The sequence below is a fragment of the Callithrix jacchus genome, chromosome 4 (genome assembly GCF_049354715.1).
Source record: "Callithrix jacchus isolate 240 chromosome 4, calJac240_pri, whole genome shotgun sequence".
Taxonomy (NCBI): domain Eukaryota; kingdom Metazoa; phylum Chordata; class Mammalia; order Primates; family Cebidae; genus Callithrix; species Callithrix jacchus.
This window is the reverse complement of record NC_133505.1, coordinates 87,868,020-87,940,108: the sequence shown is the minus strand read 5'-3', so window position 1 is coordinate 87,940,108 and position 72,089 is coordinate 87,868,020. Positions and strand designations below refer to the sequence as shown.

Here is a 72,089-nt window from a genome sequence, read left to right as displayed (position 1 = left end):
TATAAAAAGTAAGTGCTTGACGGAAGAGACCTCATCCTGGTGTCCCACCTGCTTTAATATTGATTCAATAGCAACCTTCATCTTTAATATTTAAAAAGTCAACATTTGATTTTCATAGTAGAGTGGCCTGGAGCCTGGTGTGCCTTCTCTCTGGGGCATGCTCTGCTTGCAACTGACATGCTTTCCTCTCATAGGTCAATCCACATGTTTTGTTTTTGTCAGGCAACAAAGAAGAAAGAAATAACATATTTCACTTTCACTATGTAAAGAATTCTTATCAAGAGTGTTTTTACCTTGTTGAGCAAAATAAAAGGAACACCACTTTTCAAAAACTCACAGAACTGGATTTCTGTCTCAACACTCTGGCTGGTTGATGTTTCTTTTTTCCTCTCTGCCCCTTCCACTTCCCACCAAACACTTCTTCCAGGTATATATATCCATGCTTCACTCAAATCTTAATTTATCAGTCAGGCTTTCCTTCACCACCCTAGGGCCAGGTGAGGAGATAATTTAGGAGGCTACAGAAGAAGTACTGATGGGATGGATCAGGATAACCTGACTAGGATGATAGCAGTAGAGATGGGGAAATGGAAAGAATCAAGTTACATAAATGTTTGCTTGAATGAATGAATAAGTTTCCATTTGTTTAGTATTTACTATGTGTCAGACATGATACCAGGTGCTTTATACATATAACCTCATTTACCCTTAAAATAACCTTAAGGAACAGCTATGGTAACTCCATTGTACAAAGGAGGACACTGACCCTTGTGGAGGTTCCATCACATGACATGAGTAACACGTAATTGTTGGGTCAGGAATTTGGATTCAGGTCTGTTTGACCAAAGCAAGAGAAAAAGAAAGCATGCAAAAGATAAATCTATATATCTATATCTGTAGATATAGGTCTGTCTATATCTGTGATGGTTACTTCTGGGACAACTTGAGGTTGTTTTGGATAAAATTAATTAAATTGATGAAATTTGGGTAAAGCAGATTGTCTTCCATAATGTGGGTGGGCTTCATCCAATCAATTGAAGGCTTTAATAGAACAAAAAGATCAGCTTCCCTAAACAAGAGGGAATTCTGAAGAAGACTGCTTTAAACTTTATCTGCTATATAGTTTCTCCTGGGTCTCCAGTCTTAGGTTTGGATTTGCCAGCCTCTATGACTGCATAAACCAATTCCTTATCACAAATCAAACAATCTCTCTCTACACACAGACACACACACACACACAGACACACACACACACACACACACACACACTCTCACACACACCCTATTGTTTCTGCTTTTGTGGAACCCTTGCTAATAAAATAAATTTATCTAGAAGAGAAAGAAATGAACAATTGAGAGAACTATGACAAAGGGATGAATGTGAAATTGAGATTATAGATCACCAACCATGGGAACAACTCATTCTAATAAAGTAGGAGGAATATGACCAATTATAAATGTTTATCTTTTGTTTGGCTATGTTCTTTTCTGTATAGAGGTAATTTTTTTTATATTATACTTTAAGTTCTGGGGTACATGTGCAGAACATGCAGGCTTGTAACATAGTTATGCACGTGCCATGGTGGTTTGCTGCATCCATCACCCCGTCGTCTGCATTAGGTATTTCTCCTAATGCTATCCCTCCACCAATTTTTAGTTTTTAGCATAGTCCTCATATATGGTAAACTAGTTAGATACCTTACATCACACACACATAAATATATATTACATATGTTATATATGTCTGTGTGATATGTATATGTATGTATATATACATACATGTTTGTGTATGTGTGTATATATATACTTGTATGTATATATATATACTTGTATGTATGTGTGTGTGTGTATGTATATATACTTGTGTGTATATATATGGCAAATTCCACACACACATAATAATCTTGGCCAAGAATACCCATTTGAATCTGTAAGGGAGATATGCACTTGGAGATTTGCTACACTCTATTACTTCTAGGATGACTTGGATGAGCTTGGCAGTTCAACCTAGGAGGACTGGTGATAGGTATTGCTCTACTGCAGACAGAGCCATGGCAGAGAGAACATTTTCTTATCTTTGTTGCAGTGACAGAAAGAGCGAGAGGCCTCCCACTAAGAACTTGGGAGATGATCCTGTGAAGGCCCAGTCAGCTAGGCAAAACAGAACAGAGTAAGCAACAAAAATGCATGTCAGCTCTTCTAGCTCAAGTGGCCCCAGCTCTAGGATGAGAAGAAAGGGACTCAATAAAAGGATATTAAAAGACTGAAAATGTCATGGTGACATTATCTTTTGGAAATACCAGACCATCAGTTAAAGGGCTGCTTCCTAATAGTACCGTTTGTAAGATTTGTAGCTGGAATTTGTGAGTTGTCTTTGCAGTTCTCAGAAGATGCTTTACTGAGAATTTTGTGGGGAAAAACCTCTCTCTCACCCCAATTCAGCAGGAATTACATCTAATTGTGCATTCTATGTACATCCTAGCACAATTTGTAGTGCTTGTAGATGAGAATAAATCACAGGCATGTGACAACTAATTGCATTTAGTTACCAAAAGAAGTTTTAGAGTAAAAACACGTATGCCTAAAGCATTGTTTCCTATGAAGAGTATCATTAATTTTTATAGGACTACTGAGCATACTTGAAATAGCAAAGATTTTTATTTCTTTTTTAGAGATTTATAAGAATTTCATCCATAGTGTAAATCCTCTAGCCGCATCCAGAGTATGAAAATACAGGCATATTTTTGCTAAACAGTATAGGTGCCTTCTAGCAAATGCAGCTTTAAAGCTAATCCCATTTCTCTTTGATGTCCTTTAAAAATTAGAGATGATTTCCCAAAGGGGCAAAATCTTCTAACAATCTAAGCTGTAAAGTTTCAGTAAAACAGTGGATAGCCCAGTGGCATAATGGAATTTGGGGTGCAGTCACTATTTTTGTTGATAGACTATTAACTCTAATGGGACTCTTTTTTCTTGAGTTTTTAAACTTTTTATCCAATATACTTTTATCCTTCTATTTAGTTCATTTTTTCCCATACACAGATATTTTCCCTAATTACCATTATCAACCTTATTGTTACCATGTTCATGTTATTACATATTTGACAAAGAGTTGTTGCTAGACAAACACTTCTCAACCTCATGTCATGACTTCTGCTACATTGTAGCCAGTTAAATTGGGTGCAAGAAAAGTATGATGACAATAAAATGAAACAGATTCTAGGTTTTCTCTATAACTCATTATTTCAGCATTCTCTCCACAGTGAAAAAAGAGGTGGAGTTGCAGCAAAAAGAGAGAATTTTATATACACCTATCTAGAAGATGAATGCCTTCTCTTAATTTACTGTAGCAAAATAAATGTTGGGACCATCATATTAAATGCTAATTTTACTCTTACGTCTCTCAGATTTTAGAATGCAAATAATATAAAATGAATTCATTTCCTGCTTGCTCAATGTAGAGAAAATTAAGGTTGTCTCAACAATATCCACTCTACCTTTCCCCAATTTTGTGGTCAAGTGAGTTTAGATGGGATTGATCTCTCCACCCACCCCTGCAAAAATGAGCTCTGACAACCTTAATCAACCAGAGAATGACATGCCCTGGCTAGTGTAATTGAAAAAGGATCATTCAATTAAACCAAATGTCAGGACTCTTGTCCAATTGCTTGTGGCAAAAGATTCTTATTTTTCCAGTTTCCCTGCCCCTTTCTCTGCAACCCACAGTTAACATGAATGAGAAAGTATGATGAGACATTAGTGTTGAAAGCTGTAATAAAACCATGCAGGAAGCCAGTCACCGAATGATGCCAACATCGAGCAGGAGAGATCTGTAAAAACTTGCAAAAAATAGGGCACAGAGTCCTGCTGGACTGTGCCTGAAGTCCACCCACCCTCTGGACTTTTCTGTTTCTATGTAAATAAATTGCTCTAATTATTTAAGCCCTTACTATTGGATCTTGTTATTTGCAACAAATAGTATCCTCACTGAAACAATCCATTCAGAATATGTATGAATAATAGTTAGGAATGGAGAATGTCAGGGCTGAACATCACTGATAAATTTTAACTCTACTAGGAAAAGACAAAATGTTCCTGTACATTCATTTTTGAAGAATCAAATACAAAGGATATAGAAATTATTCATGGACCTTCAAAAATAAAAATTACAAGAGGTTTTTAACTAGGTCTAGCTTCCTGAAAAAACTAAAAAGAACATCTCTAAGATAATGAGAGTCTACCCAGTAGGAGGCTTTATTGCTCAGCATTAGCACATCGATCCCACTGAAAAATGAATGCTTAGGTCCACCTCAGTAGCCTAATCACTGTACAAATTGGTGTACTTATGAAGTGATTGATTTTCTGCCACCTTTGGGATAATATTCTGCAGTAGCTATTCACAAACTCATGCCCTTACACACAATGTTTAGCTTTCTTATAAAAAGAGCCACTTGTTAGGTTAAGTAAGAATTGCTGTTTTCTTGAAAACTATCATTATATAAAACGTTTGATATTGGATAGGTAGGCCCTTGATTAAAAATTCAGTAAACGGGCCAGGTACAGTGGCTCACCACTGTAATCCCAGCACTTTGGGAGGTGGGTGGATCACCTGAGGGCAGGAGTTTGAGACCAGCCTGGCCAACATAGTGAAACCCCATCTCTACTAAAAATACAAAAATGAGTAAGTAGTGGTGGCTTGTGCCTGTAAATCCCAGCTACTCAGGAGGCTGAGGTGGGAGAATCACTTGAACTCGGGAGGTGGAGGTTGCAGTGAGGTGAGATGGTGCCACTGCACCCCAGCCTTAGTGACAGAGTAAGGCTTCATCTCCAAAAAAAATCTACAAATCACCCAAGTAACAGTCGAGCTTACTCTACTGGCAAAGCAGAAATGATTCTAATAAACTTAAGAAAATCTAAGTTTTTTGACTGAGGAATTTCACGAGTGATTAAGTGGACACTTCACTTTGAAGCAGTAACAAAAGCAAAACTGATACCAATTTCCGAATGAATTGTTGCATTTCCTTTAGCTACAAAGCCTCTGTGGTCAGTCAGGGGAGAGGAGGAAAGAGGGGTCGATTGCTTTAACTGAATTTGCCTTTCATACAGGGTCATTTTGTTATTCAATATTTATGTTCCTCCAAGTTTGTATATATTGGTTGTTTGATAATTATTCTGCTATCTTTCTAAATAGTACACTATAAGAAATTTCATCTTGCAGAAGAAACTTAAAGCATAATATAAACTTTACATTAAAAAATCTAACTGACCAGGCATGGTGGCTCACGCCTGTAATCCCAGCACTTTGGGAGGCCAACGTGGTGGGATCACGAGCTCAAGAGATCGAGACCATCCCAGCCAACATGGTGAAACCCCGTCTCTACTAAAAATACAAAAATTAGCTGGGCATGGTGGTGCACCCCTGTAGTCCCAGCTACTCAGGAGGCTGAGGCAGGAGAATTGCTTGAACCCGGGAGGCAGAGGTTGCAGTGAGCCGAGATCACTCCACTGCACTCCAGCCTGGCGCCTGGTGACGGAGTGAGACTCTGTCTCAAAAAATAAATAAATAGATAAAAATCTAATATAGCCAGTTTTATAAAAGTAGAATAGTATTATTTGTTAATTTGACAAGTATTTATTGAGCACTAACTCTGTGCCAAGCATAATTCTAGGCATGGGAGATACAAATAAACAATACAGAGTAGGTCCCAATTCACATGGAATTTACAATCTAATAGAAAAGAGACAATTAAACAAGCAATTCCACGAGGTGGGGGTTAAGGAAGAAAGCATTCCAAAAGGAAAAATGGAAACTCACTTGTTGGGTTAGAAGCGATCTATTTATAGCCTCAAGCATTGCCACCAAATTGAAAACATCCAGAGACTGTGGTGGGTTTTCTTTTTGGTTGTTTTTTGTTTGTTTGTTTTTTGACTGAGGAATCGGATTTCAGAGTAACTAAGTGGACACTCTTGACTTTGAAGCAGTAACAATTTTAAGAAAACCTAGAATAAAAAGGCCCAGGAAAAAACAGAGACACTTGACAGAACAGAAAATAAATTTCAAAAGAGAAAACACACCCACTAGCATCCTTTGAGATATGAGTGGTTACTGCATCCAGATAACAAAATCATCTAACATAACAAGAAAGTTAATGAATGATGTCTAAAATGGATAAATAAAAGAATGGCCAAATAGCATTTATTTGACAGTTGTGCACTAACTGTTATAGTTTATTGATAGCAAAAGATCATACATTAAGAAGGCCCTTTAGGATTTACTCTATTTTTTCTTTCTATCGGAACTGCAAATCCCCCAAAAGTTACCCCAGAAATGTCTTGACACTAACTTTGTTGGATACCATCAAAGTGACCTTAAAATATGTCATTTAAAAAGACAATTTCAATTTCTCTCTTTAAAAATGGGTAAATTATAAGGAGATGAATGCCCTAGAACAGTGGTGTCAACTAGAAATTTCTGTGATGATAGAAACATTTCCATACATATGGTAACCAATAGCTACATGTGGAAATTGAACACTTGAAATACAGATAGTCTGACTGAAGAACTGAATTTTAAATTTTATTCTAATTTAATTAATTTAAAAGGCTTAGGAAGTCATTGTTCATATACATGCTTGTACAGTCATTATTGTAAAAAGATAATTGGTCCTAAAAGAGGTTTAGATTTGCCAACAGGCTTTATTTCAGAAAATTATTGTCATTTATCTTTGTATCAATGGGAGTTAATTGATAGCCACAGGTAATTCATGAGTCAATTCCTAAATATAAGTGAAAAATGGTGACAGTAGGAAGTAAAATGGATTAGATGTGATAATTACCCAGTTCAAGGTAAGAAGTTGATAAATAAAAAGATTGATTTATTTTGGGGAGTTCAGGAGGCAAAAAATCACCTACTCTGCCACTCACTCAGAGCTTGGAAGCTAGGAGCTTGGAGCTAACTACTTGGGCCTAGAATTCCCATTTTATAGATTGCATTCCTATTGTTCTCTTCAATAATAATCTTATGTATGGACAAAATTGTGCTCTAGATAGTAAAATATTGTGTCTGTTGTTGGGGGTGACAAGAACAAGAATAGGATTCCATCTGGACCCTGAGCTGGTATAGTGGGTACCATGAAGGAAAAAGACTCCAGATTTCTAATATTTGGTTGGCTTACCTAAAGGGTTTGGGAAAGTTAAATAGGTGCTCCTGGTGAAGAACTGGGGAAAGCTACAGGTAATTACATACCACAGATCTGCATCCATATTCATTTAGCCTTTTGTGTTTAGAAGATACCTCCAGACTAGATGTGATGGCTTATACCTGCAATCCCAGCTACTCAGGAGGCTGAGGCAGGAAGATCCCTCAAGTCCAGGAGTTCGAGAGACACAGTAGAATGGTGGATGCCATGGGCTAGAGGGAGGGGAAAATGGGAGTTTCAGTTTTACAAGATGAAAAGAACTTTTTACAAGATGAAAAGAACTATGAAGATGGATGGCAGTGACTGTTACACAACATTATCAATGTATTTAATACCAATGAACTGTACATTTAAAAATGATTAAGATGGTAAACTTTGTTTTATGTATTTTACCACAATGAAAAATTGGAGAATAGCACAACACAGTTTGGTACACTTAAGATTTCTGGCATTTGGCTTAAAATCTGGGAGATAGGTTCTATTGTAGGGGTTGAGGAACATGTTTTCCTGGCCATATACCCTCTTGCATTAAGACATATTTATTCTACTGGCCGGGTACAGTGGCTCATGCCTGTAATCCCAGCATTTTGCGAGGCCCTGGCAGTCAGATTACTTGAGATCAGGAGTTCGAGAACAGCCTGGCCAAAATATTGAATCCCATCCCTACTAAAAATACAAAAAATTAGCTGGGCATGGTGGCACACACCTTTGTAATCCCAGCTACTTGGGAGGCTGAGGCAGGAGAATCACTTGAACCCAGGGGTGTGGCACTTGCAGTGAACCGAGATCCTGTCAGTGCACTCCAGCCTGGCTGACAGAGCAAGACTCTGTCTGAAAAACAAAAAATATATATACATATTCTAATATATATCATATCACCTATCTCATCATTGTTACTATTATTTTCATATTATGAATCATAAAACATTTCATATAGTATGAGAATAGGGCTTTTAGGTCTCTTGATGACTGTTGTATTCTCAGTGCCTAGAACAATGTCTGGCATATGGTAGGCATCCCATAAATATCTGTTGAATAAATGAGCAAACTAAAGACAGAGTCTCCTTTTAAAGCAGTGCTAGTTCCTGATATCTTCTTGTTACTTTGATGTTTCTGTTTTGGCATGGAGTAAGCAAACAAGGAGACAAACACGAACTTGGCTAGACAACTGAAAACTCATTACTTTATGACTCAATTCAGCCTATCCTCTTTCATAGGCATCTGAGTCTGGTTGTAGTTTGATAAAAAATGTGTGTGCTTGTTGTGTGTGGAGGGATTTTTTTTATCTACTGCCATAAAACCTCAAATGACATCTCTTCATTTTAGGATGAGGAGCCAAACCAAGTTAAAGATTGGAAGAAATTAATAACTTTAACATCTGAAGGCAAAAGAGTTCATATCTGAGTGACATAAAAAAGTTAGTTCTGAGGTCACTTTTTCTCCTTTACCTTCCCTGTTCATTGCTGGAGGTGCTCTGCTTGGTTAGCAAGTGGAATTTATCAAGGTAGATCTGACATTGTACATGATTTCCACTGTGTATAATTCAGCAATAGGGGGAGGTGATGGATAATTTTTGTATTTAGCTTAGGAGAATGTCCCATTTGTCATTTGCAATACTTAGTGGCTTTCCTCTGGAAGTGTATTTTGCAGATGGGGCAATGAGATTCATGACAGGCTTTAGGAGTGCTGCCAGCAAGAATTACCCAAACTATATCCTCAAGGGACTGAACATAAGCTCATGTCTGCAAGAAATAAAATCCTGGAGTGACTGGGCCCACTGAAGAGTTCTGTGAACCACAGAGGAGATCTGAGTGAAATAACAGTTGGTGTGAAAATACTTCCATTCTGCTGAGGTTAAGTCTGAACTGATAGGTTCTCTTGCTTAGAATGTGAACAAGAGCTGTTTCAGTTTTGCAGCAGACCTTAAAAAAGTAAATGGACAAGAGATAAAAGGAAATCTCAGAAGGTCAGTTCCTGAGTACAGTAACTATGCACCTCTGAGAACTATAACTTAACCCAATTATTGGTGCATTGGCTATACAAAGACAAAACCTTGAAGACTTGACTAATTTGGATGCCTTCGTAAGATAACAGTTTCTGAGATTACTGTAGAAAGAACCAGTAGAGATTTTACTTGCTATAAAAATAGGCTCGAGTGGGGGCTTTCAAAAAGATTAGAAGCAAGTTAAAATCTGTCGCCCTTTTCTGTTACTTATGCCTGGTATTTGGTAGATAAGTTCATTTCAGCCGACAACAGCCCCAACCTTATTAAAACAGGCCTAATCCTTGTGGCACTTTTTTTCCCCTATGACATGGCCCAATAATTTGCATTTTAAAATTGTATTAGTTTTTGTTAAAAATTATAACTGTGAAATAAAATACACGTAGTAAAGTGTTGCATTTTACATATTCCAGAAAGTTCCCTTCATGCTCCTCCCAGTCATAACCACTATTCTGATTTTCTTCGTGAAATATACTTTTGCTTGCTCTTAAATTTGCATTTTTAATAAACACTCCATGGAGTCCTTTTGTACATTGAAATCTGAGAAACACTGACCTGAAGCTCTGAACATAAAGCAAAATAGAAATCTTTGATTGGGCCCTTTAAATAAAACAAAGGACAAAATTCATGTGTTTGGATTGATCTATAGTGTGGTGATCACAAATCAATATTTTCCATTTTATCATGAAAGCCCTGCAAGAAAATAAAATACAGCTTTGTGCCTGGACTAATATTGATGCCAAATATCAGAGAGGTTTACCTGAAGCCAGATGCCTACAAATTTCTTTTATCATAAATAGACCATGATGCTTCCTGGACTCAGAGTAAACCTTCTTTTGCATAGGCAGGAAATGCAGATTCCAGTCATATATCTTCTCTGTCAGCTGTGGTATATTTTCCTTACTCATTCTAGATCTGTCATTTTCAGTCTCATGGGTAAACTTTATGATTTACTGTGATTTTAATATTGAATGCAATTTTACCAGGTTGTAGAATGTAGTACACCTTTCAATAAATCCAAATAAAGCTGTACATATTAAAATTGGAACTCTCCATATCCGTTTTTATGATTCATAAAATTTTGTTTAATAAAGAAAATAATATTTTGCTCTACTTTAGCCATCTTTCCCTATCCTTTCAGCGATATCTTATAATACCATTTGATTCTTCCAGAACATTGTCAAAAGGCCTTTTTGAATTTCTGGACTAGCTTTTGATGATCTGTTTGCCTGATAATCTATTTACTTCTTCTCAACTCACAGTGACTATTCAATGCATTTAAGTCTTCCTTGGAACTTGTGGGTGATCTGTCTGAATCAACATTTTTCAAATTAGGTGGACTTTTGAACATGGCTATATTAAGTTCTTTCATTTCCCATTGTGAGTTGCAATGGACCCAGCCACTCCCAGAAATGTCTATGTGGTAATGACCTTTGATATTGTTTGTCAATCTCTATAAGTGATTATCTAAATACTTTTATTACTTATAGTCCCCATTACCATATTTTTACAAGGAGGCACAGCTTCCATGGACAGAGAGTACAGAGTTAAAAAGAATCATCAAATCATCTCAAAGAAAAGTTTACTCCAACTCTCATTCCAACAGAGTCCTTGTGATACATGCAAATGCTTTAAGTCGGGCCATGGAATCTATGCTATTCTAATGATGGACTGAAAATTTTGCACCAATAATTTATATTTCCTTCCTGTCAATTAAATCCTACAAAGTGAAACTATGACTTATGAATGTGAAAGTCCTAATGCTAAAACTCATACATGTATATATATGTGGTACCTGTATATTTATATAGATCTTTCTATTCATCTCCAAAAAGACTAATTTACATGATGGTACACAAAGTGAACTCATTTTGCTATTAGTTACAGTAGCACAAGGCTAAGATGAGAAAAATTAGTATCAACTTCCCCAGAAACTAAAACTGACTTTATGTTTTCAAATATAAGAATAATATACATACATTATAAAATACAGAAAATATGAAAAAGAAGAAAGAAGAGAAAAAGTGCGTTTGTCCACTCATGAACAGCAGCTGATGTCATTATGATGCCTTTCCTTCTATGGTTTTCCTCTGCAGTTTTGGCTGGTTGCGATCCTTTTGTAATACACTGATTTCATTTGCTATTTTACCATGATAATCTCTATTTTACTGATATGCTTCAAAACATGATTTTAATAATTACATATTTTACTGTGTTAATATAACATAGTTGAATTTACCATTTGTCTTCCTTTGAGCATTTAGCCTGTTTCAAACTTTTTACTGCTGTAAGTAAAACTATGACGAACATCTTTATTCATAAGGTTTCTATTTTTTCTGATTATTTCCTTATGGTGGATACCATGAAGAATTCATGCAGGTGAAAGAGAATCACCAACTTAAGAGTGCATATTGCCTTTTTTTCCCCTGAAGAGTTACATCAAATAACACATTTGTGAGCAGCACATCCTTTTTTTTCTATTATTGATTGAACCCTTAACACCCAGCCTTAGCAAGCTCCTGTCTAAAATCCTTCTACAGGAAATTGGTTACACTCTCCTGACTATCCAGGCTCATCTGACAAAGAAACTAGATGGAGAATAAAATGGAGGCAAAATAAAGGACAGAAGAAAAGAGAAAGAAAAAGCAGAGAGATGCAGTGAGGGAGAAAGGCATGCAGGAAGAATGGACTTTTATAAAGGAAATTGAATCTGCAAGTTTTCCCCATAGAGTTTACGCAAGAGCTCTTCTCAACCTCTTCTTCCAGTTCAGGACCAAGAACTTATTTGTCAAAAAAAAACCAAACAGGTTCAAAATACTCTCTCCTTCCTCAGGCCTGGCACGGTGGCCCATGCCTATAATCCCAGCACTTTGGGAGGCCAAGGTGGGTGGATCACAAGGTCAAGACATTGAGACCATCCTGGTCAACATGGTGAAACACCATCTCTACTAAAAATACAAAAATTAGCTGGGCATGGTGGTGCGTGCCTGTAGTCCCAGCTACTCGGGAGGCTGAGGCAGGAGAATTGCTTGAACCCAGGAGGCGGAGGTTGCAGTGAGCCAAGATCACGCCACTGCACTCCAGCCTGGGTAACAAGAGTGAAACTCCATCTCAAAAAAAAAAAAAAAGAAATACTCTCCTTTCTCAATAGTACTCTTCCCTTCTTAACCCTAAGCTTATAAAAACAGAAACACTTACAGCTGGCCCTCTTTCTCCTTTTGCCAGGGTACATGAGTTTTCTTTTTATTTCTCTTTTTTTTTTTTTTGAGATGGAGTCTGGCTCTGTTGCCCAGGCTAGAGTGCAGTGGCACAATCTCAGCTCACTGCAACCTCCACCTCCCAGGTTCAAGCAATTTTCTTGTCTCAGCTTCCCAAGTAGCTGGGATTACAGGCGCCTGCCACCACACCCAGCTAATTTTTGTATTTTCAGTGAGATGGGGTTTCACTGTGTTGGCCAGGCTGGTCTTGAACTCCTGACCTTGTGATCCACCCGCCTCTGCCTCCCAAAGTGCTGGGATTACAAGCATGAGCCACCGCTCCTGGCCAGGTACATGAGTTTTCATTGCATCATGTCATTTGATTCTCCAGTTATTATGAGGTAGATATGATTACCCCAAATCTACACATGAATAAACAAACTCAAAGAAGTTAAGTGGGTTCTCCTGTGTCAATCTGTAAAAATAGTAGGATCAGGTCTCACATCCAGGTTTTGTAACTCTAATCTTACTCTGCTCCAAAATGTCTATGGCTTCCTGGTTTCTATTCACTTATCTGATTTCTCATACTGGTATTGTCCTGGCATTCTTGGATTTTTGCCTGGGCTTTGTTTTTCTAGTCTGGGCTTCTTGACTAGTTCCAACTCATTCCCACTGCTACTGCCTACATTTCAACCTGCCATTTTGCCAACTTTGTATTATTGACAAGTGTATTCATTTAAGAAAATTCCTTTCAGTATATTTTAGACAATGAAAAGACTTTATTAGAATTTCAAATGTTTCTCCCTAAATGTAACCACTGGCTTCCTGTTCACTTATAGGTCTGACCTATTCCTCTAGTGTAATCTCTACCACCATGTTGAGTACAGAAGAGTAGTTCTTCCTTGATGCTCTGTAAATTATTCATACTGATCCAGTTGCTACACCATTGTAGAGAAAACTGCTAATTGCTTCCCAGATGTCCTGTTCTTCATGAACACACAGTTAGATTACATCTCCCTATATATAACTGAGTTCTGGCTGTTGAGATGTGAGTGAAAGTTGTAAGTGCCACTTCCAGGCCTGGAAAAGTCTTGTATGTGCAATCTATCCTTCATATTCAATTTCTTTTCACTGGCTTGAAGCAGAGCTTTGAAACCACATGTTGAAAATGACAGACCCACAGATAAAAAGGATCTGAATTCCTGCTTAAAAGACAGCCAGCTGTCAATGAGAAATACCCATTTTAGACTTTATACAAGCAAGAAATTGCCCTATTTTTTGTTTCATTATACATTTAGGGGTTTATGTGTTTCACCAGCTAGCCTACCTTAGCTAGTATAGCCATGAATATCTCTTTATAAGAACGTTGCTAATTAAGGGGTATCTCTTTGGTGTTGTGATTTGACTATAAAGCAGAATTAAATAAACTTATCCATGGGAATTTTCAGTTTGTTTATGTAAATGTGCATATTTGTGTGTGTGCATGCATTTTTTTTTTTTTTTTTTTTTGAGATAGTGTCTCACTCTGTTGGCAGGCTGGAGTGCAGTGGCGTGATCTTCGCTCACTGCAACCTCTGCCTCCCGGGTTGAAGGGATTCTCCTGCCTCAGCATCCCAAGTAGCTGGACCACAGGCATGTACCACCAGTCCCAGCTAATTTTTGTATTTTTAGTAAGAGACAAGGTTTTACGATGTTGGCAAGGATGGTCTCGATCTCTTGACTTTGTGATCTGCCCGCCTCAGCCTTCAGAAATCCTGGGATTACAGGTGTGAGCCACTGAGCCCAGCTTGTGTGTGCTTTTTAAAACCAATACCATATAGTTCCTGTAAGCTTTTAATCTATAAAGCAAAGCTCTATATTTCTGCTTTGCCTTCTTAAAAAAGGCATGTAGTTGCACTGCACTTAACAGAGTCTTATCCCAGGGTTGGAGGGGTACAGAGTCTTGGGAGAGTAGAGTCTCATCACCCAATCCACAGAAGCAATCCCAGGGCAATTCAAACCATCTGCAAGGAAGCCCATATATTCACCGACCAGGTAGGATGGCTAAGGAAGAATGCCCCACAACCCCTCCCACTGTCACCTCCAGCAGCAGAGTGTCATGAGCCTGACAAAGCATTCTTCAGGCTGCTGGAGATGTGATGACAGAGGCCTTTGAGGACTTCTTAGGAGGGTGTGAGAAACACAGTTTCAGAACAAACCCCTCTGTAGACACTTCCAGTGTCTACATCCAGAAAACTGGAAGACTGTGGGTCCATTAACAGAAATAAAGAAGTTGGAAGGCAGAGGCATTTGTTCTGAGAGGAAGACAATGTGTACCACTTTGGTGCTGTAGATCTTGGGGCCAGTAGCCACTCCTGTTTAAGGCAGTCAGTAAGTGTCATCCTCTCTCCTCTCTTTAGGCTATCCATCCTCTGTTGTCTGTCCTTGTCCAAAATTCCCTTATCTCTGCTTTTGACATGTGTTTAGCACATCATTGAGTGATCCTGCATGCATTTCTAAGTATGGATATCTTTTGGCAATGCTTTGCCAGTAACTGAAACTTAAAAAAAAAAAAAAAAAAAAAAACGCAAAGGGAAAGCAGCCAAGTATAATATATCCATATCTTATTTAATCTCATCCTCTTAAAAAATTGTTATAGCTTCAATCACATATCTGCCTGGTTCTTAGGGTGAAGCATAGTCTATACCATTTCTTCTATCATGGTAGCCATGATACATTTTTGGGTTTATTTGTTTTATGAGTTAGCCTGTCTTATGTAAAACAATCATGAACGTTTCTGCATAGCAACATTGCTGATTAAAGAACACCTAACAGGTCTAATTTGATAATCGAGATATTCACTCAAGTAATCGCACTATCATTTCAGTTGAGTTGTGGGAAGAAACAAACTCTCATGACTCTAGGTAAATTAAAAGTTCACTTAAAAAAGTAATTTTTGTTTCCTAAGTTACAGCTCTAAATATTCTTGAAACATCTCAACTCTGAGCTTCTTTTCTCCAGCAGCCTTTGCCTTTGATCCATTCCCAGGTTCATACGCTGAGGCATCATCACCTGAAACAGATTCAGCATCCCACTATGATCACAGTCCTTATCCTTCCAAAAATCTCACTCCCTTGCTCCTGACATATTTTATCTTTGAACTCATGAAAGTTACCAATGTGCTGTGATCACAGGTCATCCTCCATTCCCCTACACCAGCCTGGGACTCCTCTCTCTCTAAGTTTCTTCTGACAGTCTAGACTTGATGGCACATTATTTCAGCACATTTCTTCTCAGAATCAATTTTCTTGCCTCTGCTCCAGCCCTGCTAATTGAGGACCTTTCTCATATCTATGCTCCTATGCCCAGACTCTTGCAAACTAATGCAGAAAATCATGCTAAAAATATACCACGTTTCACCTCAGCTGAGCTGCCTGGGCCACCGAGCCACCCTTTGGTTAGCTGTCTTTCCCATTCCCTTCAGTGCCTGTTCCCAACCTCCATCACTCTCCCCAGACACCATATCCCATCCTGAAACTCTTCTCCCTTAGCAGATGTTATTTCCTATATTTCACAGGAAAAAAAAATGGCGTCTTTCAGGAGAGGACTTTCTCATACTCCTTTTCCCACACAAACAGACGTGTCTATAACTGCCATTTTTTCCTTGCGTCCTGCAGAAAGAAACTACTACCTAAGACTGGGCTGTCCATCTATTCTCCTCCAAATTATTCAAGGTCTTTGTTGTCATTATCTCTTCTCTTTCCTACATCATCAGTTTTCTCTCAACTGGATCCTCCCTTCAGCTTCCTTCATTTTCAAGTTTCTCCCATATTAAAAAAAAGCAGCAGCAGCTATGCTTGATATATTCTTACTCATTCCCTTCTCACCCATCCTGTAAAAGTTGTTTGTGCTTTCTGTCTCCACATCCTGTTCTTAATCCCTCAATCTTTTGCAATTTGCATCTACTTTAACTATACTACTGAAATTATTATTGCTAAGATAGTTTCAATAATCTCCAAGTTTCTTGAGTTAAACACCAGTTCCTTATTCTTTTCCTTGACGTCCCTGCAGTAGCTTAGGATCCTGACCATTCTCACCCTCTTCAGATGATCTCCTCTGGAGTCTAGAATAACCATCTCCTTTGTTTTTCCTCTTAGCTCTTTGACCCGTGTTTCCGAGCCTGCTTCTGGGACTCTTCTTCCTATCCATGTTAAAACAATGTTTAAAAACCAGACGATACCAACAAGAAGAATTCTACGTTTGGTCCCCTTCTCCTCTCCCTCTTTGTACTCTTAACTGTCACTTGGTCACAGATCTGACTTCCACTGCCAATACTCCAGCTCAGGTGGGGCAAATATACTGCTGAACTGGGAACCAGTCACCCTTAGAATAAAATCCTTAGTCCTCAGTATGATTCCAAGCTCCTTAATGACCAGGCCTCCGAGGACCTCTCCTGCATCCTCTGATCTTTCCCCTCTTTACGTCGTAAGTTCCAGTGAAAAAAAGATGAACAGAAGTAGCTACTGTTTACTGAACATTTACCATGTACAGTACAGGTGAGTGGCTAAGAGCTCACTTGGAAGCCAGGAAACCTAAGTTCAAATCCTGGGTCTGGCAGTTTGTAGCTATGGGACCATGAGCACATTAAAAAGATCTTTTTGTGCTCTGCTTCCTCATTTGCAGAACAGAAATGATAACAGTAGCTACCTAACAGAGCACTATGAGTATCTATAAAATGATTAGAATTGTAGCTGGCATGTAGTATGTGTACCGAACAAACATTAATGGCTACATGGTTATTATGTCAGGTAATTTGCAAACAATGGTTTATCCCCAGGATTGAATGACATTATAAGTAACACGTTCCTAAGGCAGATGCCAGAAACTTGCTTTGTCTTATCTCTCTTGCAGATAGCCATGTGATAAAGACATAGTGCAAGATTTTGGTTCTAAAGAGAGCAAAGTGAAGATGCAGGCATTGTGTAGAATCCATTTTTTTTTTTTCTAATGAGGATGGACAGTGGAAGGCACAGTGCAGGAGGTTCTTGTGGTTAATGCCCAGTGTTAGCCATACACAACATGGTGTCTGTTCCCAGAGGTGACAATGGTGCTTTTGCTGAAGCAGCCCTGGGATACATTCCAGGCATTTTATCTGGCTGGGTATCCTCATAGCCCAACTCCCCAGCCCTCTCAGAGACTCTGTGGACTATCCAGAATATCCTTTACTGACCGACTTTACTGCTTAAACTAAACATGGTGGGACCTAGTATTGACAACTAATAGCCCTGGTTGTTCTTTTATTATTGAGTAATAAGTTAATCAATATATGTTTATTTTTAAATGGTTTCTGTTGTTTCTTAAACCAACCAAGTGCTACAACAGAAAGTTTCCTATTGGGTCAGATGTTCTCTGCATTGCTGGGGACTGGAACTCTGCCACCTCTATTGCTCAGATTCCCTTTTCAGGTGTCTGCAGATTAGTCTTGTCAATGCATGACACTGACAGGAGGTGTAAGGTGGCATAAAAGGATAAGCCACTTTTCTTTTCCTTTGCTGTTTCTCACCTTGCCCTAGGCAGTAACAATAGCAGTAGGTGTGTGTGCGCTCTAGGCTTCTTGCTCTAGAAGCATGGTTTCAGAGGCAATGGAAGCAGTGCAAACTTTGGCAGATTTGCATCTGGTTCTAAAAACAGCTGTGGTGGGTGCAGGTAACTATGAGTTTCTTGACTCCTGACTTTCTGCACGGTGGTAGCTATTGTGGTCCCAATGGCCTGGCAGCATTGGTGAATACTCCAGTAAACCTAGTTACAGTAAGTGTGAGTTCTGAGTAACAGCATTCTCCCCTTTACTCCCAGGCATATGTGGTAGTGACTTCATATTGTCATCAATTGCTGGGTAACTGCACCACCTTCTTTTTTGCATTTCCAGCCTTTCCAATGTTTTGTAACCAATTTTCTGTATTAAGTAACCTCTGTTTAAAATACCTAGAGGGGCTTCTGTTTCCATGACTGACACAAGAACCAAAGAACACCTATTTTTTTTTTTTCTAAATTCTTCGGAACATTGTTATTTGTGATTATACTTCCTCACTGTTTTTAATATCTGAATAATAATTCATTGAACAAAAAGAAAGAAGGATGGTGCTATAGGAGCAACTCAGAATTGCAACTCCCACAGAAAGCACAGAGGGTGAGTAGACGCCGCATTTCCAGATGGATCTTTATTGCCCACAGACCAGGAGATTCCAGCGCGGCTGTTTCGGCTGGCACGGCTGTTTCGGATGGTGTGGCCGTTTCAGCTGGCATGGCCGTTTCAACTGGCGCCGCAGCAGTGCGGTACTCTGTACAAAATACACTGGTCTGGTTGCCCTGTTAAACCGGCAATTTGAGATTTGGAAAGGCAGATTAGCACATTCATCTGATTAAACGGGACTTAAACAGTAAGCCAGGCCAGGAGATTCCCAGGCAGCGACGTTGTTTCAGCTGGTGCAGTGGGTTGCTGCACGGGAAATCACACAGATCCTGGTGCCCTTTCAGCAGGCAACTGAAACACCTGGGAGAGAGTCAACCATTCAACTTAAAAAAAAAACGGGCTCTGAGGCAGGGACCCAGGTGATCAGGCTACACGGGTCCCACCCCCACAAAAACAAACAAAACAGCAATTGGAAACGCTCGGGGTTGAGAGTTTCATGTCAAGCACAGCTGAAACAAGGATGGTGCAACTCGGTGGGGGAGGGGCGTCCGCCATTACCGAGGCACTCCACCCCTATGGAGGTACTCTGCCATTGCTGATGCAGCCTGCCGTTGCTGAGGCAACCCGCCATAACAGAGAGAGTTTGCCATTACAGAGGTGGGCCACCATCGCCACGGCAGTTCTAACAACACCCATATAAACGGGACTACAGGGAATTACACATGGCAGCAGGGTGGCACCCACGGCAGCAGGGCAGAGCCCATGACAGCAGGGCAGAGCCCAGAGTAGCTCAGCATAGCCTCAGCAGGCAGGCAGTGACTAGACTGCCCCCTTGCGGGGCAGAACAGTGCAACGGATACTCATAAATAAAGCCCTAACTCCCCGGGACAGAGCACCTGAGGAAAAAAAGGGGCTTTATGAGTTCCGCTGCAGCAGACTTAAACGTACCTGCCTAGCAGCCCTGAATGAACAACGAAGCTCACAGCTCAGCACTTGCGCCCCTATAAAGTACAGACTGTCTCCTCAAGCAGCTCCCTGACCCCCGTATATCCAAAGACTCACCTCACAAAGGAATGATCAGACTGACATTTGGTGGGCATCATTCTGGGACAAAGATAGCAGAAGAAGAAGCTGGTAGCAACCCTCACTGTTCCGCAGCTGCTACAGGTGGTCCCCAGGCAAGCAGGGCCTGGAGTGGACCTCAGCAGTCCTACAGCAGAGGGGCTAGACTGTTAGAAGGAAAACTAAGAAACAGAAATACTTCATCATCAACAATCTGGACGTCCACTCAGAGACCCAATCGGAAAGCCAGCAACTATTCAGACGACAGGCGGATAAATCCACAAAGATGGGATGAAACCAACACAAAAAGGAGGAAAACACCCGAAACCAGAACACCTCGCCTCCTACAAGGGACCACAATCCCTCACCAGCAAGGGAACAAAGCTGGACAGAGAATGAGTGTGATGAAATGACGGAATCAGACTTCAGAAGGTGGGTAATGAGAAACTTCTGTGAGCTAAAAGAACACGTTCTAACCCAATGCAAAGAAATTAAGAACGTTGAAAAAAGATTTGAGGAAATGATAACAAGAATGGACAACTTAGAGAGGAATATGAATGAATTGATGGAGCTGAAAAACACAACATGAGAACTTTGCGAAGCATGTACAAGTTTCAACAGCCGAATTGACCAAGTAGAAGAAACAATATCAGAAGTTGAAGATCAACTCAATGAAATAAAATGAGAAACCAATATTAGAGAAAAAAGAGCAAAAAAGGAATGAACAAAGTCTCCAAGAAATGTGGGACTATGTGAAGAGACCTAATCTATGTTTGATAGGTGTACCAGAATGTGATGAAGAGAATGAATCCAAGCTGGAAAATACTCTTCAGGATATTATCCAGGAAAATTTCCCCAACCTAGCAAGGCAGGCCAATATTCAAGTCCAGGAAATACAGATAACACCACAAAGATATTCCGCAAGAAGAGCAACCCAAAGGCACATAATTGTCAGATTCACCAGGTTGAAATGAAGGAGAAAATACTAAGGGCCGCCAGAGAAAAAGCTCGGGTCACTCACAAAGGGAAGCCCATCAGACTCACAGCAGATCTCTCAGCAGAAACCCTACAAGCCAGAAGAGAGTAGGGGCCAATATTCAACAACCTTAAAAAAAAGAACTTTCAACCCAGAATTTCATATCCAGCCAAACTGAGCTTCATAAGTGAAGGAAAAATAAAATCCTTTGTGAACAAGCAAGTACTCAGAGATTTTGTCACCACCAGGCCTGCTTTACAAGTGCTCCTGAAAAAGGCACTACACATAGAAAGGAACAACCAGTACCAGCCATTCCAAAAATATACCAAATGCTAAAGAGCATCAGTAAAATGAAGAATCTGCATCAACTAATGGACAAAACAGCCAGCTAGCATCAAAATGGCAGTATCAAATTCACACATAACAATATTAACCCTAAATGTAAATGGACTAAATGCACCAATCAAAAGACACAGACTGGCAAATTGGATAAAAAGCCAAAACCCATCGGTGTGCTGTATCCAGGAAACCCATCTCACATGCAAGGATACACAAAGGCTCAAAATAAAGGGATGGAGGAAGACTTACCAAGCAAATGGAGAGCAAAAAAAAGCAGGAGTTGCAATTCTCATCTCTGATAAAATAGACTTTAAAGCAACAAAGATCAAAAGAGACAAAGAAGGCCATTACATAATGGTAAAAGGATCAATACAACAAGAAGAGCTAATGATCCTAAACATATATGGACCCAATACAGAAGCACCCAGATACATAAGGCAAGTTCTTAATGACTTACAAAGAGACTTAGACTCCCACACAATAATAGTGGGAGACTTTAACACTCCACTGTCAATATTAGACAGATCAACCAGACAGAAAATCAGCAAGGATATCCAGGGCTTGAACTCAGACCTGGAGCAAGCAAACCTGATAGACATTTACAGAACTCTCCACCCCAAATCCACAGAATATACATTCTTCTCAGCACCACATCACACCTACTCCAAAACTGACCACATAATTGGAAGTAAATGACTCCTCGGCAAATGCAAAACAACAGAAATCATAACAAACAGTCTCTCAGACCATAGTGTAATCAAGTTAGAACTCAAAATTCAGAAACTAACTCAGAACCACACAGCTTCATGGAAACAGAACAACTTGCTCTTGAATGTTGACTGGATAAACAAGGAAATGAAGGCAGAAATAAAGAAGTTCTTTGAAACCAACGAGAACGAAGACACAACATCCCAGAATCTCTGGGACACATTTAAAGTAGTCTCTAGAGGAAAATATATAGCAATAAGTGCCCACATGAGAAGAGTGGAGAGATCCAAAACTGACACCCTATCGTCAAAATTGAAAGAGCTAGAGAAGCAAGATCAAAAAAACTCAAAACCTAGTAGAAGACAAGAAACAACTAAGATCAGAGCAGAACTGAAGGAGATAGAGACACGAAAAACCCTTCAAAAAACCAATAAATCCAAGAGCTGGTTTTCTGAAAAGATCAACAAAATAGACCACTAGCCAGATTGATAAAAAAGAAAAGAGAGAATAACCAAATAGATGCAATAAAAAATGATAAAGGGGAAATCACCACAGATTCCACAGAAATTCAAACCATCATCAGAGAATATTACAAACAACTCTATGCACATAAACTAGTAAACCTGGAAGAAATGGATAAATTCCTGGACTCCTGTGTCCTCCCAAGCCTAAACCAGGAGGAAGTTGAAACTATGAATAAACCAATAACAAGGTCTGAAGTTGAGGCCGCAATTAAGAGCCTACAACACAAAAAAAGCCCAGCTCCAGATAGGTTCACAGCCGAATTCTACCAGACACACAAAGAGGAACTGTTACCATTCCTTCTGAAACTATTCCAAACAATTCAAAAAGAGGGAATTCTTCCCAAATCATTTTATGAGACCAACATCATCCTGATACCAAAACCCAGCAGAGACTTAACAAGAAAAGAAAACTTCCGGCCAATATCCATGATGAACATAGATGCAAAAATCTTCGATCAAATCCTGGCAAGCTGATTGCAACAGCACATGCAAAAAGCTTATCCACCATGATCAAGTAGGATTCATCCTGGGGATGCAAGGCTGCTTCAACATATGCAAGTCTACAAATGTAATTCACCGCATAAACAGAACCAAAAACAAAAACCACATGATTATCTCAATTGATGCAGAGAAGGCCTTCGACAAAATTCAACAGCCCTTTACGCCAAAAACCCTCAATAAACTTGGTATTGATGGAACGTATCTCAAAATAATAAAAGCTATTTACGACAAACCAACAGCCAATATCATACTGAATGGGAAAAAACACAAAAATGCCCTCTCTCACCACTCCTATTCAATATAGTACTGGAAGTTCTAGCCAGAGAAATCAGGCAAGAAAAACAAATAAAGGGTATTCAAATAGGAAAGGAGGAAGACAAATTGTCTCTATTTGCAGACGACATGATAGTATATCTAGAAGACCCCATCGTCTCAGCCCAAAATCTCTTGAAACTGATAAGCAACTTCAGCAAATTCTCAGGATACAAAATCAATGTGCAAAAATCACAAGCATTCCTATACACCAATAACAGACTGAAAGAGAGCCAAATCAAGAATGAACTGCCATTCACAATTGCTACAAAGAGAATAAAATACCTAGGAATACAACTAACAAGGAATGTAAAGGACCTCTTCAAGGAGAACTACAAACCACTGCTCAACAAAATAAGAGAGGACACAAACAGATGGAGAAACATTCCATGTTCATGGTTAGGAAGAATCAATATCGTGAAAATGGCCATACTGCCCAAAGTAATTTAGACTCAATGCTACCCCCATCAAGCTACCAATGACCTTCTTCACAGAACTGGAAAGGACCACCTTAAACTTCATATGGAACCAAAAGAGAGCCTGCATAGCCAAGTCAATTCTAAGTAAAAAGAACACAGTGGGAGGCATCACACTACCAGACTTCAAACTATACTACAAGGCTACAGTAATCAAAACAGCATGGTACTGGTACCAAAACAGAGATATAGACCAATGGAACAGAACAGAGGTATCGGAGGCAACAAAACATACCTACTACCATACAACCTTTGATAAACCTGACAAAAACAAGCAATGGGGAAAGGATTCCCTGTTTAATAAATGGTGTTGGGAAAACTGGCTAGCCATGTGCAGAAAGCAGAAACTGGACCCCTTCCTGACACCTTACACTAAAATTAACTCCAGATGAATTAAAGACTTAAACCTAAGACCTAACACCATAAAAACCCTAGAAGAAAATCTAGGCAACACCATTCAGGACATAGGAGTAGGCAAGGACTTCATGACCAAAACACAAAAACCATTGGCAACAAAAGCCAAAATGGACAAATGGGACCTAATCAAACTCCACAGCTTCTGCTCAGCAAAAGCAACAGTCACTAGAGTGAATTGGCAACCAACAGAATGGGAAAAAATTTTTGCAGTTTACCCATCTGACAAAGGGCTGATATCCAGAATTTACAAAGAACTCAAATAGACTTACAAGAAAAAACCAAACAAGCCCATTCAAAAATGGGCAAAGGATATGAACAGACACTTTACTAAAGAAGACATACATGAGGCCCACAAACATATAAAAAAATGCTCATCATCACTGGTCATCAGAGAAATGCAAATCAAAACTACATTGAGATACCATCTCACGCAGTTAGAATGGTGATCATTAAAAAATCTGGAGACAGCAAATGCTGGAGAGGATGTGGAGAAATAGGAACACTTTTACACTGCTGGTGGGAGTGTAAATTAGTTCAACCATTGTGGAAGACAGTGTGGCGATTCCTCAAGGACCTAGAAATAGAAATTCCATTTGACCCAGCAATCCCATTACTGGGTATATATCTGAAGGACTATAAATCATTCAACTATAAGGACATATGCACACACGTGTTCATTGCAGCACTGTTTACAATAGCAAAGACCTGGAATCAACCCAAATGCCCATCAATGATAGACTGGACAGGGAAAATGTGGCACATATACACCATGGAATATTATGCAGCAATCATAAATGATGAGTTCGTGTCCTTTGTAGGGACATGGATGAACCTGGAGAACATCATTCTCAGCAAACTGACACAAGAACAGAAAATGAAATACCGCATATTCTCACTCATAGGTGGGTGATGAACAATGAGAACACATGGACACAGGGAGGGGAGCACTACACACTGGGGTCTATTGGGGGGAATAGGGGAGGGACAGTGGGGGTGGGGAGATGGGGAGGGATAGCGGGGGTGGGGTGATGGGGAGGGATAGCATGGGGAGAAATGCCAGATATGGGTGATGGGGAGGAAGGCAGCAAATCACACTGCCATGTGTGTACCTATGCAACTATCTTACATGTTCTGCACATGTACCCCAAAACCTAAAATGCAATAATAAATAAATAAATAATTCATTGACCTGGAATGCTAAGTCTATACTATGTAAATAATTCATATATGATTTATAAAGTTTAAAAGCTTTGGTTTCATCAGATAATGAGGGTTGAAGACAGACTGCCTAGGTTCAAAACTTGGCTTTAGCACTTGCTTGTTGTGTAAACTTGAGTAAGTCATCGAATTTCTCTCATCTTCATCTATAAAATGGAGATAACTTTAGTGTCTAGTTGCATAATTGCTCTGACAACCAAATGTGTCAATATATGTAAAGTTCTCAGGAAAGTCCCTGGCATATTGCAATTACTCAGTAAATGTTAAGCGTGCTATTACTGTTGGATATGGTGTGATTATTCCTGTCAAAACTCATGTTAAATTTGATCCCCAACGTGGCATTGTCGGGAGGGGAGCCTAGGGGGAAGTGTTTGAGTCTTGAGGGTGGATCCTTCATAAATGGCTTGGTGCCATTCTTGCAGTAGTGAGTTCGTTCTTGCTCTGGGGAAACTGGATTAGGTCTCATGGGAATCGATTAGTTCCTGTAAGAGGGGCTGTTAGAAAGCCAGGGTGCCCCTTGGGTTTTGTCTCTTCAAATGTGTCAGTTTCCCCTGTGACCTTCACCATGTTGTGATGCATCAGGAAAGCCCTCACCAGATGCCAGGGCCATCCTCTTGAACTTCTGAGCCTGCAGAACTGTGAACTAAATACACCTTTTTTCTTTATAAATTACCCAGTGTCAGGTATTCTGTTAAAACAAACCAAAATAAACTTAAGACTGTTGTTACGCTGATTTTTCCTGAAGCAAAAAGAAACAAGTCAAAACCTTTTTAAAAATCCAAACAAATGATGCATAAATCATCTTAAATCTAAAGTAAAAATAGTCAAAACATAAGTGGCTATTAGCAGTTGGGAAAAGGAATATATTGGCAGAGCTCAGAAGATTTTTAGGGCAGTGCAGCTATTCTGTATGATACACGATGGTGGATCCATGTCATTATATATTTGTCCAAACCAGAATCTACAACAAAAAGAGTGAATTCTAAGGTAAACTATGGACTCTGGATGATAATGATGTGTCATTGTAGGTTTAGCAACTGTAGCAAAGGCTCAACTCTAGTGGGGATGTTGATAATTGGGGAGGCTGTGCATGTGTGAAGGCAGAGGTAGATGTGAAATCTTTGAACCTTCCATTCAATTTTGTTGTGAACTTAAAATTTCTCTAAGAAATAAAGTCTATTAAAAAATTTTTAAATAGTCTTTAAAACCTATTTGAACCAAAACAATTTCTATTCACTTTGTGTATTTATAACTGTATGTTACCCTCTAACATATACCTACCTCTTAGAGTGGCTTAAACACTTTGAAAACTCTAATATGCAGAAATCAAGATAATGTCAGCAATCAAAAATCTGTCTATATTAAATGCATTCACTGCCCTCTAAAAATCCATATTTGTACAAAAAAGGAGGAGAAAAGAGAATAAACAGATTTCAAACGTTGTTCTCATTAGTCCTTTCAGATTTATGTTCTTCCATTTTTTATTTTTGGTGTGAAGACAAATAGTTATCTTCTCTAATCCAATTCAAGAGCATCAATGAAAATAAATACATTTACTGTATCCCTACTGTGTACCTATATTGTTCAGGGAACTTGAGAGAGGATTGTGAATAAGAGAGATAGTCTTTGCTTTCACAAAGCTTATAGCCTGAGGTTATCCTTTAAAAAAGGAAACTAATGCTGTTCGATAAATTGTCAGTATTGTCTGTGCTCATCTATTAACATTGCATATTAAATTAAAGTTGACATTTTAAAGTTTAAACTATTGCAACAAAAATGTTTAATTATGAAATCATGGCTAAAATTAGATCTCTTTGCATCTACTGTCATTTATTTTTTTAAATGTATCAAATGCCTGCCTATTCTGAAAATGTGAAATTTTACTAAAGATAGCCAATTATTTTCAAAGATATTTCTTTTATGTAAAATTAGAAAATAGAATGCTATTATCATTATAGCTCTTATTGAGCATTTTTAATAAGTGTTTTTTTGCTGGAATATAAATTTATTACTCTCAAATTTTGAACCAATAAAGCATTAAAAAGTTCTAAACAATTTATATTAGGAATTCTTCAAGGTAAAACACTTCCACATTGAGTTTTATCAAAGTATATTTCAGATGCTTCAATATGTATAAGTCTGTTTTCTTTACTGAACTGGTATAAATAAAATTTTGGAAAATTAATCCCAGATAATTAGTTACAAATAAAATTAATAAAAGTCCCCTTCTTCCAACATAGCTACCAAAGCATTCCATGTAACACCTAATAAACCAGTGCATTATTATTAGCATGACTATAATGTCACAATCATCTAAGTGGGTATCTATTTCATTAAATTAAATATTTACCTAATTCTCATAATGGTCTAATATAAACCATATATTCTTTTTCTATTCAACTGGCCAAAATGGAAGTATTTTAAATGTGGTATATTACATAAAAATAGTTACTATTTATTGATTGTTTACTTAATAAAGCACTTTATTTGTATCAATTCGTTTAGTCTTAATAAGGCTCAGTGGGATAGGTACTATTATCCTCACTTTAAAGATGAGGAAACTGAGACACAGAGAGTTAAGCAGCTCACCCAAGGTGATACAGACACACTAGAAAGAGGTGGAGCAGGGACTTGAACCCACTATAGTATGATTCCAGGTCCTGCTATCAGCCTCTCTCCATACTCTCATATACATCTCCTTCTCAAAACAGTTTGCTGCTGTCTCTTCTTACACACCAAACACAAGCAGTTTCTCTTCCATTTTCTGAATCCTAAGACAAATGTTCAAAACTATAACCTGCTTCTCTGTTTCATATTAAGTAATAATAGTTGCGGTGTTCTGAACATTGATTTAGATGTCTCCTTTTATCTCTATGTTCTTTGGAAGTGTCTATAATTATAATGCTCATATACTCAGGGAAATATATGAGACATGATTAGCAAGAGGGAGATAAATTTTCTCTTGGTCTCTATTACATTTTAATAGTGTGAGGAATAAGGCAGAGGACAGATAATGAAGCAAGGCAAGGAATTCGGGGAGGAAGCTTCTTTAATGATTTTTGGCTGGATCACCAGACAATAACTCAGACCTTGGCTATCCTGGCCTACATTTCTGAATCTTGGACCAAAAAGAGAAGTAATGGTTAACCCTGAGGTACAACAGTACCGTACCGTAGTCTCCCCTTATCTTCAGTTTCATTTTCTGCTCAGTTACCCACGGTCAACCTTGGTCTGAAAATATTAAATGGAAAATTCCGGAAATAATTCATAAGTTTTAAACTGCATGTTATTCTGAGTAGCCTGGTGAAATCTTGTGCCGTCTTGCTCTATCCTGTGAATCATCATTTTTTCCAGTGGATTTACATTGTACACACTACTTGCCCCTTAGTCACTTCATATCCGTGTCAGTTATCAGATCCACTGTTGTGGTATGCTCGTATTTACATGCTTGTGTTCAAGTTACCATTATTTTACTTCATAATGGTACCAACATGCAAGAGTAGCGAGGCTGGCATTTTGTAATTATTGTACTATTTTATGATTAGTTATTGCTGTTAACCTATTGTGGTGTCTAATTTAAAAACATTATCATAAGTATGCATATATAGGAAAAAACATAGTACATATAGGATTTGGTACTATCTGAGGTTTAAGGGGCTAGTGGGGCTATTGGAACATATTCCCTGTAGAGAAGGGGGCACTACTCTGTCAAGCATGCGATATATATCTAATTCATGCATTGTCATAGATTGGTAATGGACAACTGTGTTGAATTATTAAAGTATTTTAATTAGGTTTTCTTGTACTTTCAATAATAACTGTCCTTGGATAAGATATGCAATGAGTCTGCCTTATACTAATTCCACAATATAGAACAATTAGAAGCACTGTTAGAAAATAAGCTAAGTTGTTTACATATTACTCTTCGCATAAATTACTCTTAGACCCATAAGTAATTTATGGGTCTCAGTGCCTTTCTTTACTAATTTGTTTACTTGCAAATAATTTAATTAGACAATTTTAGTTGTATTGGGTTCTGTTTTCTTCAAGTTGGGAGTGTAATGGAGGCATATCTAGCTCCATGTTCAGGCTTTTTCCTTGTGGGAGATCTCTGGGATAGAAGTAATGGCCATTTGTCACTCTCACTTATCATTGTTTGTCAGGCTTCAAGTCAGCAGTCAGAAAGGTAAGACAAGTGACAAAACAATCTTTCAAGAACTTCTGAGACTGTTCATTGCTAGTGGCAATGTGTGAAAGAGCTGCTGGTGCCCTGGGGAAAAGCAGAGAGCTTCCCATTTAGAAACAACCAGTATATCACCCAAAGGCCATTCTTCTCTCTATGGCTTCCAAGAAGAGCATAGACAAGAAGCAAAGAAATCTGTTTAAATTTGATGTTTGTTCCACATGTCACTTTTGGTGATACAATTTTGAAGGAAGAAATTTCATTGTGATGGAAGTTAAACTTAGAAGACAGGAGAGCATAAAAGAAGTGCAATAATTTACATTACCAAGATACCTCCAACATTAAGAATTTAAAGTACTTTTCAGTCTTGAAATGAGTGCAGTTCCTATTGACCAGAGACAGATTTGGTTCTGGACCGAATCATTCTGAACTCTTTTATCTTAATCATACTAAGTAAGATGCACAGTACCAGTTTTAAATATATATATGTATATAAACACACACACACACACACACACACACACACAATTATCTCCAATATTGTGAATGCCATAATATTGAAACAGAAATTTTCACAAACCTTATATGACTTGAAAAACATTTTTAAAAATTAACTTCAATTAACAATATACTTAAAATGAGACTTCCTAAAAGATCTTTCACTTTTAAATCCATTTTCATTGTCCTTACAAGGTACCTTAATTATAATCTTTTATGACTATTTAATATCTTTTTCTCTTACAACATTTATACTAGGTCTTTTTTGTATAATACTGAATAATAATATCACATTAAATTAAACTTCAGAGTGATTACAAAGAACTTCATGATGGAGATTAGCTTGTTCTCCATATATATATTGATTTATTTTGGTTCTTATCTGACTAAAAGCATCATACTATAGCAAAGGTAGCAAGTTATTCATTCTGAGTAAAAGATTCACCTGAGACATTGTTTATTAAACATCTGTGTCTTGTCTCATCTCTGTATTAAGCCATTGGTCTTAACAGTATTGAGTTCTCAAAAAGTAATTGTTTATAATTTTTGTAGTTTTATGTTCTTCACCCATCACCGTATTTTACTACTCAGTGTGATAACCACTATACTACACTGGGAATGCTGATAATATCAATCCTTCTTGAAAAGCCTAGATAATAGGAGTATGTAGTACATATATGTATATATTTCTGTTTTTCTTGCTTACACTTATTTTTAGCTAAGCTTTCTAATTACTAAAAATCTAAAGCCAGTTTATCTCTGAAACCAGATTAATAAAATTACCCACTGTTTATATACTGTAATTTAAAGAATCCATAGCCATATTTGCTACTAAAAAATAGTGTCTTAAAAGGCACATGGCCCATTGCTGTATCTTGCCATGTGTGATCTTATCATGTCTGGTGTCCTACCATGACTTATACAGAAATTAGAGGGCAAGATACATTGGTGCAAACAAAAGCAAGAATCCTATGAGCCAGTATCCTTGGTTGAAATTTTGGTTTTGTCACTTAATTATGACACCTGGAAAATTCTGATTTTACATCTGTAAAACTGGAATAATACTTCTTATTTCATCAAGTTGTTTTGAGGTTTATATGAGTTACGACATTGTCATGGCTTCAAATAACTGGTCAATACATGTTGATTTCCTTTCTTCCTTTTGAGCTCCAGTTTCCTCAACTGTAAATCTGCTATAATATCTCTACACCCCAGTTAGTATACTGAAGGTGGCTTGTACCAGCTCATGGGAGCTGATTGTTAAATTTTAGGAACTTGGCTAGCCTGTTTCAAAACATAGCCAACAATAAAAATAAAATTATATAAACCTACAATTAAGTAACATATTAAAAACACTGACTATAAATATTCAAAATTCATCACTTCCTTTTACTACATGTTTTTATTATCTAGGCTTGCCAAGTTTATTTACACATATCTGTGTGGTAGAAATACTACAAAAAACAGTGCCACATTCCGTGAAGTAATGTTGGAAGCTTCAAATGGTGGGAATATTTACACCACAAAAATTGTCAAATGTTTCAAATCAGGGCTTTTCTTCCCTAGAGAACCAGTTACTAAACATTTATGTGTGTGCTCCATATACCTAATTGATTGTGAAATGGTAAAGCACTCCACACATATAATTTTAGAAGTTCTTTTAAAGTTTAAAATTCGAATGTTCCTACAATCGTGTTTACATACTGCACAATATGAGAAATAGATACTATTAAAGATCATGGACACATCAATAGTTAATAGCATGCTGACTTAGCCTGAGACAGGTGGTCCTGAAAACCGGGTATAAAAAGTGATTGGGCCCTTGGATTTAAATAAATATTTAAAATGGGATGATAAGCATTTGGCAGCCATGTATTTCAGGAAATAAGCCCTGCACACAGCCTTAAATATCATTTAGTCTCTCATTCTAATTATAATCTGTAATTCACTAGCTTTACTTTTAGAGCAGACATGACAATACTTGCATGTCTATTCTTTATGGTGTCATAATATGCATTTATAAGGTGCCTTGTTGATAAAGCAGTCAGTGGACTTTGCAAATAATTGTATCTGAGCACCCTGAGCGTTAAAACCTAATTTCACAAGACATAAATTCTCAAATGAAGTAAAAGGTTTTTACCCTAAAAAATATTTTTTAATTATTTAAGACCATGTTACCCACAAAGAATGGGTTATTTACTCCAAAGTTCCAAGGGAAAAAAGAAATAAAAATGCACGCTAGTGATGGAGTGTCATCATTTGTAGTATTTTTTTCTTGTTAGTGCTGTTAAGAAAACTCTTAAATCTCATAAACCTCTACTTTGAAGTAGCAGCTTACAACTAAGCCCTTTTTCATCTTAAAGTAACAAAAGGTTGAATCTGCTAAAAAAGTAATCTCAGCATGGCAACTTTAAAATAATAAAAAATCATAAATTGTGGTGTTTACAGGAAGTACTATAAATTAGTCATTTCAAAAATAGAATCTGGAAAATATAAAGAATAAAAAGCAGGTCAACATTTGATTAATATTTCTGGCAATGATTTTTTTTTATCTCTCATACTAAAATTCATTTTACTTATTCAAGAGACTAGTCTACATTATAAATTACTTTATTATGAAGAAAGTTATTCTAACTTGATTATATGATTTGAGAGGATATTGAGAAAATAATGTTTTATTGATAAATTACATTAAATTTTATATCTTGCTTTTAAATTATTAAATCATTTTTCTATCCACATTTTTTCATGAATTAGTTCATAGTGTTCTTTTTAACATTATAATTACAAGACTGGGTATGGTCTCTATTGCTTACTGATCATGAATAAATTAATATAATTCTTCTGATTAGTTTCTTACACTTATAAAACCTAGGAATAATAAAACCCAAGAAGCAGTTTGAGAAAGGTTTTTATCAAGCAAAAGTTTATTTCCACAGATGTTCCTATTTAAGATATTATATTTCTTTTCATATGAGAAAGTATGTTATGGTAAACTACTATACTTATATTACACAGGGGTTCAAAATGCCATCGGGAGAACAGTCCTTGTCGAGACTATTAACTTTTCACTAAAACACAGAACATGTAAACAAATGAACATTCACAACACTTAACACTGAGATCAGACTATGGAAATAATCTATCCAAGTTGTAAGGAATCATGAGCTGGACTGAGGAAAATTTAAGCAGGCCTCAACTTTCATGTGAAATGAAGAACATTTAAAAAATAATGCAAGATTTTTAAAATTCCCTCAACTGTACCCATTTGTCACTGGCCACAAAGAATGAGGAGAACCAGACAGTCATTTCTTCATGTTCCCTCGGCCCCATCCTTCACATGCACATTCCCTGTATTGCAATAAAGATTGGAGACAATGGACAGATGCCCCACTACTTGTCCTTGGGAGGAGAGAGAATTCTAAAGTACCTACATTCCTCCCAAGGTCCCCAGTGGAATCAAGTCCCAGTTGTCCATGGTTGGCAATGAACTAAGTACTACTTTGACTATGTCTTTCTTTCTCTGTCTCACACTCTCTCACTCCAGCTTCTGGGGCTCATGCTGTAAATTAACTACCTGCCTCTAAGTCTTTATTGCAGGCTTTGCATTCAGGAAACCCAAACTAAGATAAATTCTCTATTACCTCCTTCTTTGGCTTCTTCATACTTGTACTCACCCTTTGAGACTTAGCTCAGTGTCACTTTCCTGGAACAGCTTTACCTGACTGCCCTGAGTCAGATACTTCTTTCATTAAAACATTATAATTGTTGATTAACTGGAGTCTCCCTCACCATTAGATTGTAGTCTCCTGAGTATCAGGACATGTTTCTATTGCACTTTTACCCCAGTGCCTGGTACACTGTAGGCTCCAATAAATATACATCAAATATGTGGCTGAATAAATGAAAAAAAAAAAAAAAGAATAAAAGGAGAGGAAGAAAAATGAAGACAGACTTCCCTTACTAACATAAAATAAATTAGGAATTTGTACCTGATCATCCCAAATGTAGCTCCTCATAACCAAACGATATTTCCTATTTTTGGCTTACACACTCATCCCATAAAAATAACCCTGGAAAGAGCTTCCATATCTTAATTCTCAAATGAAATGCAAAGGACTTGCTAAGATGAAGGTATCTGATATCGTTCCAGCAGCAGGAGGAAAATAAAACTCTTCTTAGCTAAATCCAACCCAAAATCATTGAGAAATCCCCCTGATCAATAATTTTAGGAGCGAAAAAGAAGTCACAAGCTTACACTTGAAAAGTTATTCATACCTACAACACGAATGGTAGGAAACTCTGGAACAGTGGGACACACCCTAGGCTGAATGCTAAATGAATCTTGTGCTGTGCCAGGTAGGACATGCTCAGACAGATTTGGGCCCTGCATCCTGGCCCGCAGAGCTGAAGGGGAAAGAGCTCACTAATGGGACACTGCCATATCTAGTATCAGTAGAGTGGTGGGACTAATGGAAATCACTAGTTAAATGACACTCTCAAAAACCCTTATAAGGGAAAAATCATCTTTTTCTTTCCAGAAAGAGAGGATAAGGAGTAAATTCAGCCTTGCCTGGAATAATCTGGTGAGCTAACGGAAAGTCAGGAATGACAGCTGACTTTCCGTCTCGCTAATGTGCAAACTCTTAAATCAGGAAAAAAGAAGGCATGTGTTACAAATATAACCTTTCTAAGTCCATATTTTAGAAACTGCAAATTACGACCCACTAATGGGGCATAAAATCAATTTATGAACCTTGACCATTAGTTTTAAAAAGTAAAATGGAATGGAATAGATTAGAGTTGGAAACTATCAGAATGTTCCCATTTTCGTGAGCACAGGTATATGAATGTAGGGTCACAATATAAAATGTTTTCTTAATTCTGGGCTGTGGTTAAAAATGTCTGGAAGTACCTGCTCTTGGCTGGTGCTTCTTTTAAATGTGGTCTTGGGTTCCCCATATCAAAATCATAGTTCAGATAAAAATGTGGCTTGCTGGCCGAGCGCGGTGGCTCACACCTGTAATTCCAGTGATATGGGAGGACAAGGTGGGTGGATCACCTGAGGTCAGGAGTTCAAGACCAGCCTGGCCAATATGGTGGAACCTCATCTCTACTAAAAATACAAACAAATTAGGGGGGTGTGGTGGTGCACACCTGCAACCCCAGGTACTTGGGAGGCTGAGGCAGAATAATTGCTTGAACCTGGGAGGCAGAGGTTGCAGTGAGCTAAGATCACGCCACTGCACTCCAGCCTGGGCAATAGAGTGCAGTGGCGTGGGCAAAACAAACAAAGAAAAAGTGGCTTCCTGGCCCCACCCCTAGAGATTCTGATTGAATAGGTATGGGGGCAGGACCTAGGAATATGCATTTCAGAACTGCAGATGATCGTGCCACAAACTAAATTCGAGACACAGATGGTAGCACCTGTAGGGTTGCAATGAATAGGTGTAAAGAATTATGTCATTTCACTTTCTGGCATTGCAGAAGTCTTCTCCACGATTAGCATTTCAGGGAAGACCTTGATTCTGGATAAAAAGTAATGTAGCACAGTTGTTAAGAAGGCTTCTGTGAAGTGAGACAGATCCAAGTTGGAATCTCAGTTTGCCATTTATTAGCTGTGACATCTCGGGAAATCTCAATTACTTTGTATAAGTGGAATTGAAAACTACCTACTACATAGAATGAAAAGAATTACATGAGATAAAGCAGCTGGTACACAGTTAGACAGGAAATATTAGCTATTATTATATTTAAGAATCCACCAACATTTTGAGAAGAATGCTATTCGACTTAATTTGACACACATTAACTGAGTGTGCAAAGAAGTATGCTAAGTGCTTATGTAAATGCAAAGATAAAAAACATTCCCTAATTTCATAGAAATTACAATGTCATGGTCATAGATTTTTATAGCAGAAAATCTTACAGATTACTCACTCTAGCTCTCATTTAACAGATGAGGAAACTACCGCTTGAGAGTCTAGCTAAGCAAGTTGCCCAGAGTCATCCAGATAGTTAAGCGGAGGAGTCAGAAATAGAACCTGGATACTGGAACCCGGGCCAGTGCGGATCTCAGTTCCTGGGTGAGAAGAAAGGAAGCCTAATCCTGACAGTGATGTGCTGGTAAAAATTAACAACCAGCTCTTTGTTGGGAGTATGTGTGTGTGTATGTGTATATATATATATTATATATAATATACTAATATGTATGTAATTTTATTTTAAACTTTACTAATATAAAGGATATGTAGCATACAGTTTATTAATTATAATAAAATATACAATATAATTTATAAGTTCCAACTGGTTCTCACAGAATGCTTTAGTTGATTTTTGCTCAATAACTATATCTATAGCCAAGCTATGGTTGCAATTAACTATAATTTGACAAACAGAGTTGTATCTCAATCCACTAACTCTTTTTTAAAAATTGCGGTAAAATAGGCATCACAGACTAGGTGCGGTGGCTCATGCAATCCCAACACTTTGAGAAGTTGAGGCAGGTGGATCATGAGGTCAGTTCAAAAGCAGCCTCGCCAACATGGCGAAACCCCATCTCTGCTAAAACTACAAAAATTAGCCAGGCACAGTGGCAGGCACCTGTAATTCTGGCTGCTCGGGAGGCTGAGGCAGGAGAATTGCCTGAACCAGGGTGGCAGAGGTTGCAGTGAGCCAAGACTGCGCCACTGCACTCCAGCCTGGGCAAGAGTAAGATTCCAACTCAAAAAAAAAAAAAAAAAAAAGGCATAATATAAAATCTGCCATCTTAACAACTCTTAAATGTATAGTTCAGTAGTAGTATAAAGTGTATTCACACTGCTGTGCACCCAATCCCTAGAATTTTTCAACTTGCAAAACTAAACTGTATGCCCATTAAATGACAATTTGCTCTCTTCTCCCCTCAGCCCCTGGCAATCAATACTTCTTTACTTTCTGTTTCTATGAATTTGACTACTCTAGTTACTTCATGTAAGTGAAAAACAGTATTTGTCTTTTGTGACTGGCTATTTCACTTAGTTTAATGTCCTCAAGATCATTCAGGTTGTAGCATGTCACAAGATTTGCTTCCTTTTTATGGCTAGATAATATTCCATGGTATGTATATACCACATTTGTTTGTCCATTCATCTGTCGAAATATACTTGGGTTGCTTCTACTTCTTGGCTATCAAGAATAATGCTGCTATGAACATGGGTGCACAAATATCTCTTCAAGACTCTGTTTTCAATTCTTTGGATATATATCCAAAAGTGGGTTGCTGGGTCATATAATAGTTATATTTTTAATTTTTTGAGGAATCACTGTACTGTTTTCCATAGTAGCTACACCATTTTCTATTCCCACCAGTAGTGCACAAGGGTTCCAGCTTCTCCATGTCCTCACATCCTTGGCAACACCTATTTTCTGCCTTTTTTTTTTCTAAGATAGGGTCTCACTTTTGTCACCCAGGCTGGAATGTAATGGTGCAATTATGGCTCACTGCAGCCTCCACCTCCTGGTCTCAAATGTTCCTCCTCCCTTACCCCCCACCTTCCCACCTCCAACAAGTAGCTGGGACTTCAGGCACACACCACCATGCCTGGCTAATTGTTTAATTTTTTATAGGGTCTTATTATGTCATCAGGCTGGTCTCAAACACTTGGACTCAGCTAATCTTCCTGCCCCAACCTCCCAAAGTGCTGGGATTATAGGAGTGAGTCACCACTCCAGGACTGCCTTTTTGATAGTAGCCATTCTAATGTGTGTGAAGCGATCCACTAATTCTAAACCAGTAATGATGATGTCATTAAGTCTGACATGTGATCTACTATTAAGCTATCTCCCACACTCATATGGATTATATTCATCAAATTAAAACTTTTTCTTGGTTGAGCATATTTAAGTTCAAACATAATAGTCAATACTGTGAGGGATTACTGAATCAGATAAATTTTCCGATATTGAAAAAATATATCCTCAATTTTGTGTGCTACTCACAATGTAACAGCTACTAATAAAACATGCTTTAAAGTTTAATTTGCATTTTTAACACTTTACCCATCACTTTTTAAAGTCTAGATGAAGGGTATGGAAACTTTTTCTATATTGGGACAAACAGTGAATATTTTAGGCTTTGTGGGTCTCACATCTCTGACAAAACTACTCTGCCGTGGTAGCATGAAACTAGTCCTTGACAGTACATAAGTCAATGGACATGGCTGTGTTCCAGGGAAACTTTATTTATAAACAAGAGAGAGCAGGCATGCCCTTGTTTACTGAATCCTGATTTAGATAATCAACAAAACAATAAATCAAGCTGTGTTGCTTGCCAATTTCCCTCCTATAAATACTCCTACCATTATTGAATTTAACATTTAAGTTACTGAAAGTAGAGTTAGAAAGAAATGCATAGTCGCATGCCATTTTTAGCATTCCTACCACTAATACAAATAGCCATAAATAACTTCAATGGCACAGATAATAGTAAAATGTAGTTAAATAATTAGGGAGTGATAAATTTTAAGTATTTATTACTTTTTTAAAAGCATAATTTTAGGCTGGGCACCCTGGCTTAAGCCTGTAATCTCAGCACTTTGGGAGGCTGGTGCTTAAGCCCAGGAGTTTAAGACCAGCCTGGGCAACATGGCAAAATCCCATCTCTACAAAACATAAAAAAATAGCTAGGTGTGGAGGCGCATGCATCTAGTTCCAGCTACTTGGGAGGCCAAGGTGGTGGGAGGATCATTTGAGCCCAGGAGGTGAAGGTGCTGGGGTTATAGTGAGCTGAGATTTTATATATATATAAATTATATCTATATTATAAATATATATAATTTTTTATTAATGATTAAAATTAAAAACAGGCTCACGAAATTTCTGAAAGTATAATAACTGGCTCTCCCAAGCCCATGTGGGTGAGCTCCAGCACCCTAGTCTTCTGCCAGTCCCCACAGTGATCTGAGAACCAATCCAACCCTTGCCCCTTGCACCCTTTCTGGAACTTTAAGAAAATATTCTCCTCTGAAGGGCAGAAACCTGCTTTCTGGATATATATCTTACTCCTCCAAAACTTAATTTATAGAAAAACATCTTCTCTTCCAGTTTTTATTATTATTCTAGTCTGGCCTTAGGTAATTACATTTCTGACCAGACCTGCACTATCTTAGAATTTACAGAACTAAACAGTTGCCCCTGTGTTTTGTATTGTGAGTCACATTTTGCCTAAAAGAATTTGCATTCCTTTAGAAGCTCCTAAAATTATAGCATTTCCTAGTCTAGGAACCAGTAACTTTGGGTAGAAGTTAAAATGGATATAAGGTCGCATATCTGAGTAGAATCGGGGAATTTACCTTTTAACTTAGTCCTAACATACATGGTATATTCTTGGACAAATGATTTCACTTATTTATACAAATCTCTATTTTCTCTCCTCTACAAACAAAGGAGGGTAATAATATTTGGTATTCTTAAAGTTTGTGAGGGCTAATATTGCTCAAGTGATTTAAGAACATTGGCTAATGGGGGTGTTGGAAATGTAGGTCATCATTTATCATCTGGACATGTATGTGAGGCATTAAACATTGTAATACCTTGTCTTTTTTTTTTTTTGAGACAGAGTTTTGCTCTTGTCACCCAGGCTGGAGTGCAATGGCGCGATCTCGGCTTACTGCAACCTCCGCCTCCTGGGTTCAGGCAATTCTCCTGCCTCCCGAGCAGCCGGGATTACAGGCAAGTGCCCAGCTAATTTTTTGTATTTTTAGTAGAGATGGGGTTTCACTATGTTGACTGGGATGGTCTCGATCTCTTGAATACCTGTAATACCTTGAACTTTAAGCTTTGAAAAATGTACTTAGATGGTTAAGGCAAACTGAAACTACCAGGCAAAATCAGCATTTCAATTTTTATCTGCATTTTCTTTAACCACATTCTCCCTTTCTCCCTATGCCATAAGTAACTGAGAGGTCATAGCTTATTCAGACATGTTTTTCTTTGTTTCCTTTGGCTCTGGAATAGATAATGGTACCAGTGCCACCATTTCCATGTGTTTCCTTTCTGTGTTCTTCCTTTCTTACTCTGTGTTTTCCATTCTCTTTTTCTTTTACTTTTCCTCTACTCTTGCTTGCCAGAGTACATGTACAACCCAACATTTCAGCCTTGAATCAGTTTGAGGCATGAAGTTATATAACAATATATATGGTTCTCTATTAAATAGGAGGCAACTTGAATTTTCATGATCAATGAATCCATATTTATCACGCCATTGTATTAGATCATGCTTTTTCTGTTTCCAGGTTATTTCCAGGTTCTAACTTGTACCTTGTTATGGGTGCATACTAGCAACATACAGCCTTCTAACATTGATTATGTCTCCTTAATCATAAAACATGGGACAGGATACAGAATAGGGCACAGGAGGGTCACTCTGGCAAAGCATAGCTCTTGCATGATAAAGCTCATTCTATGTATTCTACAGAGTCCAGTTTGGTTTACTCTTTAGTCTCATGAGAATCCCAGCCTTCCCAGCCTTCCAGACCTCACTCACCTTCCTGTTATGAAGACACAAAGTGAAATCTATTTGATGCATGAGATTTAATTACTCTTTACTTGTACTGTATGTTAACATATATTTAGAAAGCTGCACCAAGTTGGGAAATATATTTTGCATTTTTAGTAGAATACCATACTTATACTATAAAGTTTTTGTTTTATGAGTATTTTATTGAGAAATAGCTGGGAAAGGGTTATCCAATTCAAGGTTTTATTTACCTTTTGTATATGTATGTGGGTTTGAAAGAGAAAATGCTTGCTTTTTTATCTGCTAAGATTAGTCACAAGTAATTCTGGCTAGGTTTGCTGAAATTCTTCATCCTAATGATGCAAACAAAAATCACAAAGCACAGAGCTTTAGGTTTCAGAGGTGACTCACAAAGTCTAGCAATCCATCTTGGAAGTCTGAGCAGGCCTATTTTTGGGCTGTTCTCCACACATGGCAAGGCTGAAGAATCCCAGGTGTTCTTGCTGAGAGCATAGTGAGAGCATGAGGATTGCCCTGAGAAGCAAGAAAATGCTCATTAAAGCAGGTTTCTGGTGGGCGATGACTCCGACTGGCAGGCCTGCATTTCTCCTAGTGGTGACCCCTTTCCTTGCTAGAGAAGGGGTCTGATGTCCAAATGTATCTGGGTTTAATGAGTAGCAGTTCACTAGGGACCCAGAGAGGGCAAAGTGCTTGCTTGGTGAACCAGGAACAGCATATTGTATTTTGTATATACAACACTGTTTAAATAATATAAAAGTTTTTCTTTTGTGAGACTCTTTCCATGCCTTAGTAAGTCCAAATGGCATGTATGGATATAGAAAACCTGGGGCTACAGAACAAGTGGACTAATCAGGTTGGCTGAATTAATGATTCTGACAAAATTCCTAAATTCTTGAAAATGATTTGATAACATCAACAGACATTTATTTCCCTATTGCAAATGAAGAGGGAATAAAATTAGGAATTCTTCCCATAGGTCTGCAGATATAGAATGGTTAATCAGGTGAAAAGATCTTAAAGTAACAGACAAGGGAATTAGGCCACCATACTGATTTTTTAATTGTTTTAATCTGTCAGATAATTATTAACAGCAAGCATACTTTGTCTTGCAGAGCATATTTCAACAAAATGGCAAATAATATGTATCTTGGTGAAACCAAAATTGAGTAATTGTATATAAAAGAATTGTGAATAGCAAAGTAGCAATTTATATGTGGCTGAGAATAGAATTTTATACAAAATATAGAGTGCAATATCTGTGTGAGAAAATGCATGACAACCACTACATTCCAGTCCTTGAGAAACACTACATGTATCATAAGCTAAGCTAAACATGAACTTGGCATTAAGTACATGAAAAAGTATTTTCATTTGGCATAATATAAGACTTGTCCACCACTCAAAAGTTGTTGTTGTTTTCTGTCAGTATTCTAAAAATAAATGTGAAAGCAGTTAAGGTATATAGAAAACTTTTCTACTATTATTAGCATAAAAAACAACTGCAAAGGAAAACTCTGTGCTTTCCAAATCAATGTGTTCAACACCCTCTTTATAGAATCAATTATGTCAACCATTTCATGATATAATTTGTTTTCTTCCATTCAAATGAAGTTCTAAATCTGTGAAATCTTAAATACTTAATACCTATTAGGCTATGTCTTATGCAACTCTGGCCAATTTCATTAATTTTTCTTTGCTTTAGTTTCCCATCTGAAAAATGAGGATCATTGATGTATTTTCACCTCTTCATCAACTGAGCACAAATAAAATATTTGTATGTAATAAAGGTATATGAAAGTTTTACTACTCTTATAATTTTTAATTATAACAATTTTTTAAATAAACATAATTTTCCAAATAGATGAGATGTAAGTATATGATTTAAGTTATCACTGAGCTTATCAGGTGGGCAGAGGAAGAAACTGATACACAGATATGTACTGACCACATTCTATATGCCATGCACTTTATATACACTATTTCACTCAACTGTCATTACACTTTGAGGCAAATACTACCATGAGATCTACTTTATAAATGGGAAAATTGGGACTCACATAAGCCATGTACCTTGCCTAAGTTCATGCACATGGAAAGTAAAAAAGACCAAGATGTGAACATAGTCCTGTTTGATTCCACAGCCTAAGGTCTTAGTCATGCTACTCTGTGAATGCCTCCCCCAACCCTAGTTTCCTGTTTATACCAACTGAGACTTTGAAATACTATATGAAGTCCTATCTCAAAAAATAAATGGAATTTACTGTAGTTGACATCAACACATAATTTCTGAATTCTTGTTCCATTCAAAACTTTCAGCTGAAATGCATGCGCTTTTGTCATCCAAATAAAAATAAATTTAAAAGAATCCCATCATATGAGCTAGTAGGTGAGAGATATGAAACATATTTCTTGCTTTGTTAACTTTGTGGGTTTGATAAAAAAAAGCATTTCTTTTTTTTGTTTGTTTGAAAAAACAATGATATTTCTTTTTTTTTTAATTGCATTTTAGGTTTTGGGGTACATGTGAAGAACATGCAAGACTGTTGCATAGGTACACATGTGGCAGTGTGATTTGCTGCCTTCCTCCCCTTCACCTATATCTGGCATTTTCCCCCATGCTACCTCTCCCCAACTCCCCACCCCCCGCTGTCCCTCTCCTATTCCCCCCAGTAGACCCCAGTGTGTGGTGCTCCCCTCCCTGTGTCCATGTGTTCTCATTGTTCAACACCCGCCTATGAGTGAGAACATGTGGTATTTCATTTTCTTTTCTTGTGTCAGTTTGCTGAGAATGATGTTCTCCAGGTTCATCCATGTCCCTACAAAGGACACGAACTCATCGTTTTTGATTGCTGCATAATATTCCATGGTGTATATGTGCCACATTTTCCCTGTCCAGTCTATCATTGATGGGCATTTGGGTTGATTCCAGGTCTTTGCTATTGTAAACAGTGCTGCAATGAACATTCGTGTGCATGTGTCCTTATAGTAGAACGATTTATAATCCCTTGGATATATACACAGTAATGGGATTGCTGGGTCAAATGGAATTTCTATTTCTAGGTCCTTGAGGAATTGCCACACTGTCTTCCACAGTGATTGAACTAATTTACACTCCCACCAGCAGTGTAAAAGTGTTCCTATTTCTCCATATCCTCTCCAGCATCTGCTGTCTCCAGATTTTTTAATGATCGCCATTCTAACTGGTGTGAGATGGTATCTCAATGTAGTTTTGATATGCATTTCCCTAATGACCAGTGATGATGAGCATAAAAAATGCATTTTCTTTGGATAATGTTTCAGTTCTCTTTGGATCACATTTCAATATCCAAATGTTTCAATTCATGAAAGCTTTAAACAAAACATTTAAGCAAATATTTGTTTATTATGTCAAGAAAAATATGTAAGCATGCATTATTTGGAAGTTTTGTTAATCAACAGAATTATATATTTTTTCACCTCTTTCATGTAAAAAATATTATAGTGGCCCAGAAAAATGACAGATGCCTACAGATTAGGAATAATCTGTGAAATAAGTAAAATAAATAAGCTACTGACTGACTTCATTAGTACTTAGTACATAAATTTTGAATCTAACTAAATAGTTTAATTTTGGTAATTTTCCCTAACAATTTGTTTATGTTTGTTTGAGACAGTCTTGCTGTATGGTCCAGGTTGGAGTGCAGTGATGTGATCTCAGCCCCCACCCCTCTGCTCCTGGGCTCAAGTGATCATCCTGCCTCAGCCTCCGAAATAGCTGGGACTATAGGTATGCATCATCATGCTGAGCTAATTTTATTTAACTTAAAACATTTTTTCTGTAGAGATAAGATCTCACTATATTGCCCAGGCTGGTCTCAAACTCACGGGATTAAGTGATCCTCCCACCTCAGCCTCCCAAAGTACTGGGATTACAGGCATGAGCCACTTGCCTGGTCCATAACAGTTATTTTTAAGGGAAATATATAAATTAGATAAATTTTTAGAAAAACTAAAACAAATATACTTTAGATATAGGGAAGAATGATTACAGTGGTCATTTTTAATACGATTTTCTTAAAGGAAGAATGCATATTTGTGTTGACAAAACATGGTTAGAAAAAATTTTTTAAACTTGTAATAATATAAACTGCTATTGCTTTCAGCTAGAAAAAAATATATTTTTTTCCAAAAATGTATTATATTTAAATGTTTGAGCCTCCTAGAACAGGGTGGCTTGGTTTTCTGAAACATGTATTTTTTCTTAATGATATATTATAAACAATAAGTGTCACAGTGAGTTCAACTCATTTTTGAAAGTCCTAGAAGAGTACAAAATGGAGAGCTACAATAAACACCAGGGAAGAAAGCAAATTATTCAGAAATAACCACCTTATTTAAAAGCTTCATCCAAATGAGGATTTTTGTGTAATGTAAATAAACTTCTTTTTACTAAAAGTAGACAGTTACCATTATTATTAACACTTTATCTGCAGGAGGTACAATTTTCCCAATTCTAAGTAGTAGCACAAAAATGCCCAACAATTGTTCTTCCTAGAAAAAAACTGCGGTATTCAATTTGTATTTATTCTATTATTTTGCAAAATCACTGGAACATTAAAAAAGTACACCATAGAAAGTTTCACTCTACATGAAACTAGGTTTCCAAAAGAACTATTTTCCAGCCTGCCAGCTGTTTTCCTCCTTTATTGTAAGTTAACAGTAGTGATATATCAAGGATATTGAGAATGTACAAATGTGTTAAGTCTCCTGTTGCCTTGTGTGTAAGTATCTTATTCATTTGCAAAAAAATATGTACTCAAGTTTGTACTTGGCATCTTCCAACTGAAAAGCTACTTTAAGATACATAATTTGTTTTCCGTTATTCTAATTTCTGCTACTAGATTCTACCTCAGCCTGCAACTGACAACCAAAGAAAATGAAAACATTCATTTATTTGCTTTCATCAAAAACACCACCCAAAATGAATTTGTTAATGTTAAATTAGTTCTATAATCTTCCAGTTCATTTTAAGTGAGTCCTGAAAGAGTTATCCAAGATAAAAGAGAAACGCTGACAGAATCTGATGGCACAAGAGGGAACTATCCAGGCAGAAAATCTCACAGCCCCAGCACAGCTTGGTGGTTCAAGAGTAGGAGAGTTAGAAGTGAAAATATACACACCCATGCTCACACGCGCACACACACACATTCATGTGCACAGGGACACATATACACAGAACATAACATCAAGGAGATTCCCCTCATGCTTGGAATTGCTTTAACAGACACTCTGCACATCAAAATGTGGCTAAATCAGCTGTGTTCAAAAGAGAAGCAGAGAGGTCAGTGTCTTTCCCGGAAAAAGTTCAACGTTGGAAGCCCGTTGCAGCTACATCTGAGGTTCACTTGCCCATTCCTGCCAAAAGTACATGCCTCTTAACCCTTTGCAGTCTATTACGCCTTCTCAAAATGAGGCTAATAATAGTCCCAAGACTTCATTTTGGTTTTACACAGCATCCACTAGATTGCATCTCTAAGTGTTATGTGACCTGGGCAAGAGCCAGTAGTATGGGCTATTATTATCAGAGGTATTAAAAGCTCAGAAAATCAGTGAGCTGAGAAGTCAGTACTATATACTATACTCAATACAATCTTAATCCCTTGATCAATACCATAAAGATTGAAAGCTAAATTAATTTAAAATTAAATCTAGGGCAAAACCCTGTATCTTGATAAAAGAAGTTCAAATTTCTGAGCAATAAAACATATTAAATTGCAACATCACTAATTCCTTTTCTTTTACTCTGCCTTACTCTAGGAGGTTTTGGTGCTGTCATTCTGATTACTACTGTTTTTTATTTTTTTTGAGACGGAGTTTCACTCTTGTTACCCAGGCTGGAGTGCAATGGCGCGATCTCGGCTCACCGCAACCTCCGCCTCCTGGGATCAGGCAATTCTCTTGCCTCAGCCTCCTGAGTAGCTGGGATTACAGGCACGCGCCACCATGCCCAGCTAAGTTTTTTTTTTTTGTATTTTTAGTAGAGACGGGGTTTCCCCATGTTGACCAGCATGGTCTCGATCTCTTGACCTCGTGATCCACCCGCCTCGGCCTCCCAAAGTGCTGGGATTACAGGCGTGAGCCACCGCGACCGGCCTGTTTTTTTAAGCTTCTTAATTAATGTTTTAAGTTTTGTACTTTTATATTGAGGGCAGTTAAAGGAAACAATTTTGGACAAATAAAAAGTGTTACCCAAGCAGTTCTTCAGTTTAGCCAGCTGCACAGGTGTAATGGAGCACTTGGCACAGTTCCATGTAGCCTCTGGCATTCTGAGAATATTCGTTATGAAGCGCAATCAGGACATTCATCTTAATGGATGCAGATGACTGAAGTCCTCTGGCTGGAGACCATCCCTTCATATCCGTATAGCTCCAGTCACCAAAAGCTTCCTCAAGACATCCCAAGGTACAAAGCCACAAAGTATAATCAGGATGGTGAGAGGAGGGCTCTGTGCTAGAGCAGAGGCCAGAATGAAGGCTTAGTACAGTGCTGGACATAAAGTGGATACTCACTAAATGCCCAACTGAGGTTAAATCAATCTGCTATGGGGAAAAGGAAAAGAGGACGAGAGCAGGGGTTAAAAATGCTGAGTACTAATATATTACAAAATGTCCTATTATTATGTAATGAGCACTCAGCTGTGTCTCTGATACCACATAACCTTGATCCTAACACCTCTGTTGAAGTTCTGTGGCTCAACCTGCCTGTTCTTTCTTAGAGGTTTATTTTTAATTACTTTGATTTTGTAATTAGGGAGTTTTTCCTACCATAGAAACTGAGATTGACATGCTAATGAGGAGACAGTGAAAATCTGAGAATTTAAAGTGAAATAAAAATCTCTTTAGGCTAGCAACTGACTTGACATCCTTGTAGCTTATGATAAAGGTATAACTTTTAGTTAAGATTTGTGGTCCTCACTGCTGACCTCAGAGTTGATCTTTAAAGAACTTGAAAATATGACAAATGAACCTTGACAGAAATACATTTAATGACTAGTCTGCTGACATCCACAGGTAAGGCAGAGAAAACTGCCAGTTCTCAAAAAAACTAATTTGCATCTAGCTCTCCCCCTCAGGAGCTGCCTCCGGGGTCTTGTTCACATTCACCAGAAGCAGCGCTGCTGGGTGAGCCCTGGTCCCACGCCCGGGCACCCTGTACCATCTATCTGGAGCCAACACAGTGAGCCAGAGGAGTCAGCTCCTAACTTGTTAAATTGCAGTTTGTAACCACTGAGATAAATATTTACTTCCTTTAACCTTTACTTATGTTAGATGATTTTACTCAGGAAATGAGGAAAAATCTGCTTTGTAGAAATATCTGTTAAATTTCTGTTCAATGTCCAAAGTTCAACATTTTGAAAGGAAAGGAAATAAACAAACAAACAAAAACACTCTCTACATAATGAACATCTCGTCTATTGTTAGTTACAGGATTAGTTCTACTTAAGTTTCTCCCTTTCCCACTCTGGGGTGTTTATGAAAGGCCAGTAAGTAATTAGCCTGAATGTCTGCAGTAGGGTATCAAACACAAATCTAGCATTAGAAAGGCATAAGCTCCTGTGAAATTCCAAACACAGTATTAATTACTTGTTAAGAGTAATTAATGAAAATGGCTGCATTTACATATCTTCAAAGACTTGGAAAAGACTCATTTCAAGTTTCCTTACATACACAAATCCAAAATATGAACTCGTATTTTAGGTTTGATGTCTGCAGTTGACTCTAGTTTAAACTTGTTGTGTCAGAGTGATAGAGCTATGGAGTTAGTAAGTGCACAAAAGAAAAATGTTTTGGAAAATGTACCTGAGTTAAAATCTCACATTATTGCAGTTGTGAATTGTTTAGTATTCAATGATAGCCTTTCCTGATGCCAGCATTTCATGAGTAATTTATGTGTAATTAAAATGATCTATCAGACACTTTTCCAAATGCATTTTCTTTTTTCTCTTCCTCTTCAATCTTGTTATTCAAAGTGTAGTCCCCAGGCCAACGGCTTCTGCACTAAGTTTGTTAGAAATGTAGAATCTGGCTCCACACCAGACCTGCTCAAACAGAAACTACACTTTAACGAACACTCTGAGTGATTCCTCTACACACTACAGATTGAGAGGCACTGTTCTAAAACACAACTACACATGTTTCTTGTAAAGGAGAGATGGGTTTTTAAAATTTTCAGAACTAATAATTAAAGTCAAATTTTTTAAAATTCAAAATCATTTCATATTTAAATCAATAATGAATGAAAAGGACATTTAACATGACTCTTAAATTTTTCTAGAAATCCCCGCCATCTTGTTAGAGGTTTGTTATAACAGTCCCAATATGCAATAAACAAGTTACAAACAAAAGGATAATTCTTGATGTCAAATATAATAGCAACAACTAGTTTTGTCTGATACAATATTTCAGATAGGCCACGTTTATTATTCTGCCCTCATTTATCAAATATTATGCATCCTGTACGCAGTATTTTCAGAATTTGTGATAATGAAATTACGCTGCAAATCCTCTGACAAAATTATAAAAAGCTTTGTTCAGAACAAGAGTAACCTCTACTGGATTGTGATTGTCTTTTGAAAATCCAAAACAAAATTGAGAATCTCTGTATTTACAAAGAAAGGGCAACTGTTCCATTTACTTGGAGATAATCTACCTTCATTTTTTGAACTAAACTAAGACTCCTAATGAATAATATGCTTGTATCCTGAAGAACACATTATCTAAATGATAATGTAACAATTTACTGTCAAATCATGAAATCAGATTTATTTAATCCAGTCACATATTTTCTACCTAAATTTAAATATTTTAATGCATCATCTTCAATCATCTAACAATAAACTAGTTTCAGGAAAAAAAGTTAAAGGGAAATAATGATCTGAAGATAAGAAAACTATGTTGATTTAATTCTTGTTCCCATTTATCAAAAAATTTCCCAAATATATAACAATGAAGAATTTTTTTGTAATTTTTAAAACTTCATTTAAAAAAAAAAATCCAAAATTTCTTTACCCCTTGGTAAAGTACAACATAATTGCATATTAAAAATAGCATGGGCATTGCTAATATGAGGTCTTATCTCCATTCTGTCCGTAACATCATTTGATCCTAGAGATGCTTAAATGAGAGTCAATCAGAGGAAAACTACCTTATGCAATCAAAATTGTTAAGCAGTTTTATCTTAAGTTTAAAGAGCAGTGATATGAAATGCATAATATTCTGTACTTCTAATTTTGACTTTGTAAATTACATGTTCTTGTTGACAGGACAGAAAATTTAACAGGAAAAAAAGTATAACCACAAGAAAGTATACAGTATATGTAAAAAGAGAAGATGTTCTTCAGAAAAGAAAGCATAGTTTTCATTATAGTTCTTTCTACTCAAAAACTTTCCATAGCTTACTGTTTCTGATTGCGTAAATTCTAAGCTTTTAAGCATGGCTCCAAAGTTTTCCATGACCTTGTCCCAAATCTTACCAGTTACCTCTTCCTATTTGCCATCCTCTCTTATTTGAACCAAACCAAACCATTTGCTATTTCCCTAGTGCAACCTAAGGTTTTCCATTAAACACTTCTGCTCAAGTTGTTTATGTGCATTGGGATAGTCTCTCTTCAGCACCTCACCCTGCCTTACTCCCCATTATGACCCGAAAATACTGCTACTCTGTCAGTTAGAATGCTTATAGCTTCTTGTAACAGAATACTCAACTAACTGTGCCTTAAACATAAACATTTATTACCTCTCATAGCAAGAAGTCTGAGCTAGAAGGAGCCATGTGATTTCCATCATTCTATTTTGCTGTCTTTGGCATGTTGACCATTGTCTTCAGGCTTCTTTCCTTATAGTCAACAAGGTAGCTGCCACTACTTCAGGCATTACATCCTCACATATCTATTTCAAAAGAAAAGGAGAGGTCGGGCGTGGTGGTTCATGCCTGCAATCCCAGCGCTTTGGAAGGCTGAGGCAGGTGGATCACCTGAGGTCAGAAGTTCGAGACCAGTCTGGCCAACATGGTGAAACCCCATGTCTACTAAAAATACAAAATTAGCCAGGCATGGTGGCACATGCCTGTAATTCCAGCTACTTGGGAGGCTGAGGCAGGAGAATATCTTGAACATAGGAGGTGGAGCTTGCAGTGAGCCAAGACTGTGCCATTGCATTCCAGCCTAGGTGACAAGAGTGAAACTCTGTCTCAAAAAATAAAATAAAAAGGAAGGGGAGAGAAGTTCTTCTGATACTTCTTTTTTATAAGAGAAGGAAAATGTTTTCCAGCATGCCCTCAGTAGACCTTTGTTAAGGTGCCAATTGAAAAAGAAACCATCCATGCCCATTCTCTAGCTTCACAGGAGACAGGAAACACAGCATTTTGGCCTATAAAATGAATAGCCTCTATACTATCCAGAAGGAAGATGGGGGTGTGGGGAATAGCTGTTACGTAGACAATCAGCAGTTGCCTCTAGTACTCTAGTCCTCCAAAGCCCAAATTCAGTAACATTGACTCCATGGAGTCTTCTCCGAGTCATCCAAATAAAAATAATCTTTCCTTTGGGTTTTCCTAACCCTGTGTACCTTTCTATTCACATTTTGCTTTGTATTATAGTTATCTGTGTATTTGCCCAATTTCTATTATAAGAAGGTACCAACTCCATCTTATTCATCTTTTGTTCCCCATATACCCTGGCATAGTCCTTGACCCTTAGAAAGTCTTGGATAAGTATCTTCTGAAACCTCACTAATGTGAACCACAGTGAGATGATTCATTTTAGCTTCAGAAGGAAAAACAATAACTCACACAGCCCAAAAGGAAACGCAAGGCTTTCACCATAGTTACAGTTAATAGATATTTTGTTTTTCAGTAAGCAAACTACATGGTTAAGAGTCAGAAAAAAAAAAAAAAAAACCAGCCAGGTATAGTGGTTCACGCCCGTAATCCCAGCACTTTGGGAGGCCAAGGTGGGCGGATCACCTGAGGTCGGGAGTTGGAGACCAGCCTGACCAACATGGGGAAACCCTGTCCCTACTAAAAGTACAAAAATTAGCCGGGCATGGTGGCAGGTGCCTGTAATTCCAACTCCTTGGGAGGCTGAGGCAGGAGAGAATCACTTGAACCTGGGAGGCAGAGGTTGTGGTGAGCCGAGATCACACCATTGCACTCCAGCCTGGGCAACAAGTGCAAAACTCTGCCTAAAAAAAAAAAAAGTCAGAGAAACAAAAATATAGAAAAATGGAGGTTATCCCCTCTCCTGACACACACACACACACACACACACACACACACACACACACACACACACAGAGAGAGAGAGAGAGAGAGAGACAGACAGACAGAGACATAAAAGGCATCCTGGAAAGACTGGTCCACTTGTTACTGGAGGACAAAGTGGAGCCTCCCAAGGGCTCATCCTCAAAGGATTCTAGACTCAAGCCAATTTAGACCAAAAGGATTAGGGCTGCCTACTAGGCACAGAGGAACAATAAGGCTAGAAATTTCCTGAGAAGTCGGTGGAACAAAGTTTCCATATCACTTCTTGATTCAAACCTCCTCTCTTAAAAATGAAAGAAAAATACATGTACCTCGACTCTGAGTTTTCTACCACTCACAGTTGAACCTAATCCAAATTCATGCTCTCAGTCTCCCATGGAGACTATTGCCAGAATCTCCAGAAGCCACTGCCAGTAAGAAAGTCCACTTGAGTCAAGCCTCAATCTGGCTTGGAGGGCCACTCAACTCAAGGATTGGCCAAAACTAGTCCCATCTACTCACGTACCATCGACTCTCTGAACTCAGTTCTTTGAGCAAAATGCTGGCTGCAAACTGAGTTTCTCAAGCAAGACAAGGACAGTAACAAATTGTCAAATATCCTAAACATCAACATTGCTAGTTATGTTTAGTTAAATGCCACTTTTTTCCTCATAGAATTGAGTCAGGTTTCCTCAATGCCAAAGCAATTACCTCCAATCAAGGGGTAGATGACACACACAGAAAAATCTGACTCAATGGTTCTTTGCTTTTTTGTTTGTATTGTTACATCACTTACCAAAGATCCTTAGACTAACACTATGGCAACGTGCACATGCAAAACAGTCAAGCGTAGGGGAAGAAAAGTGAAGTCAATCTAAAAATTCAGCTTCTGTCTTATTCTAAAGGTCAAGTTAATTGAAAAAAGTTGTTTCTTTGGACTGAATGGTAATTTTGGTTTTATGATGAATAAAGCCAGTTAAAATAAGAAGCAGCTGATTTGTATGTGAAGAGGCAGGTTATCTGAAAAATACCTTGATTGCAGTGTACATCAGGTCAATTTACATAAGCAGCAGAGGAATCCTTAAAGCTGGGCCTTGGTGGGGACACAGGAGTTACCACTCAGGCAGACAAAGAAAGACAGAAATGCTTGTTCTCAGCTTTTCTACCCAGAGGACAACTGCCCAGCTAAGATTAAGCTGAAAAGACATGACAAAGTTTTCTAAACTCTGAAAGGAGAACTTTTTAACCATCTGATTCATATGATAAATGCAGACCTCAGATTAAGGTCAATACAGTCAAAACAAGGCTTGAAATGTCTTACTACATTGGTCTTATACCAATATTCAAAACTAAGTTTCACTTTCTGGAAACCATTTTCCCAAAAATGGATGCAGCCAATAGCATAAAACTGATCATTTAATGTCACAAAGGAAATTTATGAGCTCGTCTAGAAAGTCAAAGTAAAACAGTATTACTATTCTTTTAAGGGAAGTGCTTGAGCTGTTGTATTTTTTTTTAATTTTTAGATTTGCAAATGGCATTCTTATGCTCCTCTTTTCCACACACAATATCTTAACTAGGGTCTTATTTTATTTCCATTCTTCACATATGTTAAATGCCATCAAAATGTAGTGATTGTTTATAGTATAACATCAAAAAATATTTTTTAAAAACTTTGAAATTGAATTATTTATTTGGGTCACTTAGCCCATAATCCCACACACCATACATGCAGAAGAGAAACCTGTTATATATATATACTACCCCTCCCTTTTCTCCTCTCACCCCACATCTGGGCAAACTAATAAATCCACAGTTATTCCCATTTCCTACTTCGTACTCCTTCACAACCCCCTCCTACTTTGGCATGAACAGCAATTAGAGAAACAGAGGGAATTCAAACCAGGGAAACCTAGGAACCCTTATCCTGGTCTAACCTTTTACCCCCAACATAATCAGAGCCACTTTCCTCTCTTTACTTAAGCCCTTCTATACTAGCTTGGATGTCTGCCCTGCTCTCTCCAGAAAGTCCCATTATATGGGTAATAAACCGTTACATACCCTCTTGGGGTGTGTGGGTGTGATTATTCTCAATTTTAATATTCAAACCACTTTGGTGGGGGCATGGGGAGATGATGATCCTGCCATCCACAGGGCAGCCAAATAGCAACTGGCAGACTGAACTGCATTGTCTAGTTGATGACCACCACCACCTAAGAGTCTTTCTTTTCTTGATCTTGGCTTGCTCACTGTCTGTCATGACAATTATTCATGTCTCTCCTTTACCACTGAAACTACTGCCTTAACTAAATTTCCCATGGTCACAGTGCCTATTGACCCAAAATATCCCATAGTGTGCATGAATTCTTTGACCTCACAAGTAATAAATCGAAATAAAATTAAGTTTTTGGCACTTAAAATTGGCTTAACAAAATGAGACCCCATGGACCTTCCCTCGAAGCTAATTAGTTAATACAGTTCAATATAGATTAAACCAAGACCATGGACCTTCCCTCACAGCTAAAATAGTTAATACAGTCCAATGTAGATTAAACCAAGACCTATAGGAATTAAAGTCCTCCATATAAGACTTCCAAAAGAAAGGCACCATCATTCCTGCTATTTTTCCTTTTAATTGCCCAGTTTAGCTAATACTCAGACTTGATAAAAATGAATGGCATATAACAGCAGATTATCACAACCTTAATGGTGTGGTACCCCAATTAAGGCTCTCAGACCCAAATTTATTGAAATTACTGATTCTATACAATCAGTAACTAGAAAATGCTTTTCTAATATACATGTGGCAAATATGTTCTATTAAGTTTGTATTTCAACAGCCTCTCAGTTCCAATTTGCCATCACCTTCAAAGGGATACAGTACAACTTTACCTGACTGTCCATGAGATATCTCAACAATCCTGCCCTCCCACACAAACTCTGCTGCCATGATCTTCATCACACCCACCTTCCTCCAGAACACAGATATGATATTACATTGACAGCATCCTCCTTTTGAAGGATTCATTTGACATACTCATTCAGAAAACACAAATACAAAAAGTAATGGGTATTGCCCAACAAAAAGGGAAAGGCCCTGCCATATCAGTTAAATTACTAGGAATTATTTTGTCAGTCAAGGACTGCTCCATCTCTGACAGTCAGAAAACAATTAGTAGCCTTCTCTTAGCACCCAAAATGTTAAGAGAAGCAAACAATCTTTTAGGACTTTTTAGGTTTCTGAAGGCAACATATTCCTCATTTAGAAATTTTACTGAAGTTCACTTAGAAATTATACTTAAGTTCACTTATGCTGCTACTTGCAAATTGGTCCATGATATAGTTTGGCTGTGTCCTCACCCAAATCTCATCTTGAATTGTAGTTCCCATAATTCCTACATCATGGGAGGGAACTGGTGGGAGGTAACTGAATCATGGGGGTGGTTACCCCCATGTAGCTCTTCTCATGATAGTGAGTTCTCATGAGATCTGATGGTTTTAAAAGGGGCTTTTCCCTCTTTTGTTTGGCACTTCTCCTTGCTGCTGCCATGTGAAGAAGGACGTTTTTGCTTCCCCTTCTGCCATGATTTTAAGTTTCCTGAGGCCTTCCCAGCCATGTTGAACTGTGAGTCAATTAAACTTTTCCTTTGTAAATTACCCAGTCTCGGGTATGTCTTTATTAGCAGCATGAGAACAGACTGATACAGTAAATTTGTACCAGCTAGTACGGTGCTGCTATAAAGATACCCACAAATGTGGAAGTGACTTTGGAACTGGGTAACAGGCAGAGGTTGGAACAATTTGGAGGGCTCAGAAGAAGACGGGAAAATGTGTCTCTTCCTAGACTTGGAGGGCTCAGAAGACAGGGAGATGTGAGATAGATTGGAACTTCCTAGAGACTTTTTCAATGGCTTTGACCAAAATGCTGATAGTGATATGAACAATAAAGTGCAGGCTGAAGTGGTCTCAGATGGAGATGAGGAACTTGTTGGGAATTAGAGTAAAGGTCACTCTTGCTATGCAAAGAGATGGATGGCATTTTTTCCCCTGCCCTAGAGATCTGTAGAACTTTGAAATTGAGAGTGATGATTTAGAGTATCTGATGGAGGAAATTTCTAAGCAGCAAAGCATTCAAGAGGAAGCAGAGCATAAAAATTTGAAGCATTTTCAGCGTGACAATGCAGAAGAAAAGAAAAACCCATTTTCTGGGAAGAAATTCAAGGCTGCTGCAGAAACTTGCATAAGTAATGAGGAGACGAATGCTACTGACCAAGACAAAGGGGAAAATGCCCCCAAGGCATGTCAGAGACCTTCCCAGCAGCCCCTCCCATCACAAGCCCAGAGGCCTAGGAGGGAAAAATAGTTTCCTGGGCCAGTTCCAAGCCCCACTGCTGTGTGCAAAAGGCTCCAGCTGTGGCCAAAAGGGGCCAAGGTACAGTTTAGGTTGTGGCTTTGGAGGTTGCAAGCCCTAAGCCTTGGCAGCTTCCATGTGGTGTTGGTCCTGGGGGTATGCAGAATTGAGGTTTGGGAACCTCTGCCTAGATTTCAGAGGATGTATGGAAATGCCTGGATGTCTAGACAGAGGTATGTTGCAGGGGCAGAGCCCTTATGGAGAACCTCTGCTAGGGCAGTGTAGAAATGAAATGTGGGATTGGAGCCTCCACACAGATTCACCACTGGGCACTGCCTAGTGGAGCTTTGAGAAGAGGGCCACCATCTTTGAGACCCCAGAATGGCAGATCCACCAACAGTTTGTGCTGTGTGCCTGGAAAAGCCACAGATACTTAACACCAGCAAAAAAAAAAAAGCAGCCAGTAGGGGTGCTATGCCCTGCAAAGCCAAAGGGGTGGAGCTGCTCAAGACCGTGGGAGCCCGCCTCTTGTATCAACATGACTTGGATATGAGACATAGAGTCAAAGGAGATCATTTTGGAACTTTAAGGGTAATGACCTCCCTGTTGGATTTTGAACTTGCATGGGGACTGTAACCCCTTTGTTTTGGCCAATTTCTCCCATTGAGAATGGGTATATTTACCCAATGCCTGTACCCCACTGTATCTAGGTTGCTTTTGATCTTATCAGGCTCATAGGCAGAAGGGACCTGCCTTGTCTCAGATGAGACTTTGAACTTGGACTTTTGGGCTGATGCTAGATTAAGTTAGGGACTGTTGGGAAGGTGTGACTGTATTTTGAAATATGAGGACATGACATTTGGAAGTGACCGGGGCAGAACAATATGGTTTGGTTGTGTTCCCATCAAAATCTCATCTTGAATTATAGTTCCCATAATTCCCACAAGTTATGGGAGGGGCCCAGTGGGAAGTAATTAAATCATGGCGGTGGTTATTCCTATGCTTCTGTTCTTGTGGATAGTGAGTGAGTTCTCATGATATATGATGGGTTTGTTTTTTTTTTTTTTTTTGAGATGGAGTCTTGCTCTGTCACCCAGGCTGGTGTGCAGTGGCATGATCTTGGCACCCTGCAACCTCCATTTCCCAGGTTCAAGAGATTCTTCTGTCTCAGCCTCCTGAGTAGCTGGGACTACAGGTGTGCGCCACCATGCCTGACTAATTTTTGTATTTTTGGTAGAGAAAGAGTTTCACCATATTGACCAGGCTGGGATCTGATGGTTTTACAAGGGACTTTTCCCTCCTTTGCTTAGCACTTCTCCTGGCTGCCATTATGTGAAGGATGTTTTTGCATCCCCTTCCACCATGACTGCAAGTTTCCTGAGGCCTCCCCAGCCATACTAAACTGTGAGTCAAGTAAACCTCTTTCCTTTATAAATTACCCAGTCTTGGGTACGTCTCTATTAGCAGTGTGAGAATGGACTAACACAGCCCACCTTGAATGAGGTCTTCTTTAACAAAAGGCTCTAGAATCTGTTCAAATTGAACAACAGAGGTTTTAGCAACCTCCTCTCCTGCCTCCTGGGGTCTCTGGATCACCCATAAATTGCCCACGGGCTTTTGATACAGGAAGCTGCCCTTCTCAGTCCCATACCACACACCATTTGAACATCAACTGCTGGTTGCACACTGGGCCTTTCTGGAAACAAATAACCTTCCTGAGCCTGTGATCCTATGTACCCAGCTGCCTCTTATGCCTTGGATCATTGACACAGCACTCTGCAGACTCAGCACAGCTAGTTACAGAGGCCTCTGGACTAAGATGGAAACAGTACTTATAAACCAGAACCAAAGGCAGGCCTTCTGGCATATCCAAGCTATAGGAGGAAGTATTTTCTCCTGTCCTCAGCCCCTTGCCAGAGGCAATGGCGCTGTAGGCAACTCTTCTCCCAGGCCCAGTGGCCACCTGGAGAGTCCCTTGGGATGAACTGAATAACCAGAAAAGGGATTTCATATGCAAGGTTGCTATAAAATGTCATGACACCCTCTAGTGAGCTGCTGCTATTAATTCCCTAACCAGGACATCTCTGATCAAGGATGGTACTCAAGAGCCAGCACAACCAACCAAACTTCATGCAGTCATCTTAGCACTAGAGCATGTTTAGCCAACAATTGCTCCAATATGTGTATTTGTCTACATTACTGGGACATTACTAATTATCTAGCCAGTTAGTCTGATCTGTAGCAATAATAGCAATTTCTTAGCCAAGGTCACCCATTTGGGGAAAAAAAAAAAAAAATCTCTGGGAATTTCTTGCCTTATAGATAACCAAAATATAAACGTATGCCACACATCTGCCCCACTAAAGGTAAAATAAAAGGCCTCACAGACACTTCTTGTCCCCTCCAGAGTTCCAGGAATTATTGATGATGACCAAGGCCTGCATTTCACTTCTTATAATATACACCATGGACTTCTGAAGAAAGTATTCAGTGGAACTCTCACCTCTCCTACTGACCTCTTTGAGAGGTGAGTGTTCCATTGACCACATGCTGCAAGTCTCATAGAGTACAGTAATGGCTTACTTAAATAAGTTCAAAATCAATTACATGAGCCCTGGCACATTTCAGTTATCAGTCAAACATCAGTGGTGAACTGCAATAGAGTCTGATTCCATCTGTGATGTCCAAGTTCTTCTAACTTTTAAGGTCCATTCTTCCTCCTCCCACTTTTTGTCCCTTATCTGAGTAAGCCTATATCAGGGCCTGTGAACTTCATCCCTTGGCATTTGCTGGTATATGAATACCAGACAAACCTGAAGCTTCACCCTAGCCCAAACCTCATCACAATGAAAAACAAACCCAAGTCCTGCTCTCCCCAGAAGGTCACAGTATGCAAGTAATAAACCTGTGCATACTCTTTTGGTGTCTGTGTGGTCCCATCAGTCTTGATATCCAAACCAACTTGGGAAGGGGGTTGATCTCATCCTTGGTGGGTACAGCCACAGCTATGTATATCACTCTTTTGCTCATAGACTTCCAGGAGCTCTCCTGCTGTCCACTAAATTGTATAGAAACTTTTTATCATAGCTGCAGATTTATCTTTCTAGTTTTATACTCCACTATTCTCCTTTGTAAACATTATACTTCAAATGTTACTATTCCCAAAAAACACTTTGTCTTCAATTGCCTCCATTCTTTGCTTATGCTAATCTCTCCGTCCTGTTTTCTCTTCTACCCATCATCTCTCTTTGCCTCTTCTTCAAAATCATTTTAAAAGCAAATTCTTCCATGAACCCTTTTTGGATTCTCCTAACCAGACAGGACCTCTCCTTACTTTGAACCTTGAATCTCTGGTGGTGTTATCATGTTCTATGCTAGAAAAAGCAGACATTATCATTCACATCTCCTCTAGCACAGGAGTTAAGAGCTTGCATCCTGAAGGCTCCCCCAATACCCTCCCCAGAAAAAAAAAGTTCAAACCCCATATCTGATTCTTACTACCAAGTTGTTCTTGGGCAAGTCATTTATCTTCTCTAAGCCTCAATTTTGTCTTCAAACGAGATTAAGATCTCATATGTGAAGAGCTGCATTCCATGAAATGTTAGTTATTATCACTACTTGTCCTCACAACTAGATTAGAAGCAAGTTTATCTCCGAAATTCATTTTTTAAAATCCAATGCAAGATCCAAACCATCAGTTAAAACTGCAAGCAATGTCCTATATGTATAAAATATATGATTGTCTGCAGTACACTAGAACCAGATGTTAAAATAGTTTTTTATTACAGCGTAGGATGCTCAAAAGATTGTAAGTGAAAAGGCGAGATACATGTAACATAAAAAGAAGGCCATTTATCCTAATATTAGTGCTTTTATTCCTTAGTCATAGTGTTACTCACATACTTTTCCCTTCCTGTTTTTCGAAATATTCCATAAAACATGAGTTCCTTTAAAAATGTTTTTTAAGTGTTTCATACCCAGTGTTGAAATGTCTATAAGAGTAACCACAGAGGCTGGGAGCGGTGGCTCACGCCTGTAATCCCAGCACTTTGGGAGGCCAACGCAGGCAGATCACAAGGTCGAGAGATTGAGACCATCCTAGCCAACATGATGAAACACCATCTCTACTAAAAATATAAAAAAAATTAGCTGGGTGTGGTAGTATGCACCTGTAGTCCCAGCTACTCAGGAGACTGAAGCAGGAGAATTGCTTGAACCCAGGAGGTGGAGGTTGCAGTGAGCCAAGATCATGCCACTGCACTCCAACCTGGGTGACAGAGTGAGACTCTGTCTCAAACAAACAAAAAAAAGAATAACCACAGAATGTATTTAATTGAAAATTAAAGTCCTCCCTGAATACAATATAATGCTGTATTAGAAAATTGAGAGAAACTGTCATAAAGTCATGTGTATTTGTAAATTGACCCACCTAATGTTGCAGTCAGTCCAATTTCCATGTGTACAGTGACCTTGAAATGTTATTTGTCATGGCTCTCTTCAGAGGAAGAAAGTAAAAGGTATTAGGAAAAGAACTGACAGCCAGGCACAGTGGCTCCAGCCTGTAATCCCAACACTTTGGGAGGCCATGGCAGGCAAATCGTTTGACGTCAGGAATTCAAGACCAGCCTGGCCAACATGGTAAAACCCCATCTCTACACAAAAATTAGCCGGGCATGGTGCTGCATGCCTGTGATCCCAGCTACTCAGGAAGGTGAGGCAAGGAGAACTGCTTGAACCCATGAAGCGGAGGTTGCAGTGAGCTGAGATCATGCCACCGCTCTCTATCCTGGGTGACAGAGCAAGACTCCATCTCAAAAAAAAAAAAAAAAAAAACCTGTAAGGGGAAGAGGGGAAAAATAAATCTATAAACTTCTGTTTTGCATTTTTTTTAAAGCCTATCTCAATTACATCCTTGGCTCTTTAAAACATATCTTTAAATATTTAATTTTCACAAAAAGTATTATAGAGGGTCATACATATTTTTAAATATTTAATTTTCACAAAAAGTTTTATAGAGGGTCATACATATTTTTAAATATTTAATTTTCACAAAAAGTTTTATAGAGGGTCATATCTTGAGCTTCTGCTTCCTTGAGACCAAATGATTCCTTACATTAACCAAGTTACACTGTGAATCACAAGTAAGTCCTATTCTCATAAAATGTCAGCTAAATATAAATTGTATTTGTTTCTATAAACATTTATGTTTAAGTGTATGATACAGTAATCATGATCCTTAATCTTAACCCACACTTTTCAAAAATAATAAAGTAAACCTAATTAATTTCCCATGCAATACACTGAAAGGTACTCATGCTAGCTTCCCCAAATTCACAAATTATAAACTCTTTGCAATCTGCAGCTCAAATACTATGATGTGAGGAAACTGAGATGTAGTATGTGTTCTGCATATGTAAAGACAGTAAACTGGCACATCAGCACCGGAGCTGGCAGTGTTTGGCTGGTCAGTCCCCTGGTTTTCCAGGGTGATAATAGATTTGCATAGATTTAACTTCCCTGTTTGGTCCAGACCCTTGGAGGATGGCAGCATGCACCTGGAGTGGGCGTGAGCTACAAGAACAGAGCAGAAAATGCAAAGCTGACTGTCTCACCTGGTGACTGACTGACTGACTGGTCATGAACTTGGTCTCCATTTGTTTAGTTTCTCACCAGCTGAGCTAACTCACCTTTAAGGTTGAGTTACACAAGCATTTGCTCAAAGCAGAAACAATAAAACAAATTCACCAAAGCAATTGCCTTTAGACATGAGGATTTCAAAGGCCTCAAGGTAGGCAACTAGTAATGCCATCATCTGGCAAAAAAGGCACCAGAAGGGCAATCTAGAACCCTGGGATTTTGTCCTTGTTGTCATTATACAACATAATAAGTCACAATTACCAGTTACTTCATTTGTAGAATGTAAAGCTGATCTTGACACTTCTAAGAGCCCTTCCAATTTTGAACTACTAATAATTTGTATTCTTGTCAAAATGATATAAATCATAAACATTTTTTTAAATCTAGATTTTTTTTTAACACGTGACAAAGAGCTGCTAAAATGTTCTAAGATAAAACAAAATAAAATGAGCCTGCCCTTTTGAAACAAAAGTCTCTAAGAGTAACAATGGGAAAATAACTATACAAAACATCCTCAAGCTGTTTTCCCTCATCTAAAATGAGACAGGATTGCCCAGACAATGTGGAATCTAATTTCTTAAACTAATTATTCTATTGCAGCACTGCAGTATTGGTGCAAGATTTTAAAAATACAATGTCAAGGTAATTTTCATATATCATCTAGAAATATAACTTACTCCCTTTCCTCTCCTTTACTGTTAAAAATCCTTGCACAAGTGTAAAAGTGAAACCAGAATTTCATCTAATAAATGTCTGTCTTCACTTTATGGTGCTGCTCTGAAAGCTGGATGACTGAATTTGGGAGCAGGAAGAAGCATGTGCAAAATTGTTTTTAACCTTACAAATCCTCATGATGTCTCCTTTAGTGTAGTCTTGGGAGAAAAATTAAAATGGAATGCAGAAATTATATGAAAGAGTCACAGTCTAGAGTTGCAAAGCCTCTAGGTCCTCAACAAGGTAAGCCTCATTTTAGAACATCAAGTCAAAGGGACAGAGTAAAACAGAATTCCTAAGGAAACAATCTTAGTTATCTCATCCGGACCTTCTTTTTTACAGCTACTTTAATTAAAAAGACAGAAAACAAAGTATTTCTAATTAAATACTGAGATGAGCATAATCCACATTTACTGCCAATCAAGGTATTTCTAAAGGATGTATTATTTGTGATTTGTTCATTTATTTCAACCAGCCTTCCCCCCAACCCCTACTTTTTCATTTAAAAAATCTTATTCATTAAAAAAAAAATTGTATTCAATGTGCTTCAAAGTCCCTTTATTTTGTTAGAAAAATCTATCAGCTCCTGTACAAATTTGCCTTATAGGTTACCATTGAATGCTGCAAACTCAAGTTATGATCAAAGGGGGCAGTTATGATTCAGGGCCAAATAGCTGTATTATCCCAAAATTTTTGCTACTTTAAATAGAAATGTATCAGACATTTGAATAGCTTTTTAAATTAAGGGATTTATCAAGTCCTTGAACTTCTAAGTATTTTTTCTAACTTTCTTTAAATGAAACTTGTAAAGGATAAATGAAGGGTGTTTTATCTTGAAAATGTAATAAAGAGTATTACCAACTAAAATAACGTTTTAAACATGGATACTTGCAGGTTTCTAGTCAATAATGCATTAATATTAATAGTAAGAAGAGTATTTAAAACAAACAGACTTGTCTTATTTTTAAATGAAGTGATACTTTTATTTTTCCCATATTCTCTTATTTATATTTCCCATTTTCCCTTGAGATCAAATGGTTCCTTACATTAGTTATTAAATTTATACCTATTAAATTTATATAGCGTCTATCTTCCAAGAAACTCAGAATGTTTTGTAGGCTTACAGACTTAAGAGTATTAGGGCTGCACAATATTAATTAGTTGTCAAATAACCATTTTTTATCTTAAGAATAAGATGTTCTTTCTTTTTATTTCCATATTTTGGAGAACAGCAGAGGAGTGAGGTGATGGAAAACAAAGCAGCGGCAACTGGAAAGTCCATACAAAAGAGTAAGTAGGGGAATGAAAAAGCAGCAATAAATTGTACCTTCAAAGAAGCCATCTACTACTTAACAGGGAAAACCTGGCTTCACTTTATCACAGGTTCATCATTGCTTCAAGCAGTTGATGAATAAAGCTAGACTACTTTCCTGGTTCTTAGATAAAGCTCCACTTTAAACTGTTAGATTATCATGTGATGAAGAAACAGTTATTCTCAATAGAGGCTCTATCAATATTACAATTTGTTTTCTAAAATATCAGCAGACTTTCCAACTGAAGTTCATCAACAGTTTACTAAGATAGTGGTCATCATTTTTGACGGTTTAGAATCTCATTGTTCTTATCAAATCATGGCAATGAGACACTAAGAATTTCTGATGAACACTTAAACTGCTTGATGGAATATTCGGTGCCAAATATTTAGCCTTTTCTCAGGTAATTATAGGGTCTGAAATATAACCCTTAAATAATAAACACTGTATTTCATAAAACGAGCCTTATGGAATTTAAGGAATTAAAGCTTCGTATTCTGACTATATAATCTAACCTAAAAAAGGAAAAGATTTACATACTTTTAGTCCTACTTTGAAATTTTCTGAATTTAATTCAAAGAAGGAATCAGCAAAGATTTCCAGAAGCTAAAATGCTATCTGATCTTATTTATAAAAATATAGAAATGTAGATTATATTTCAAAGATAAAGCACTGCAGGACATAACTAGCTGAAAGGAAAAGCAGGCCCTAAGACTTACTGATGTTAGTTTACCTAATACTTTCAGTTAAGCACTAATGGCTACATTTAAGTTGCTTGATATAAGAGCTTGAAGATTGGTTAATTTAGTTTTCAGCTTAAATGGCAGATATTAAACTGACAAACAAAAGCCTTGTATATTATGGATGGTATCATTTAATGATTGCCTGTATTTACACATAAATGTGATTTATTCTTCACCAAGGTGTATATACTTACATTATGAACAGCGTAGCTAAAATCAAAATCTCCTCAAATTCTTAAACACTGAACTGAAGAACCTATAAAAACTTGAGACATTTGTTTATAGATGTAGACATTTATCTGTGGTTACTTCCTCAAGTTCATATTCAACCATGTCAACTTTTTAAACATATTAGCTGAATCTCTGATAAAGATCATTTATGTTTCACTTTAAATATTTCTTAAAAATATCCTCAAGAAAACCTAAGTTTCAATTTACATTATGACATTGAGAAATGTTTTTAAAATTTATATTTTATATCTTTCAGAATATTCTGTCTTTAAGAAAGTTCATCTTATTTATTTGCATTTGTTTCACATTCTGCTCTAAAAATCTACAGAACAATTTCAAATAGTTTTAAGTCAATACTATTGTTTTATGCTAACAGTAACTTCATTAGCCTTGACAAAGCCCCAAACTGGAAACTGTTTATTGTACAGAACGCTTCACTTTTACCAGCTTCGTTAGGCTCTTACAAAACTGTTTCATAAATAGCATTAACTTTGGGACCATAAGTCTAGTCACACGAATACTCAAACTCTCCATTTCAACACTAAAAGGATCCACCTTTTCAAAACGATCTCCCGTCTATTTATACCAGACATTGCTACAGTTTGATTCTCAGCTATGCTAACTAATAATTATCATCTGAACCAAGACTACTGACCACCATTGCCCTTAATCCTTTCTTCAAAGCAGACTTGAACACACTGTAATTCTTTGAAGAATCTTTATTTATTTATTTATTTTTAACAATTCGGTCTGTTGGATCTCGATACAGTTTATTACAAAAAAAAAAAAACTTCAGTGCAGTCTCATATAAACTGCAATCAAAAAAGCAATTTACTTTTAATTTTCAGAAATTATCTGAAGTTGCAAGTTATTTTTTGTAATATGCAGAACAGTAAAATGTAAGCATGCTCCTGGATGCAGATGCTCCTGTGTACTATGGAGTTATTTTGAAGAGCTTGCTAAAGTCTGCAGGCAGTTTATGGGATGCAATTACTTTCTCCACAACTTAGGCACATGAGAATAAAACTGATAATAAAGTATTTTTCTCAAAAAGTTGAGGCAGCTTTTGTTGAATGCTATCTGTGTGGGTACACTTGCTACACCTTGAACTGTACTAAGAGACAGACAGACAGCAAGGAGTCCATGTTCATGCTGAAACCTGAAAAATCCCTCCACACGTGTAAGGAGTTCCAAGCAAAAGAGGGTAAAACATTCTACACAGTTGTTCATCGCCTTACGTTAACAGAATACACCAAGAAACTTTACATAACAAGGAAGCAAATCTCCTTTCACTGCTTTTAGTCAAAGTCAGCGGTGTCTATAGAGGATAAAAGTGGAGCAAGCCTAGTAGGGATAAAGCTTAAGTCTACACCTCATGCAGAGTTGTCCTTGGTCTGTCCTCTAATTTCTCAGACATCCGAGTTAGAACTGAGGTTTGTTAACCTGGGGTCCGCATTGATTTCATATCTGTAATGATACCCTTCCATGTGATCCCTGCAGGCATCTCTGATGTTATGCATCCACTTTTTTATCCCCTTGCGGTTCAAATACAAAACCAGGAGGAAAATAGCGCCTATCAGGGCTAAAACAATACCCAGGAAGACATAAGAGGTTTGCAGGGATGGGGGAAGAATAGGGTCACAGTCCAGGTCAGCACTGTTGAGTTCCAAGAGAACCCGATTCCTCATTTTTTCCGGAAATGCACAGGTGAGCTGGTATTTGCCTTGCACTACCTCTGTCTCCTTGAGCCAGGCCACCATGTCTGCCATGTGGCAGTCGCACACCCAGGGATTGTTGTCCAGGAAGACCCTGACGTGGGGCAGACCTTGCAACTCAGCCAGGGTGCCATTGTGAAGGACCTTGAGGGCATTGTCTTCCAGGTGGAGGCTTTCTAGATGTGTCAGGTTGCGGAAGGACACATAGGTCAAGCTTACCAACGAATTATTACTTAAGTCCAGGTGCCTGAGGCTGGGCAGTTGGGCCAGCACATCCCGCGGCAGGTAAAGGAAGTGGTTGCTGGCCAGCTCCAGGCGGTGGAGCCCATGCAGTGCACCGCCCGCCCGCAGGGCCGCCACCACCATGCCCTCGAAGCTCCGGTTATTTCGCTCATCTTCAGGGGGCACGATGTGGTTCAGGATCAGTTCCACAAGGGGACTAGGGGCCGACACGCTGGCATTGCTGCCTGAGAAAGCGAAGGGGCTGAGGACGGCCAGCGGGTTGTGGCTGAGGTCGAGCTGGCGCAGGCTGGGCAGATGCTCGAAGGCGCCCGCCTGCACCTCCTCCAGGCGGCTTCCGCTGAGGTTGAGCGCGGCCAGCTCGGCCAGCGGCGGCACGCGGGCGAAGGCGCCGGCAGGGAGCACGGCCAGCTGGTTGCCGGTAAGGAAAAGGTTGCGCACGTAGGGGGGCAGGTCCGTGGGCACCTCGGTCAGATTGCGGTTAACGCACTTGACTGTGCGCGCCGCCTCGGAGCACTCGCACAGCGCGGGGCACTGGCCGGGCAGCAGGGGCTGAGCGGACACGGCGGAAGCCAGGAACGGCGCCGAGGAGGAGGAGGAGGATGCTGAGGAGGTGGGAGAAGACGAGGAGACCCAGCCCAGGAGGACCAGCGCCAGTCGCGCCAACCGCAGCCGCCCGTTCCCGGCGGCGGGGCCCCGGGAACACCCCCCAGGCATCGCGGCTGGCGTTTCCCCGGAGCTGGGCTGGGACGGCGCCCGCCCCGAAGGTTCGGGAGACTGGGCCGGGAGAGCGCGAGCCAGCGGAAACCACAGGAGAAAACTTTCCTCTCGTGGGAGCGAGGGAAGGGCGCCGCAACCGGAACTTGGCTAAGCCCCTCGCCACGGGGCGCTCCCCTCCGGGCCGGTTCCCCGCTCCCTCCCTCCAGAAAGTACGCAAGGCGGCGGGTCGGGACGCTCGGCTGGGCGCTCCTGCTCCCGCACCTCTTCCTGCCGCTGCCCCGGTGGCACTTCCTCGCCTCTCGATGGCGCCCCTCGCTGGATCCTCTGAGGGACCTGGGACAAGCAGGAGAGAGGCGTGAAGCGGCTTCCGGAGTACAAAAACCGGCCTTTTCGAGTCTGGTCGCCTCCACTTTGTCCTAGAGACCTCCCTCAGAAAGCCCGCCCCGGCCTCGCCTCCCCAACCCTTTCAGTCACCCTTACTCAGGAGGGGGACGCGCGTCCGACACTGAGAGCGCAAAGTCTTCCTTCTCCCCTGGCCCACACTCAATAAACCCGTCCAGCCTCCCGCCTTTCCCGAGAAGACTCGTCTCCCGCGTCTAACTTCTCACTTAATCCCCAGTTCCTTCCCTACCAAACTTCTCCCTCTCCCGGTTCCTTCCCGCACCGCCTCCGCGGAAGGTCAGCCTCCGGGAGTCTCCACCCCCGCCCGGACCTCTCCTCCCAGTCCCGGTTAGGAAGCGAGGAAGTTTCAGGTTACAGGAGTTTTTGATGTCTTTTTGTACCTTCTCGCATTAGCAGGAAGTGGAGGGCCCTACAGCTGTCGCCCTCCCCTCCCCAGCCCGCGCCCCCGCCAGCCCCTCGGATCCGAAAGGGTTCAAATCATCTCCAAAGAGGAGAGAAGCGTCTGGGAACAAAGCTGCAATGGGACTTGGGGTAGGGAGGCAACGCGAACCAACGCTACTCTCCACCCGAGGATGGGGAGGGACCCCAGCGACGCCTCCTGGGTCTCTCCCAGGCCGCGGGCTCCGACCGCTCACCTCCGCGCCGCCGCCTCCAGAGGCAACTCCGAGTTCCACCAGAGTCGCGACGACTTTCCGGCTCCGCGCTGCGGGCGCAGATTCTCCTTGCACCGCAGCCCCTGGCCCAACCTCCCAACCTCCGCAGCTGGGAAAAACCAACCGGGGGGCGGGGAAGGGCCAGGACTGTCGGGGGACTCTTGCCGCGCGGCCAACCTCGGCTGCCGTAGGTAGAGGGATTTAAGAAGAGACTGGGGAACTGGGCTGCGCGCCTCCTCCTGGTGGAAATTAACGAGGAATGTGCCGGAAAAGATGAGGGAATCCCTTTCTCTCCCCCCTCCCCGACATCCTTGGGTGGTTCCTCATTTTGCATATTGTATTTACCTTGGACGGGAGCAAAACAGCTGGTGAATCTCGTGGAATTCACCTTGATTCGGGCATCTTTGGCAGTGATGAGATAGATTTAGACATGCCAGAGAAGCGCGAAGCAGCAGCAGAAAGAAAAGAGCTGAAAATCTACAGCGGCAGCAGCAAACGCACAGCAGGTTGTATGGAAGCTTCAGAAACTCTCTTTCAAAGTGGTACCTGAGGCCGCAGACTTAAGATTTAGGTGTAATTAATGCCTTCCCGCCTGTCCCGCCCCCTCACTTGGGTAGTGATGGAACTTGTGAAGAGAGCGCGCCAACTTTGAGAGAGAGAGATTAGTGGAAAGGAGATTCATTCCTGATTCATTAGCTTTTCTCCTACCAAAATTAAAAGCAGATGGAAGAGAAAGGCAGCCAAAGCATCCTAGAAACAAAAGGCAAATAGCAAAGACGTGAGTCACCCGGAAAGCGGACCCGCCCCCCGACTCCCCAGATGTAGCTAGGTTAAAATCACTTTAACCGGGGAAGCTCCAAAGGTGGGGAGTAGGGGGTTGCGGGAGCTGACCTGAGAGAGAAGTTTGGTTCCGAAGTCGATTGTCCCAGGGGATATCTGGCAGGTGGTGATGGAGAGGATGGGGTTGGGGAGAGAATGGGGTTGGGGAAAGGGACAGATTGAATGGTTGATTACCGGGAGGACCTGTTATTATACCAGACAGGTTTTGGGTTCCGAAAGCCCTGTCGTTGCTCTCTGTAACTACATAGCCCCTTTGTCCCAATTAAATAATTTCCCGGGAAGGGTAAGAAGGTGCTGGTTATTCCAGGCTTCTTCATTTTAGAGAGAAAAATGGCAATTAGGGAAAACATGGTTCGGAAATTTAAAACCTGGTCATATAAAAAGGATCAAATAGGGATGCTGAAGCTTGTGCCTGGGACGTGTGCCTTTAGTGTGAAGAAAGACCCCAGCTCCCCAATGGATGCTCGATTACTATTATAGGAAGAGATAGTCTGCAAAGCTGACAGCACAAATGGCTCAGACAACAGCTGAAAGAAATGGAAACTGCAGAGATTTGTGCAAAAACGCCAGTTTCATTAATTTGCATCTTCAGCACGTTTATCTAAATCCCTTTTCTTATTTTTAAAAGTGTTTTGCAACATGAATGTAAAACACTTTGAAAAAGAAACTCTAAAGATGTAGTCATGCTCTGTATCCGGATTGTGGTGGTGGTTACATAAACCCATACAATGTGTTAAAAATCATAGAACTTTGTACACCAAAAGAGTCAGTTTTACTGTAGATAAGTTTAAAAATAAAATTTGAGTAATTAATGCTCAGACATGATATGAGCTCTGGTCCTGATCTGAAGAGCAACTTTAGGAGAGTGAGATACACTTTAGACTTTAGAAATATAATATATGTTCTCATCTGATCCTCAAAACAACTCAGAGGCAAAATAAATATTGTTAGTATTATTGCTTGTTGCTATCATTTTTCTTGTTCTGTTTTACAAATGAAAAAACTGGGGCTTTAAGTTAGCTTGACTTAGTCTTCCACTTGCCAAATTTGTGCTGATCACTTCACAGATGTCTCATTGACTCTTCACGTCAGTACTGAGGTTAGGTCCTCTCACTCCAGTTTTACAGACAAGAAAATTGATGCAAAAGTAAATTACGTAACTTGTTCAAATGAGTGATGGAGGCGGGAACCAGGCCCAGATTTGCCTGCCTCCCATATAGTACATCCCACATTCTGCCTTTAGGCAAGATTAAGGAGTTTGTGCAAAGTTCTACTCTGTTCCACTTAGGCAGAACGTAAACCTCACCTCTTGTTCCCTTCTTACTTCTTCCCCCTCCACCTTCCTGCAGCTGGCATTTGCTTATGGCTGCTGAATAGGGACCCAGAAACTCAGGGTCATTTCTACCTCTGATGCTTGCTTACTGTGTGTCTTCTGCATATTTCTGTTTTTTAATCTGTAAAATAGGACCACTAATGGAATTTGAAAATATTTCCATGAGAATTTAGGTAAATATGTAACATACTTAGCAAAATCACCTGTTTTGATTGTTCTTTTCTAAATTGCTCCCCCTCATGCTGTTTATTGTAATCCAGTATATCTCTGTGATTATGTTAGTAATAGGAGTACAAGGATGGATAATTTAAAGTCTCTTTAAGGTGGAGTTGCCAGATTTAACAAATAAAAATACAGGGCACTCAAATTTTAATTTCAGATAAACAATGAATACTTTTCGACTATAACTATGTCCCATGTAATATTTGGGAAATGCAAAATTTTGTTGCTTAGGGTTGAAATTCAACTTTGAGTATCCTGTATTTGGTCTGGCAATACAGCAGTTGATAATCTGGTAGAAGAAAGAAATGGACATTGAAACAAAAGCTCTTAATGTAGAAGTAAGTATGGTTTGGTGTGGTATCTTTCCAGTCAGTGCCCTCTCTCTTTGTATATATTTTACCTCTATTTCTGCTCTTATTTTATGTGAATGGGATGATAGTGTATGAATTATTCACAATCGTTTTTAAAAACAACTATCTATGTCCATACGTATAGGTATGCTTCTCGTTTTTTAAAGACTGAAATATTTCAAACTGCAGATTGTTGTACCATAATTATTTTAATAGCCTATTGAAAGACGTTTAGATCAGTAACTACTCTTTAAAGAAATTTCCTTCAAGTGAGAAAAGCTTACTAGGATCAGTTCTATTTTGATTGTCTTAAGCATTTAATTATCCCAAATTATCATACTTATTTTACTCCTGACAGCTTGAAAATTTTTTGTGCATGATGCTATTTACATACTCTAAGGCAGGGCAGAGGATTGCAGAGCACATTTTTACCAATTTATTCTTCTTTTCCAAAGTGAAATAAAGGAAAGATCTCAATGTTCCAACAGATAAGAACTAATTTAGTGTATTTCAAGAGGTCACTTTGTAGGCTCCAGGAAATGTTTCTATACTATCATTTACTTAGAAGATTGTTTCTATAGGAACCTTTTTTTTTCTAATGATGCAAAGGATCACATCTTAGAAAAGATTAGTAAGTTATTCAAATATTGCTTCTAAATCCTGATTAGGCAAGGAATAAGGTAGGTATAAAAAGAATGTTGAGTGGTTATGACCACCCTCATGATAACTAGCAGAGAGAAGCTACGTGGTCCAGCATGGATAAACACCAAGATTGTTTAAGACTAGTTTATTTTGATCTCTGCCTCAGATTAGCAAAGGAACTGATACAAGTACCTACTGTCAAATCTGAAAAGTAACTAAAACAAAGTGAAGTGTTGGTGAACAGCAAGCACATATGTCAGAAACCATGAACCAACACTTAAAATGAAAACCATCAACTTGAGGGTCAATTTGACAAAAAGAAAAACAAAAGAAAATTATACATGTATATATATGTATAAATATGAAGAAATTTTTTTTAATTGTGAGTGATTAAAAAGAAAACTTC

The 72,089-nt window shown here is 38.8% G+C and overlaps 1 protein-coding gene and 1 long non-coding RNA gene across 5 annotated transcripts; both read right to left on the bottom strand.

Moving 5' to 3' along the window:
- Nucleotides 1-40,485: 40,485 nt before the first annotated feature.
- LOC118152899 (uncharacterized) lies at nt 40,486-52,316 on the bottom strand. 2 transcript variants are annotated; one of them, XR_004741902.3, is made up of 4 exons: nt 52,289-52,316; nt 50,075-50,226; nt 46,529-46,789; nt 40,486-40,813 (listed from the first exon to the last, which is right to left on the bottom strand). It is a non-coding gene; the product is annotated as an uncharacterized LOC118152899 (long non-coding RNA). The 2 variants fall into 2 exon arrangements; XR_004741903.3 differs by having other exon boundaries at nt 46,529-46,784.
- A 12,954-nt stretch (nt 52,317-65,270) lies between these two features.
- TPBG (trophoblast glycoprotein) lies at nt 65,271-68,510 on the bottom strand. Of its 3 annotated transcripts, none has more exons than XM_035296186.3 (2): nt 68,279-68,510; nt 65,271-67,574 (listed from the first exon to the last, which is right to left on the bottom strand). In XM_035296186.3, exon 2 carries the CDS (start codon nt 67,236-67,238, stop codon nt 65,976-65,978), a length of 1,263 nt encoding a protein of 420 aa, XP_035152077.1. In that variant the 5' UTR covers nt 67,239-67,574; nt 68,279-68,510; the 3' UTR covers nt 65,271-65,975. The 3 variants fall into 3 exon arrangements, with proteins under 3 accessions (XP_035152077.1, XP_078226848.1, XP_078226849.1); XM_078370722.1 differs by lacking the exon at nt 68,279-68,510 and adding an exon at nt 67,722-67,906; XM_078370723.1 differs by lacking the exon at nt 68,279-68,510 and adding an exon at nt 67,873-67,906.
- Between the last annotated feature and the right edge of the window lie 3,579 nt (nt 68,511-72,089).

Excerpts from the sequence above, each read along its gene's own strand:
- TPBG (XM_035296186.3), bottom strand. The coding sequence starts at position 67,238 with ATGCCTGGGGGGTGTTCCCGGGGCCCCGCCGCCGGGAACGGGCGGCTG.